Below are 72,089 nucleotides of genomic sequence, written 5' to 3'. Positions count from 1 at the left end.
CCGACGCCGACTCATTCAAGCCCCAGGGTTAAACAAAAGCAGTTAAATGTGTTTTTGTGGTCACAGTCCCACATTCCTCAGCCTCATGTTGGTGCCAATTTACACACGCACGTTTTATTACAACATATGTACAAGATCAAACCGGAGCCTAAAGTCAATTTGTTACAGACTTATAAAGAATAGATCTGTTGTTATCAAAGGGGAATGATTAAATCTGTAAGGTGTGTTTCCTCTGGGAAGAATTTTGTCATTTTTTCATGTTTTTGTCTCTTTTCTGTTTTTAAACTGGTCGTAGGTTGGAAGTTTAAAGTAATTTATGTGGTTGTTTTTGTGTATGTGTGTTTTTGATGTTGTTTTGTTAGTTTTTAGTGTCATTCTTCACATGTTTGGTGTATTTTTGTCTATTTTTTGTTGTGTTGTGTGTTTTGGGTGTTATTTTTTGGTTCTGTGGTGTATTTTGTGTGTTTTTGGTTTTGTTTTGGGTGTTTTGTGAATTTTGGGTGTCGTTCCATGTTTGTTGGGTGTTTTTTTTGTATCATTTTGTGTGTAATTTTTTGTTTTGTGGATGCCATTCTTTGCATGTTTGGTGTATTTTTCATTTTTTCGTGTCATTTCTTGTGTTTTTCTTATTGTTTTTCAATTGTTGTTTTACTGTTTTTAGGATGGCAGGAGTGTTCGACATCGACCTGGAGACGGAGGACGTCAGTGAGGAGGTGTGTGCGTGCGTGTGAAGAGTATTGTCGATCAGTTCAGATTCTCAGATTATAGAAGAAAGTCAGCGTTCTCGGTTAAATTCTGTCTTTTTTAGGATTGTGAAATCAGTTTCAATTTAAAGTCAATATTTGTATTTAAAAAACAAAATGGAGAAAAAAAATCTAAGTTTCTTCCACAAAAGATCAGGGCTACAACTATTAACTATTTTGACAGTCGACAAATCATCGTTTAATGAAACGAACAGGTCATCAAATTAACAAAATCAAATAATATAGACAAAAAATATGACTTTGTCCAAAAAGTGACTCACTAGCTGCGCTTTCATTATCTTTGGAAATACACTAAATCTAAATAGCGCAATAAAAACTGGTAATGGAAACACTTGAATTTAAAAATTAGAAGTTTCAATATTGAAATGTGTCGTGAAAGCACTATGGAAACACTTTCTCCTAAAATGCACGTGACAGGACGTGACGTACCTGGTCACATGACCTCTTCTCTCAGAGAAAACATGACGCGGTACGTGTGGACAGAAGAGGAGACCCAGACATTTCTTAGCATTAGAATTCAAAATTATTGGTGCCACATTCGCCGTGAAACAACAAAGGAATGCAGAGTGTTCTAAGGAAGTTCTGAGCGTCCGTCTTCCTGCGCCGAAGTCTCGCAGGATGAGATTTCACAGGAGTTACAAGGCTTCAGCCCAAAGCAGCTTGCACTTGAAACCTGTTCAAAGCGCAGTTATACTTTGTCAACATTTAGAAATATTGCTTTTATTTTACGAAAATCTGTAATGGAAACACAGCTAGTGTCACATGTTGATAACATGTTACTGAGATTTAAAAGCTAATACAGCGCTGCGTGTGCGTGCGTGTGTGTGTGTGTGTGCAGGAGGACGTGTGTAACTACAGTAATCCTGAACCTGAGCAGTAAGTAAAGATTGTCTCTGAAACAGATAATGGTGTTAGTAATAACGTTACTTATAAGGGGGCGCTCTGTGTGCTTGTGTCAGTGTCCAGACGGAGGAGGTGGAGCTCACCAGTGACAGCGTCAACAGAGACAGTGAGAGAGTCGGACCAGACTGCTTTGAGCTGCTCACCGTGCTGGGAAAAGGAGCGTATGGAAAGGTACGCGCGCATACACACACACACACACACACACACACACACACACACGTCCTAAATGATTAGTTTTCTAACATTTATTTTTTTCGATTAATCTGACAATACATTTTTCAGGTAACCCTTATTTAAAATCACTTGGTCAAAGCTACTATTCATACAATACCATTTCTTGTCAACATTTCAATATTTATTGAACATTTCTTTATTTAAACACATAAACACTGCTTTTGTTTGTTTTTAGTATAATCACTTTACATGTTTAATGTATTTTTGTCTATTCTTTGTTGTTTTGTGTGTTTTTGGTGTTGTTTTGTGCATTTTGGGCGCACACAAACACTTAGTGCGCACATACAAACACTATGCGCACACAAACACTGTGCGCACACAAATGCTCTTCGCGAACGCACAAACACTGTGCACACACACACAAATGCTCGTCGTGCGCACACACAAACACTCTGCGCACACAGACAAACACTGTACGCGCCCACACAAACACACACACTGCAGATGAATCAAATGGCTCTGCGTCATGGTCAGTGACCATAAATCGCACCAAATCCTGTGCTTAATCTTTCCTGCTCCGTGTCAGGTTTTCCAGGTGAGGAAGGTTCAGGGTTCTCAGACTGGGAAGATCTTCGCCATGAAAGTCCTAAAAAAGGTGCTTTAACTCATTTATTTTCAGCTCCTTTCAGACGTATAAAAGGACTTTTCTCTTCTTTTTCTGGTTTTCCAGGCAAAGATCGTGCGAAACGCCAAAGACACGGCTCACACACGAGCCGAACGTGAAATCCTGGAGACGGTGAGGCACCCGTTCATCGTGGATCTGCTCTACGCCTTCCAGACCGGAGGAAAACTCTACCTGATCCTGGAGTGTCTGAGCGGTGAGTCTGCAGCTAAGGAGTCATTCCATGTCATTTCAACAAATAGCCACGCACTTCAGTCTTGAAAAATTCTGGATTTTTTTTTACCAATTGTTTTGTGATTGAAACACTGCGTGAACACACAACCATTGAGCGCACACACAAACACTCATGGTGTGTATTCCATAAAGGAGGGTTAACAAACTCTGAGTCTATCATAAACTCTGGGTCAACATACCCAGCGATGGGAAACTCTGGGTATCTGATTCTATTCCATCTGGTATGAAGTGGGTCAATCAACCCTGAGTATGTAAACCTTGGGTTACATACATCATCAATGGATCGAAAGTTACACAAACTACCATATTAACCACCCTTAAGAGAGTGATTTATTCACCCTGATGGTGAAATAAGCCGGCGTTTGAGGAATATGAGCCTGTTCTAAAGGTGCGTTCACACACTGAACACACCTTCAGTGATTATAGTGGCTTAAATTGCCTGTGATTAGTCGTGTTTTTTGGTCGCTTCATCACTTTATCTCTTCAGTGATGTGACGAGTGGAGAATAATATGAATCTGAGAGACGTGGCAGCAGCATAGGATGGCTGCATAGAGAGCTCTCCTGTTACACTGGATATAAAGACAGTGACTGCTGCTTGATATTGCATCATTCATATTGACTTTTATGTAATATTGTCACCAGAGTCATCTCAACGTCCAAAAAATGTCATAAAAAATTGACTAAAGCGGGGCGCGAACCTACGACCTTATCCTTCCAAGAGCATTGGATTATTAAGAAACAACTGGTAAACCTTTCTGGTTTTTTTTGTTTTTAGACTGAAGTACGTGGGAGGTTATGAAAATGAGTTGAAATAACATGGTAGGGATATAAAGTGTAATCCTACTTTCTGTCACCAGGGGGAGAGCTGTTCATGCAGCTAGAGAAAGAAGGAATCTTCATGGAGGACACGGCCTGGTGGGTAGAGAGTCTCAGACAGGAAGTAGGAAGTTGTTAAGGATCAAAGTCAGTTAAACTGTCATAGATTCTAAATTGAGTGAATATTCCCATTGGTTGTTCCCATGAGTGAGTGAGTCTTTGTCCAATCAGATGTCTTTGTTTGTCTCTGTGTGTAGTTTCTATCTAGGAGAGATCACTCTGGCTCTGGGTCATCTTCACTCTAACGGGATCATTTACAGAGACCTGAAGCCTGAGAACATCATGCTGGATCACCATGGTAACGCCCTGTTTATGTGTCAACAAAGCTTTATTTACATCAACAGCAGCAGCAACAGCAGCAGTGTGGGTTTTATCAACGTAGGATTCTGCTTTGCTTTGTTTCACCTCCAGTGTGTTCATGTGTTTACACGTGGTGCGTTCAGGGACCAATCACAGCGTCTGACTCTAAACTCCTCCTCCTTTTTGTCTGCAGGTCATATCAAACTCACTGACTTTGGCCTATGTAAAGAGTCGATTCACGATGGCTCCGTCACACACACATTCTGTGGAACCATCGAGTACATGTGAGACACACACACACACACACACACACACACACACACACACACACACACACACATTCTGTGGAACCATCGAGTACATGTGAGACACACACACACACACACATTCTGTGGAACCATCGAGTACATGTGAGAGACACACACACACACACAAACACACACATTCTGTGGAACCATCCAGTACATGTGAGACACACACACACACACATTCTGTGGAACCATCCAGTACATGTGAGACACACACACATTCTGTGGAACCATCGAGTACATGTGAGACACACACACACACACACACATTCTGTGGAACCATCGAGTACATGTGAGACACACACACACAAACACACACATTCTGTGGAACCATCGAGTACATGTGAGACACACACACACACACACACACACACGATCTGAAAAATAATATTTATGTCCTTTCGGGGCCGTCGTTAGAGATATAAACACACAGAAAAGGGTGTGTATGTGTGTGTGCATGTGTCTCTCAGGGCTCCAGAGATCCTGACCCGGTCGGGTCACAACAGATCAGTTGATTGGTGGAGCCTGGGGGCTCTGATGTACGACATGATGACTGGATCGGTGAGTTAGTGATTAGAAACATCTGTGTTTAGTATACTGTACATACTCTACTTGTGAACGGACTCGTGGGAGCAGACTTGGTCTTCGCATACTCGTCGTTTTGGGACAAAGCAAACTTCCTGACAGTGTAGTATGTGCGCTCCACTGTAAACATCAAAGACAATAATATGTATCATTGAGTAGATGTCATTGTTGTAAATATGAATTATTTTATAAACCAATAAAACATTTTGGTGATAAATTAAAAAATTCTGAACAAATTTTATGTATAACAACAATAAAATATTTTATATCAAAATAAGGTATTTTAATTCTTACTTAATAATCAGATTTTTTAGGTATTGAATTCATAATAATTATTTTAAAAAATAAATAATAATAAAAATAAGCTAAAACTAATAAATGAATAATTCCGGATAGATTTTAGAAATACTTTAGGCCAGCTAACAACAAGAATAATATGATTAATAATAATGATAATACAAAAGTAATTCTCCTTTTTGAATAAAGTATTTTAATTCTCAATAGTTACATGTTTTAGGTATTACATTTTTAAAGAAAAACTAATTACATCCTTTAGGACAAAACAGAATCTGCACCACTTCAGGTATGAAATTAAACTCCTAATGTAACTTATTATTATTATTATTATTATTATTATTATTATGTTCAATATACTGGTCAATGTAGTTTTTGTAACTTACACATGTGCTGCTTATCCTCCTCCATTGTCATCTTTGAAATCATGCGCTTGTTCGAAGTGCATGTAAGTCTCCTCTGATGCATGCTGGGTAAAACGAGTCCACGAGTCCACAGATTAAGAAACAGCCTGGGTTTTAACTTTCAGATATTTAATGATGAATGCTGCAAAATAAATATGAATAATAATAATAAATTCTAAAATAATAAATATTATTATTGAATCGAATTTGCAGAGATTGAATTTGAAGAGATTTCTTCTTGTTCTTCTTCTTCTAAAAATGTGGCACCTTTGACTGTTTTGTTTCTTCTTCTGTGTTTTTCAGCCTCCGTTCACCGCTGAGAACAGAAAGAAAACCATCGACAAAATCCTCAAATGTAAAATCAACCTTCCTCCATATCTGACCATCGACGCCAGAGACCTGATCAAAAAGGTTATTATTATTATTTAGTCATTCTTAATGTGTTTATTATTTACACCATCACAATGGTTATCATATCATTAAAATGAGTTAATATATATTTATTATTTACCTCATTATATTGTGATTATATTTTTATATTGATATTTCTACTCCTGTATATCAGAATCAGAAATGTTTTTAATGGCCATGTACAGTTTTAAGGACAGAACAAGGAATTTGTCTTGGTAGTTGGTGCACAAAACAAACTATATAAATATAAAGGATGAGGGATAAATAAAACATAGAGAATAAAGGATAAATATATATACATATATATATACAGTGCAGCAGATAATGTCATCATGGAGGTGGTGATCGGGTGGGGGGGGTTCAGTGGGTGACTTGGGGTGTGTTCATGTGGATGGTGGCAGAGGGAAAGAAGCTGCTTTTGTGTCTGGAGGTTCTGGTCCTGATGGACCTAAACCTCCTTCCAGTAGGGAGAGATTGAAACAGTTTATGACCGGGGTGGGAGGGGTCGGCCACAATCTTTCCTGCACGCCTCAAAATCCTGGAGGGGTACAGGAGGTTATATTTATTCTTTATAATATTCAGTTATATTTAGTGTGATTACTACATCAAAACATACTTGTCAAGTTTTGAATTTGAAAATAAGGGAAATTTTCTGGTGCTCGCTATGATTCTGGTATTTATCATGATAACGATAAACATCACGATAAATAAAAAATTCTAAATAAATAAAATAATTCCCAACTTACAGAGTAAACAGGTTCCTTACAAACACAAATAAATCTGAATACATCAACACTAGACACATTAAAAAAGGCTACAATAACTGCTGACTCAAACAATTCATGAGCTGATATTTTATGGAATATATTGGTGCATGTGGATCACTTTATTAGTTTTATTGTAAGTAATTCATTTATTTCCTCACTTAAAATTATATTATTTTGTATAAAAAAAAAAAAAACCTCATGAAAAGCAAAAATAACTGCATCAGTGTTTTTACTGTTGCTGAATCTTGTTTCATTTATTTTATGAGTTACATAAAGTTATGATTGATAAATAACTGATTTCCTATAATTAAACCAGATTTAATCATTCACTATATTTAGGTGTAATAATCTCAATAGTTACATTAGTCTAATGGGACCAGCTTTGTCTGTGAACACGTGAAATATAATTAAAATATATTGCATTTCACTAGTTGGGACGGATGAATAGTGACATTATTTATGCTAACATTTATTTCACACAATGTTTAGTTTTTATTCTTCCATACAAGTATTAAATCTGACTATAAACAAATCTATGGCTTTATGACAGTAAGACGCATATTTTTTGCTTGGTCTATTATTTATATGGAGTGGTTAGCATTAGCTCTTAGCCCAGTCTGTGTGTTAGCTTAGCATAGTTAGCTTTAGTTGAGTTTCCAGTTCATTATCGTTGCTACAGGTTCATCTCTGTCACCGTGTTTGTAGAACTATGGGTGGATCTGACGGAGGAACATGAATTGGTTCCCTTTGTTGGATGATTTTCTGGTTTTAACTAAGTAGTGGTTCATGATGTATCACAGCTCTGCAGCTTCTGGTAGCTTCGTAGTCTGTGGGCGTGTGAGGGTTGAGGGGCGGCGGTGCACATCGCTGTCGCAGAGGCTGCTGTGAACAGCGTTCTGCTCCAGAGAATAAGAAGTTAACAAACAGGGATAGTTTTGACCAGTGAAACAAGGTTTTTAGGGACATTCTTGGCTAAACTGAGGGACAAGTGGCCCTCGCTAATTTCCGACATGGGAATTTATCGTTTATATCGTGGGATGACAAATTCTTACCAGTGAGAAGATTTTGACGACAAATCATAAAACAATAAAATATCGCACATTCCTACCAGAAATTTTGCTGATGCAAAATGCGACACAGGCTCATTTATTAACAATTAAATGCACAATATGTGCCACGTTTGGCTTAGTGACAGTTGTCACTAATATCGTGACAACTGTCACTCAGGTCATTTCAGGTTTCAGTTTAGTAAGGCATCTTTTAATTATTATTACATTAAAATACGGGATATTTACGGGAAAATAATAATACGGGAAGATGGCGGGAAAGAGGGGTAAAAAACTTTCCCGGCTAAAACGGGATACTTGACAGGTATGTATCAAAATACATGATTTATGATTGATTAATTGGGTAAATAAAAAGATGTAACGTTACTTTTTTAAGATAAACAGTAAAACTGAAAACTTCATGGAATTAATTTTCAAAATGTTTTAGCTTTGAAAAGATCTTAAAAACACAAGTTTGTGTTGTTATTTAAATGTTTTGCAAAGTCAATGTTATATTAAGAATCATCCAGCAGAGGGCAGTGTGTACACTTAAATAAAATAAAATAAGGAATACTTATGCAGTTATAAAATAAACTCACCGTTTTTATGATTTTAATTTAGAGAGAGAATAAAGTTTTAACATTTGAAAAAAATGATGATTTTTTTCATTTATTTTATTTTTATTTTCCTTTTCAGCTGCTGAAGAAGAATTCAGCTCAGAGACTCGGATCTGGAAAAGCTGACTGTGCTGATATACAGGTGAGTCCCTGAATGCATCAGTCTGTCCCATATACACCAATAGACCCTGAACACCTCACGGACCCAATCTACCATGGTCCCTGAATGTCTCACAGGATCACTTCACCATGGTCCTTGAACGCCTCAGATGATCACTGTACCATGTTCCCTGAACGCCTCAGATGATCACTGTACCATGTTCCCTGAACGCCTCACAGGATCACTGTACTGACCCGTACTGAGCCAAAACAGAATTAGTGGCGTTGGAACCTCTCCTGCCTCGTTTAATGAGCCGTTATCCTAACTTCAGCACAGCGTAATTCTTTTTCCAATAACATTAACTTTGAAATTGAATAAACAATGTCAGCACAGCGGAAGTAGCAAAAATTCATTTTCCGGTGTTACGTACTGAGTTTACCTCCGTACCGAGATTCTAGCCCTAACATAATCCAATAAACAAATAATTAATTTTCTGGTAGTGCGCATGTGAACGCATGCGCATATACAATCTCAGCATGCTGCAAACTCAGACCGTTACACCGTATTTGCATTACTTGAACACCTTTCAGGAAGTACACAGAAACATTTCAGTTTATATTTTAACGTTATAGATTTTTTTTTTTTTTACATGAGCACAGACTTTTTTTTTTATCCATCAATAATAATTTGTGGCACAACTCTTTAAAATAAAACAAAAAGTGAAATTCAAATTTTAAAAGAGCAAAACATCAGAAATAAATGAATATAAAGGCTTAGATTCAGGGTTAATGTTGGATGAGAAACAGGAAATAGTTTAGACGAGTCTGTAGACTCAAATACATCATGTATAAAATGAGCTCAGGGTACATGAGCCAATAACGTTTGGGAGACACTGTTCTATGTCCAAATGGTTCTATTTTTGAGGATTGTGTTCACAGTCCTGTGGGTGTCTCTTATTTTCTTTTCTGAAAGGTGGCAACCCTACCTGAACGCCTCACAAGATCACTGCACCATGTTCCATGAACGCACTATGGCCGCCCTGTACCATGGTCCATGAATGCCTCATAGATCACTGTACAATGTTCCCTGAACGCCTCATGATGTTATAAATATTAAGTTTTTCACTTCCTGTTCGTTCCTGGTTTTGCAGAAACATCCGTTCTTTAGACACATCGAGTGGGAGGAGCTTCTGAACAGGAAGATGGAGCCTCCGTACAAACCTCAGCTGGTACGCGTACGCGCGCGCACACACACACACATTCGCGCACACACACTAACTCTCTCTCTCTCCTACAGCTCTCAGACGAGGATGTGAGTCAGTTTGATTCTCGTTTCACTCGTCAGACTCCAGTCGATAGTCCTGACGACGCCAGACTGAGCCACAGCGCTGAGCTCGCCTTCGCTGTGAGAACCTCTACGTTTGTTTGTTTGTTTGTTTGTTTATTTGTTTGCTTATGTCTGTGTGTGTCTGTGTGTGTGTGTGTCCGTCAGGGCTTCACCTACGTGGCTCCGTCCGTTCTGGAAAGTCTGAAGGAAGGATTCTCCTTTGAGCCTCGAACGCGACACGTACGACGACACAGCCCACGCACACCCATTAGGTACACACACACACACACACACACACACGTGTTAGTGATGTCATCATGATGTCATCGTGTCCTCCTCCAGTCCTCTGACTTTCTCTGCTGCCGGTCCTTTTAAATCCGGATTGGATGCTGACGTTTTCCCGCCTCCTGTGGCTCCGCCCACCTCGCCACCTGTCGTACCCACCGAGAACGGTGCTGCGAGTCGGCCAATCAAAACACCGGCCAGGAACAAGAAGCAGAACGGCCTTCGCTCGTGAAGACGTTTTAAACCTCAGGCGAAGACAAGCGAAGCTTTTATTTTGTAAAGCTGCTGCTTGGTTTTTCCCTTTGCTGTGGTTTTTGTTTTTTTGTTAATAATTTAATTTAAGATAATTCAACCAAACTTTCTGCAGTGTTAAGGATCTAAAAGCTGTCAAACAGTGTGTAAATTTTATATTCACTCGATAAATATAAATATCTTATCATTTAAAAACCACTGGAATCAACTCATATTTTCTTGATGCTCTAAATCAGCTTTTATTTTGGTAACAAACTCCGACCATACCCATATTGATGTGTTTCAGTCTAAAAGCATTAAATAAAAACTGAACCAAAAGATTACAGAATGACAGAATTCTGACTAAATCTGACTAAGTTTTCAAAGCAAAATTCTCCAAAATAAAAGTTACCTAAAACATTTTGATGTTGTGCTAATGCTAATGCTTAAAATCAATCAAAATCATTGCAATCAATCGCTCAATGATTGTTTTATAAAAAATCATGCGACAGAAACACAAACTAATTTCAATTTCTGATGAACAATAATTTATTGTCATTATTGGATAAACGGTGTTGTTTTCCTTGGTTTGTTTATATGCTCACAGAGTGATAAATATATATATATTAATATATTGTATTTAGTGAAATAGAAAATGATCTTTTGTCATTCATCTCTTGTAATTGATTCTTCTGGATGATGAACGTGTGTGAAATAAAGAAATATTTGAAATTATTGCTTGTTTTGTTTGTTTATTTGGCAACTGGCGTCCCCCCCAAAATAAATGCACAAATGAACACAGATGACACTAAGTAAGAGTGAAATATAGTAAAGTGGTAAAATTTAGAATAACCAAAATGACATAAATGAAAACTTATCTCTGTAAATGCTCAGATGGATGATTGTTCTAATGTTGACATGAAAGTTGATCATGTGACCCTCAGTTTAGTTTCATTCACAATCGTGCTGTGAATCAAATATTATCAATCAAAGAAAAAAAAGTGTTCAAATGCAAAAAAAAAAAAAATTAGAGAGCCAAATAATTACATTTGGAAACTTTTTTCTTTGAAGTCATGTTTTTTGTTTTTTGGCCATGTTATTGGTAGGACATTCATGTTTTAACATTCAATCAAAAAATAGAACATTTCAGTCAAAGCAAAGAAGTGTTTTAAGTGAAAACAGTTTTGATGCAGTTGCCCATTAAAAAAGTAAAACATATACTTTTGTAATGTATATATATATGTGTGTATGTATACATTATTGGTAGTACATTCGTGTCTTTATTATTCAATCAAAAAACAACAAAAATTGCGCACATAAAAGAGGCGTTTGAACATTTTTTTATTTTTTTTGAAGAAAAGTTTTGAAGAATCTGCCCATTACAAAAGTTATTAAAAAAAAACACACAGTTTTAAAAGATTTCCGCCCGAACAGGGACTTGAACCCTGGACCCTCAGATTAAAAGTCTGATGCTCTACCGACTGAGCTATCCGGGCTCTGAGGAATGCTGTTTTTATCTGCGATTATGAATTCTCTACTACAATATTAGGACTTACGTCATAAGAGCCACGAGATCGATCACAGATGTAATGATTAGAGTGACGGCGCATGCGCTGCAGCTTTTACGATGAATGATGGTTTGGATCTGTGCATTTGATACGTTTTTCAACACCTGTCAGCGTTTAATAAAAGAGATGATGTAACTCACAATTAAATAATATGTAATTTATGAGACTTATGAGTGTTTGATGAATAGTTTGTTGAACTCAGCACTAAATGAACAGCGGGAGCAGCAGTGGAAACTCCAGGGCCGGCCCGTTGTATAGGCAGTATAGGCAAATGCTAGGGGCGCCTAGCTGGTATTATTAGCAAACTAAACTTGGTAGTATTATTAATAACTAGTAAGTCTCGTTTTAATGAAAAATAAATAAAAAAATTGTTTTATTCCGGCCCCCCAAATCAATTGACAGTTCAGTTCTAAGGTGTGACAGTTGTTTACTGTTTACTGCTGCAGCACGTGGCCATGGCTAAACAACCAAACTAATGTTCTGGTGCCTCGGGAAGAAGAAAAGCAGGAAAACGTGGAGAAGCCAGAGGTAAACCAGTGTTTGAAGATCCATGACAATTTATGAATCCATGATAGTGTAAGGTTTTTATTACCTTTACCTTCCCAGTTATTTAATGATCAGCTTCAAGGAAAGATGACAAGGGTATTGCTAATTATCTTTTATTCTAAGTTGGTCACAAGTAAAATCTTCCAATCATCCAGCACCTGCTCACACACAGGAAGCTGGGAGAATTCTGGGCTGAGGAAAGCTGATCTCTCTACTGCCAGTTCTCAGGCTCTAGGAAGACTCAATACCAACTTCAAACAGTACAGATAACTTCTTGGGTTTTTCACCACCGAACCCCATTGGCCAATTACCATCATGTAAATCAGGGTGTCGATACAGCATTCCCCCAAAGCAATACAAAGGAACAATGGAATATGTGATACTCAGGAATCAAGACTGGGACCTAATGTCCCTAAAATCCCTCAAACCCCCTGTTGGGGTGGCCCCTAAGTCACCCCACAAAACCGGTGTAGACATCTCATGTGATAAGAAATTATTTACAATTCCCCATTTTGGCATGATTCACTCATGTCAACACAAAGACACAAATCTGGTTGTTCTTCTAGATCGATATCATTCTTGCACAGTTCACATCAAATACAGCTCTGTACAGTTTACACCAGCGACTCTTTCGACCACAGTTTTACATGAGTAGGAATAGGTGGAGCTCTTCTTTTTAGAGTTGGCCTTGGTTTCACTTTCAACCCAATCTCTTCAAGAACCAGTTCTCCTTTCCGGTCAACAAAATCCAAGGTTTTCTATTCAGCTGAGAGTGAGACACTGTGCGATTTGAGAGACGGGGGTTTGATGCAGCTGTTTCTCTATGTTGTCCTCTATCTTTGTAGTTTCATGTTTGTCCTCGTGTGTTGCATGCTGTCCTTTGTCTTCATCAGCTCTGTGAGTGCTGACAGTAGAATAGGTTGGATTTGAGAACATAGCCAAGTTTTGAGTAAATATATGGTGGTTCTGTACTAACCTCTATGATCTGAACAAGCCGTTGGTAGAATTTCCAGCGGGAAAGATACTTATGTTCTTGGCGTAGCTGGGCTGCGTAAGTCATCAGGACAGTACGCTAAATGGGTGGGGCATGTTACCAGGGTTCCTCCCACCGGACCTTACTGTGCAGACTGGCTCCAAATGACGTCAAATTTACAAAATGGAAGCACCCCAAAGCGCTGTAATTTGGCTTCAAGAACGTTGAGTGGGAACAGCTACAGTGCAAAGCAAGAAAAAAATAATACTAATATACAATAATGTACAAGAACAATATAACCCCTATAGCAGCAGCATTAACAAATGATTGAATAGAATATTCTGATTATTCGGACAAGATATTTATGTTAGGGTTGAGGTTATCAGGCTTCTGCAAAGCTTGATGATGTTGGAATTGAATCTCTTCTTATTCCAGCGTGTTTGTTGAATAGGAAGGATCACAGTTAAAATTCTTACTTGACCTTTTATTTTATCAGGTTGTGCAGGAAGCAGTATAATACGAGATCTCGGGCTCAACCACACCCTTCTAAGAAAAATACCCAGCACCGAGTCTGAGGAAAATCAAAGAGGAAGAGCCCCGATCTCCATGTGCAGGGAGGATTCATGCTTTTTCCACTCACGTCATCTGTTTATCAGTTACTGTGATCTTGTGTAACCTGACTCCAACCTAACCCTAACCCGTTATAATCTTTTCAACATGTTATTCAGCAACAACACAATATGTTACAAAAGACATCTCAAGTAAATTCAGAGAGTGAGTTTTTAACAAAAATTAAATAATGCCATATATTGTATCAAACTTGATTATAAAATCATTCCAACGAGAGGGATGAGTAGCTGCAGTAGCTGTGAGTGGAAAATGACAACACAATGTTGGAACAGGACTTGCACTTGTCTTTGCCTTAAGCAATGGCTTTAGCAATAATTATATGGTTAAATCAACACTCAATTGATTATTTAGAACCTTCAATGATGAGCTCATCATTTGAATCAGGTGTGTTAGAAGAGGGAAACATCTAAAACATGCAGGACAGTGGCCCTCAAGGACCAGGGTTGAGCACCCCTGTCCTACGAACAAAATGAAGTATTACAATGACCAACCAAGTGTGAAAGGATGACGCTTTAATTCTTTTCGTAATATCATAATATTTATCAGATACATTTTCAATCAGTTAACATTTCTGTTTATATGTATAACTACGTATAATATTTATACTATTTATTTTATTATAAATTTACGGTATTATCATTACACTAATACATTGTATATTTACATAATACTTTTTATTTCATAAATTGAACAGTTTATGTGTAACATAAAACTGGTGATTGGTATTACTAGTCTAGAATAGAAATCAAGTATGAAAATAGAATAATACCGGCATGTGTACGTCTATGTAAATGCTCAGAAAACATGTGAAATACATGTTGAGATCGCAAGTTCGAATCCTGTTCAGTGTTATTAAATGTTGGCTTTCTTTTTTTGGAAAGCTTTCATAATTTGTGTTTAGGTGTCAAAGTCCAAGTAAAATACAATAAATTCCAACTATTAAAACCTAATACACCATAATACTAAATACCGTGTGATGTTTACTGTTGTTTTATGCACCTTTTGACTTCAGTTTCGACCAAACGCTTGTTAACAATTGAAAAAAACATGACGACCGCTGGTCCATACAGGCTGGGCCAAGTACAGTCACGGCATCATGTTATCAAAACCAATCACACTGTCTGCTCTGTCTTTGGAAAGTCCAATCAAATGTCAACGACGGGCTGATGTCAGGTCATGTGACTGCAGACTGCCTCGAATGAAAAACATGGCAGACATCTTGTACATTTTAGTGACAAATTGCCTTATTTCAAGATAAATTGTGGCTTTAGAATTGTTTTGATAACATTTCTAGGGACAAACCTACCCTTAACTTTCATGCTATGGAATCAGTTTATGTAAGCGATCAATAGCTTTTTTGTTATGATGGACAATTTTCTGTTATGCTATGTCAACCTACAGTATGGAAGCCAAAAATACGTCAAATCAGAACCAGAAGTCCTTTATTTATCCCAGGAAGAAATCACTTGCATTACAGCCACTCCAGAAATATTACAAATAAAAAGAATGAACGTTAAACAAAGACAGAAAGAAAGAGAAGAAAAAACGTACATAATTAAGTAAAAGACTGTTAATTAAATAAGGATGAAATAATAAGGAACAAAGTTTCACTGGACATTTGATTTCGTTACATTTACATTATGTCAGAAGGAATCAAAGGAGATTTAAGAACTTTAGGGTTTATCATGGCTACATAGAACATTGTAAATTGTAAAGAAAGGCTGGACGGGCTAAAGAACATTTCACAGTTAGAATGTTTGGACACTTCCCCTGGTATTCATTCAGCACACTGCATGATCCATTCACAAGCTTTAGGCTGAGTTTCCCTGTCAGGAATCATTTCATCACATTCCCTTTAACCGCAGATATACTTTACATAAAACACATCACATCTAAAATCAAGAAAACACCATAATGTGACGTCTTAGATACTCATTTAAAACTTTGTAAACATAGAGAAAAGAAACAGATTTAAAGGTACATGGATGAAGACGTTCTGCATTAACACAGTATGTATATTCAGTTAGAATCTGATTACATCTATTGGAATGTCTATAGTTTTTATAGACTGTAGAGAAGGTGACTAATGATTATTATGTACAGTATACAAACATGATGGACATCATAGACTGTCTTTACATAGAATATGTGTCAAACTCAAGGCCTGGGGGCCAGATCAGGCCCTTTAGAGCATCTAATTTGGCCCACAGAAGTAAGTAAAAATGACAGAGAAAAACATTAATTATTGTGTAAATTATGAATCAATTCAGTTGTAGATATCCCAACCCCTCTAAAACCAATCATTTTGAGTAAATTCATAATATTTGTAGAGCTCACAGTTTTCCCATTCTGACATCACATGACAAGAGTGATTTTAAACTCAAATTGTTGCAGGAACTCTCAATTTTTGAAAGTTATGCAATTTTTTCTACATTATTCCACAACATTTGAGAAAATTAAAGCAAAGTCAGTCATAAACTAGGGCTGGTTTTCCTATAATCTGTAGCCCTTTGGACCTCAAACTGGTCCGTATTTCAACCCTCAACTAAAATGAGTTTGACAGCCCTGATATAGAATCTGTCATAAGTGTATAATAATAATAATAATAATGTGAATCATTCTTCATATACATCATGTATGAACACAGAAGCTATAGAATGTATATCCTGTATAGAAAGTGACCAAAGGGAAACTTCTTCCTGCTTCCTTTCCATCTGATCATTGTATTGATCTTTTCTTTCAGACCACACCTTCAAAGATCAACAACTGTTGGTGTCCATTTTCCAGCTGACAGCAGGTTGATGTTGGAATCCTGTGCAGCCTGATCTCTGGGTTCTTCAGTCCAACACTGGAACCAGAAGGTGTCACTGGGATCTGAAGATGATTCCTGCTCCATGTCTCCATCCACACAGAGATGTGAGTGGAGAACAGGTGAAGTGCTGAAGGTCTTCCCACACTCATCGCATCTGAAAATATTCTTCTCACGAACTTGTTTGTGGTAATTAAGGGCAAATTTTCTCTTGTAGGATTTTCCACGTGTCACATTTGTGAGGTTTTTCTGATGAGTGGCTGATTTGGTGAGATAGTAAATGGTGATATGTTGTAAAAACTTTGTCACACTGGTCACAGCTGGACAGATGTTTTACAGAATAGATTTGTTGCAGTCTAATGAGGGCTGATTTAAAGCTAAAGGCCTTCCCACACTGGTCACATGTATGTTTAGCGTTAACTCCAGCTTGGCTCTGCTGTTGAACTCTTAGACTTGTTTCTTTGTTGTGGCTGAGCTCCGTCATCCTGAGAACGTTGAGGTGTCACTTTGTTCTGGCTTCCAGAGTCCTGTAGAACAGTTAGAGATTAAACACAGAGAAGGAACCAAACCTTAATGTGTTCCTAGAAAGAACAGTGGCTGTTAAAGATGGATCAGACATAGCATTAGGCTTCAATAGGAGCTCAACTTCAATAGAACATCCACTTGGACGTCAGGAACCAATGTTTACCAGCAGAACATTGACCATTGGAAGTGTATTCCATAATTTTGTGCCTCTGATAAACACCAACTTTTGGCTAAATTTAGTCCTTTGTACGACACAGGCTCTGGTCCTTATTCCAGTGTTAGTTTTTTTTTTTTACATATAAAAGCATTAAAAGAGGAGGGGCAAGCTCATTTACAGCTTTAAAAATTAAGCATGCATTTTTTTTTGTATTTTCTGTGTTTTTCTCTTGTCTTTTACTGTATATTCCTGTAAAGTTGTCTTTCTTTGTATTTTTAATGTACTAGTACAGTGCCCATCAGAAGTATGCATTCATGTGGGAGCATAAGTACAGTTGTCAATTATGGCCAAATGAGAATATGTTTGAAGGTTGGATGTACAAAGAGGTGTACGTACTCTGTAGCGTTATAAAGGGCTTTATTTGCAGGTGCAAAGTAAAAGCGATAGTAAAAGTAAAAAGATGTAGCGCATTCTGCTGAAGAAAAAGCAAAGTAGCAAAGATAAAGGGACAACATGAAATACATTAAAATACCTGCACGCTCTTTTGGACATCAGATGAAGTTGATTCTGTAAAAACATTTCATATTGTATGATATGTTTTGAGAAACCCAATAATGCAAAAAATACACTGAACAAATTCTGCCAAATAGCCCCAGTTTGAACAGTAATGAAGCTTCTTCCACAAACCTACAACCAAAGTGTAACTGCATCACATTAGCAGTGTAGGATTATTAGTTTTTTCACATCCTTAATGGACCCCAAAGACAGTGTTATCCTGGGAGGACATGCAGTCTGCGGTTGTTTTCGGAGGGACATGTTTAGCAGGTGGACGGACAAGAGTTAGTTGTATTTTTCTTCAAATTTAGAGGTGTATAAAGTGTTTATTGTGGTTATAGAGGAGTTCAGTTTGAGACCTACCCTCTATGTTTGTGTAGTGCGGCCAATGAGGTATGTAAATTGTAGTTGTTGTCTGTGTTTTGAGTGATTTCAGTTGAAGATCGACATGCTAATCGCGCTAATGCTAACGGTGCTAGCGCTAGCGGCGCTGATGCTAATAGGTTTAAAGATGCATCTAAAAGCATGGTTTGGGAAATTTAGTTTATGAATATAGTTGTGAAGGTTTTCGTTATATATGTATATATATATATATATATATATATATATATATATATATATTATTTTTTTTGAACAATTTGAGACAATTTTTGCTTATTTTTACAATGTTTCTGCCACCAAACTTGCCATATTTAAAACAATTTTCATCACTTTTTCTTGCCATATATTCTCTCCTTTTTAATGCATTTTTGCTCTATTACATTACAATTTAAGCCAATATTGACATTTTGAACTCTTTTTACCACTTTTTCTCTCCCACTCTAATTTCCAACTTTTAACCAATTTCTGTGGTTTTTAAAATCACCTTTTCCACCATTTTTGGTCACTTTGAAACCATTTTATTTGTGATTAAAACAAGGATTTCAATCTTTAAGATGACTATAATAATCTAAGAGTACAGTTTTCTTACCGACTCATTTCACTCTCTGTTCATCGTTCACTGTAAAAAAGTAAATTATTTGTAAGAAAAGGTAAAAAAAGCCTTTACCTCTTGTACGTATCACAACCACATAGAATGACCAATCTTTCAGGTCGAATCTTTCCTTCTAAAACCAAGATGTTAAATGTCATAAATTATCAAATAAAATAAATCTGTGATGAACGATACGATAAAACATCTCATCATGATCCTCTTGCAGAGTTGCTAAATTAAAGTCTACCCCTTCATTTATATTAAAATTGACCATTTGGCACCAGTTACATAAACGTACACCTGGACAATCTGCACCTGATCCATAGTGTCATCTTTGCATCAAAGCTATGGGCCACCCATTGTAAAGTTGTGCATGCTAAATGTTACATTTATATATAAATGTTAAATCTCAATCTAAATGTTAAATGCTAAATCTAAACCGTGAATTTGCATAGTAGCTCAATATTTAGTTTCACCCGTAACACATTCAAAAACCTAAAGGCAGCAGCAATTATTAAATGAAATGTTCAGCTGCAATGAAAATTCAAAAACCATTCATTTTGAAAACATTGTTTTAAGAGATTCAAATTTAAGTGCAAATTTACATCAGTAATGTGCAGCAATGATACTAATACTAACTACTAAAACTACTAACTATCGTAAATACAATACTAATAATAGTATCAGCAGTTTAAGCCTCAACCAATTGTATTTTATGGGTACATGTACCTTTTTGAGTATATTTATAAATATGTTTTAAAAGAAGTAAAGCAATTTATTAAATTTTTACACTTAACCATTACTGAGTAAATTATAATTTTTTGGTTTTTAATGATCAACAGAGATTGTGAAACTACAAAAAAATGAAAAGACCACACAACAATCAAATGCATCGCATCATAGCCGACCAATCAGATTAAACGTAACGCATGGCAACAAAACAGCATTGAATGGAGGTGATTTAAAAATGTATCTATACTTAGAGTCTGAGAATTGTATTGTTTTGAATTGAATTCATTGGTGTCATTTTATTAAATATATATCAGTACTCTTTATTCCTCTGCTTATAACGACAATTGTACTTCCACTTCCTGAAAAAGTTTTTCCCACATTATAAAGACAATGTTCCCATTTATCTGTGCATGAATACGTTCTACTCACCCAAACGCTCACAGACATTGGTGTAGTAGAGTACGTTGACCACATCTGCATAGATGTCCTGAAGGTGTCTGAGAGACATCAGCCTCCTGTGCTTGGAAGAATACGCTTTTCCGTGCAGCTTGATGAGGATCTTCTCCTCAGAGAGAGAAACTGGCCATAGCTCCACATTGTGCTCCTGCAGGACTTCATCTACTAAGCTTCCATGGACAGTGGGAAAAAGCAGCTTCTTCACTACCAGCATGGGGAGAAAAACCGCTTCTGTCCGCATGATGTGAGGAAAAGGGCAGCGTTTGATAGTGGTGTATTCCTCTAACCTTTGCAGGATGTCAGTGAGTGTTGACTTAATTTCCTCTTTTATCCACACGTCTCTGGCTTTTACTCCCAACAAGCAGGTCACCTCCTGCACTTTGGTTGAGGAAGAAACTGGTCCAATGTCCTGCTGAGAGAGCCAGTTCTTCAGCTCCTGCTCTGAGGAGGCAGACACTAATTCAGACACTAGCCTGCATAAAGAATGGTGCAGCTGAAAGAAGTCCGTATGGACTGGAATTTGAGACACTCTGGAAGCCTCTATGAAAGGTGCCAAGCTAAAAACATTTTCAATAACCAGCATTTGAGGGGAGTCCACGCGATTTCCTTCTGGTTGATAGTTCATTACCTCCTCATGTAAATCCTTTTCTTTTATCGTTTTAGGTGGAGATAAACTTGGATCTACCTTTTCAACCTTGACTTTTAGGGGTTCAAAGTCTCCCCCAGCAGCCTTCTCTGATGGAGCATTAGGACAGATTTCTTTGGAAGTTACAGCGCAGTAGGGCCGCTGTTCATCTGGACACAACTTCTCTTTTTTAGCTTCTTGTTTGCCTTCACACTCGTCAGAGAACTGTGTACCAGTTCTTAGCGATGCTTCGCCACTGGAAGACACTCTGGAAGCCCCTATAAAAGGTGCCAAGCTAAAAACATTTTCAATAACCAGCATTTGAGGGGAGTTCACGCGATTTCCTCCTGGATGATAGTTCATTACCTCCTCCTTTTCTTTCATCTTTATAGGTGGAGATAAACTTGAATGTTTTCTCTTTACATAACTTTTATGAGCAGGGGATCCTGAAAAAGACACAGAACTGTTGTCTTTGCTTTCTACCAGTGGGTGTGGGAAACTGTTTGGTCATTTTTATGCTAGATGGTGAAGTACCAGATTGGCCAACACGTCTGATTGAACTGGTTTGGTTCATGTACATAAATGGTGAGTGAGAGCTCACCTCGCCAAAGTCTAGGGTTGATTTGTCTTTGTTTGGACTGGTTGGAGAAGTCCTGGGGTGGTTTTTATGTTGTCTCGAGGGGGAAACATTTAGATACTATAGTTAGGACTGTTGACCTCTGAGGGGTTGGCTTATAACGCAAAGTTCTGTCTGATGTGGTTTTGTGGCGTTGGTTTGGTGCTGCAGACATTCAGCTCCAGGCCTAAGAAAATAAAACAAAAAACACAAGTCTGTCACCAGGGTTTTTTCACAATTCCCTCTCACTGTGAGATAACACTCAGCATCTTTGGTGTTGAACATATTTTAAGCATTAAAATAAAATAGGCTATATTTCAAAAACTTTTCCAAAACAGTTAAAATATTGCATGACTTCAAGAACGGAAAATTGTTTTTTCAAATTCCATAACTTTTCAGAAATGCCATGATGGTGGGGACCCTGTGTCACTTGTGGTGGAGTTAAAAGATGCTACGTGAACCCCTAGACATTCTATGCTCATTTTTCTACAGAAGAAAGAAAATCTATGCTCAGTAAACGAGTCATTGTTGGATAAAATCTCACTTGAGATGTACTTAAGTATAAAAGTAAAAAGTAAAACAAATGTTCCTACAATAATAAGACAGGGTTTTTAAACCAGCAAATTCCACAGCTTTTATTTTTTTTAAGAACTGGTAGAAAATTGGTACCTGCAAACAAGTTAAACATCTGGAGAATTTAGCACTCATTATGGATAACATTTGTAAAAAAAAAAAAAATCTTTAAGGGAAAAACAAATGCAAATTCTTAATTAAACCCAGAACAGCTTTGAGTTTAGCATGTTTAAAAATGTGAAAATATTGACTATAAAACCAAGAAACCTGCCTGACAGAAAAGAAGGTTTTAAAAGTAATGAGCTCATTTTTTAAATGTAAGCAGTAGAAAGTACAGATATTTGTTTAAAAAAAAGTAGGGAATGAAAGTAAAAAAAAATAAAAAAAATACTCAAGTAAAGAAACCGTGTGTGAGTAGGTAAGTATTAAGCTTTGGACACGCCCCCTGGCTTATAGAGAGTACAAACTGTTTAATTAAAAGACAATAAACTCACAGACGCCACAGAAGGCGTCGGTTTAAACTTTTTAAAGGCCTGAAGCCTAATACGATAGTCTGCCGCTACATTGTTATTATTTTGGTAGTAAGTCTAATAAATCCTTAGAATCTAAAGCATTAAATATGTAGGAAACGTACGTACGCCACCTCAGGACTTGACGAGAAAGCCCGCACATTTCCACGCCCACTCCAGTTTCTGAACATTATGACGTGCACACATTTTTGGGCGTACGTACCTTTTGTACATGAGACCCCAGGAGTTCAATAGTCTCATTGAAAGAGAGAACTTCTAATGAGGCTGTAGAGATAAACTTAGGCTGACTTAACTTTTAACTCTCATATTAAACAAATCTCAAGGACAGCCTTCATCCACCTCCGTAATATCTCTAAAACCAGGATTATCTTGGCCCAGAGTGATGCTGGAAAAAACAAAGCCATGCATTTGTTACGTCACAATGAGATTAAAGGTGTGTCCGAGCAGTGAACTCTAACTGTTAAACTCACAATACGAGTTAGCATAAATACCATTATCCCCTGTGTAATATTTATGTGCAACCCACATGCACAAATGTTCATACTTTATTGATCCAAAACCGAGAAATTAATATATGCGTGTAGACTAATGTCATTTACTGCAGATTTAAATCTGGTGAAATCACAAAATGTAATTATTTAGATATGAAAAATAATACTCCAAATATAATTGTATAACTAATGATTTGTCTTAGGACTGGGGAATGTATCGAGAGTCAATATATATCGTGATTTCTGTTTTGACAATATAGAAAATTAGAATATTGCTGTCCTTTATAGGAGAAAAAGCCAAAAGTGGCACATATGATGTTTGGTAATTATTGTGTGTGTTTGGCATTTCACATCCACACATTCAACCCAGAATTTTCTTTCTGGTTCCACATTATTGAGCTAAAAATATCAGTATCATTTATATCGTATATTGGCTTTTTGAGAAAAAATGTTGAGATATAAATTTTGGGTTATATTGCCCAGCCCTAATTTGTTTATTAATGAAAACAGATGTTAAATTTACAACTTATGTGCATTATTTGTAACACTTTGAACCCTTTTATTTTATCTCTGTTTCTGTCTGTTTTTGTCCACTTTAATTTACAACTTTTAACCAATTTCTGTGGTTTTTAAAATCTCATTTCATAATTTTTTTTACCATTTTTGGTCACTTTGAACCTATTTTATTTGTGAATAAAACAAGGATTTCCATCTTTAAACGTTCCTGAATAACATTGGATATTATTCAGATGAATAAATAAATGTGGTTATTACAGATTCATAAAACAATGGACCATCATTTTGCTGACTCTATGGATGGACCCCAAAAATCTCTCCTCTTTATTCCCCCTTATAGATGGTCCTGGTGGTTGAGAACCACTGCATTAGAGGGCGTAGGGAGCAGAAGATAAACTCACGTTTCTGGGAAATCCACAGGGTTGCTCTTTATTTTATTGTGCAAATCCAATATGTACTTGTCAATAAACGGACACTACAGGGGGAGAGGAGAGGAGGAGAGAACCATGAGAACTCATCAGAGGACGTAGAGCTCCACACACTCAGAGAAATGACAGTAATCAGATTCAAGTATTCTTTTCAGAGTCGCCTTTAATCCCACTGAGGAAAAGGAGAAAGATGTGATTTTTACTAAATCAATAAGTTCTATTTACAAGCAACAGTTCCTGCCTTAACTAATGACAGCTCTAGATGTTTTTTTTTTTTTTGTACATGCCGAAAAAGGAGAGGAGAGAAGCAGTTTGCTTATCCGGGTCCCGTCCCCTGTTTTACCATCGCAAATTTACATGGGTTTACATGTCTCTCTGGTCAAACATTCTTGATTTCTTCTGAACCGTCCTTTTTTGTGTATTCTCATCTGTAGTCAGTGTTGTCCTCCTCCTCTCTATCTTTGTTCGTGTTGGCCTTGTTCCCTGCCAGACGTTGTTAGCATTCCTCCAGTTCAAGAACAGTTCCTCTTTCGAAGGTGTTTGGAAGGTTTTTCCCTTTTCATCCACAATGTCACCTTGTTTTGTCTCTACATCAAGGGTAATCCAGCTGTTGTTAGTTCTATTGGCAGTGTTGTATCCTCCACTGTCTGATGATGGGATCAGATCCAACTTGTATAAACACATCACCACATCCCAGTTCACAAGCAAGGTAGTATTTTAATGTAATATATCTTAGTTCATAAGCGTGTTTCTAACTGCTGTTGTTAGTTTTATTGGCAGTGTTGTATTTTCCACTGTTAGATTTAACTTGTATAAACACATTATTATATCTTAGTTTATAAGCAAGGTAGTAATTTCATTGTATATAAAAAAAAAGTGTTTCTAACTGCACATATGACAATAAACACTTTGAATTTAAATTTAATGTAATCCTTAATCACCCCACCACCTAGCAATTGAAATGAATAAATGACAGACCTTTTTTACTCTTGGTTTATTCACGTTTACATCAGGCTCCTGTGATGCACAGATAACTTCAATGATAAAGATATTTACAGCAGACAAAAAGATGATTAGATTGTATATACACGGGCAGCCCTTAGTCTAGGTCATTTTATGCAGCCCCCAAAAGTAAATGCACAAATATAGCACAGTCATGTACAAAATTACTAACAAAAACACACACATCAAAAATGAACAGAAATGACAAGAAAATACACACAAAAATACTTAAAAATGGCTCCAAAAAGAGAGAAAATGACAACAGAAAACATAGAACAGCTAAACTACACAAAATGGCTCCAAAAACACACAATATGACAACAGAAAAATACACAAAATACATTCCAAAACATGCAAAATGACACAAAGTTGCTCCAATAACACACAAAATAACAAAAAATGCACATAATAACATGTAAATATACCACACCACAACAAAGATATCAACGCAACGCATCACTATCAACGCAAACAATCCTTCTGAAAAAACAGGAATAGAACTGCATCAATATCATCTACAAATAAATGACATAATACATAAAAAAAACACAATTTATGATACAAAGGCTCCGTCAAGGAACTTTTCAGCATAGCAATAAATCTGGTAAACATCTGGCAAATCAACGTGAACCAAATTGTGAAAAAACAACCATTGTTAGTGTGAAGAACTGAGCAGGGAAGCAGAGATGAACTAAATGATATGCTTCTGAAAATGACCCATCCCAAACAGTCATAAACACATTTCTTAATAATACTGAATAACCAAAAGTTAATAAGAACCCACGAATAATGCTTGAATCACCAATAACTGATAAAGAACTTCAAGATGTTCTTCAATGAATGCCTAACAATAAAGCCAGATGACCAGATGCTTCTATAAACCGCACACTTCCAATGACTTATAATTGAAATAAAAGAAAAATCAATATTACCTATTCACATAAATTCTGTCATGATTTAACTTCTTCTTAATTCTAATAAAGATCCAACTATAACATCCAGCTATCGCTCTATATCGTTGATCAACTTTGACCTTAAAATAATTACCAAAACATTATCCCATCGATTAGAAAAAGTAATTCCAGCCATAACACATCTAGATCAAACCAGATTTATAAAAAGAGGACACTCCTCAAACAACACACGCAGACCGTTCCACTGACTGGATACTCAACATCCAACAGCATCCAACAAGTTTCACGAGATGCTGAAGTTAACTGCTCATTTCTAACATCCACTCTCCAATAACCCCATTAAACTTAATATTCCTCTTGTGTTAGCTTTCTGTTAGCATCTCTTATGATAAAGGGTGCTAAATCAGCTGTAAAATATACAAAAACAAATATCTATCCCATCTATTGATTACCTTGTTGGGCGTGTGAGCCTTTCATTCATTCATTGAACCTCTTGCTGCAGCAATTCACCAGGACTGGTGTATCACAGGCAGGGCCGGCCCGTGGTGGAGGCAGGATAGGCAAATAATAATAATAATACAAATTAAAACATTTTTTATTAATTAAACAATCAAATTGCTGGTAATATTAGCAAACTAAACTTGGTAGTATTATTAATAACTTGTAAGTCTAGTTTTAATGAAAATATATATATATAAAAACAAGGTTTATTCCCCCACAAATCAATTGACGGTTCAGTTTTTAGGCGTAACATCAGTTTTTTACTGTTTACTGCTGCAGCACGTGGCCATGGCTAAACAACCAAACTAATGTTCTGGTGCCTCGGGAGCAAGAAAACGGAAAGAAAAGGAGGAAAACGTGGAAAAGCCAGAGGTAAACCAGTGTTTGAAGATCCATGACAATTTATGAATCCATGATCGTCAAACAAGCTAGCAGAGCGACCATGCTAATGTTAGCAGCTAGTGCTAAACAGAAACAGAAAAAATACTAGCTTAACAAAAACATTGATTGCATGTCAACATTGGTCTATGAATTTATTTCATTAGTGAGGATGCACTAACGTCATTTTAGGAGAACTATGTATTTTTATGTACAGTACATGTAAGGAGTGATGTCATAGTTTGTTTTATACAGGGGTTTTAAATATATCTATAGCTATATATAGATAGGTAAACATATTATAGATGCATAAATTATTAAGAACGTTATTATTTCTAATTTAGCCGAGACCTTTTCACTTTTAATAAAACTGTATTCTATATGTAAACTTGTGTTTTATTAGTATTCTACGTCAATATACTTCATAAATTATAAATAACTTTCATCTACTTTTGTCTGCTTTGTGATAAATCTGAAATGTGTACAGCTTTTTTTCTATTTATAAATAAATATTTATCAATATCTAATCACATCATACTTATCCTATGACGAGTTAATGGGTTCACATTCTGTTTTTGATGATGTCATTGATGACATCACTGGCAGGAAAACCAAGAGAATAAACTATTGAGGCTGGACTGAAGGATGATAGGATGGATGGATGGATGGATGGATGGACTGAAGAATGAATAGGATGGATGGATGGATGGATGGATGGACTGAAGGATGAATAGGATGGATGGATGGATGGATGGATGGATGGATGGACTGAAGGATGAATAGGATGGATGGATGGATGGATGGATGGATGGATGGATGGATGGACTGAAGGATGAATAGGATGGATGGATGGATGGATGGATGGATGGATGGATGGATGGATGGATGGACTGAAGGATGGATGGATGGATGGATGGATGGATGGATGGATGGACTGAAGGATGAATAGGATGGATGGATGGATGGATGGACTGAAGGATGAATAGGATGGATGGATGGATGGATGGATGGATGGATGGATGGATGGATGGACTGAAGGATGGATGGATGGATGGATGGATGGACTGAAGGATGAATAGGATGGATGGATGGATGGATGGATGGACTGAAGGATGGATGGATGGATGGATGGATGGATGGACTGAAGGATGAATAGGATGGATGGATGGATGGATGGACTGAAGGATGAATAGGATGGATGGATGGATGGATGGATGGATGGATGGATGGATGGACTGAAGGATGGATGGATGGATGGATGGATGGACTGAAGGATGAATAGGATGGATGGATGGATGGATGGATGGACTGAAGGATGAATAGGATGGATGATGGATGGATGGATGGACTGAAGGATGAATAGGATGGATGATGGATGGACTGAAGGATGAATAGGATGGATGATGGATGGATGGATGGACTGAAGGATGAATAGGATGGATGGGGCTTTTTTAACGTGTGTTGGTTAAAGTTTCTTTATAAATCAACACCAGAAAATGACACTATTTTTACTAAATAGTTTATTTGTGCAACACCTCTGTGAACTGCAATTGTTTAAATGATGTGTTCATTACTGCAATTTTAGTATTGTTGTGTTAAACCTGGAAGTTTTGCATCTTTTCACAAAATGTGAATGTCAATAGTAAAACATTTTAGTCATAAGTATTTAAATGAAAAAGAATACACGATGAGCCAACCCACCACTATCTACAGTATCTATCATCTATCATTTATCATTTAGTTGTTTTTGTACAATGCCTTACTCTAATAATATTAATAATTTTTATTTTGAACCTGTTACTAAGATATTTATATTGTCTTTTATTTACTTGTTTGTGTTCTTTTATAAGTGTATGTGAAACCCTTTTTATCAAAATTAAATAAAATGTCAAAAAAGTAATTTTGCTCATGTTTTCCTCCCTATGTAAAGCGTCTTTGTGGATATGGTGAAGACCACTATCCAAGTGTTAGAAATTATTCTGATAATAATAATGTAGCAATAATGTAAATATCAATTTAAAAAAAAACGGCATATAAGGAGGCGCCAAAAGAAAATCTCGCCGAGGGCCCCAAAGAGGCTAGGGCCGACACTGATCACAGATTCCAGTATCATATAATTGCCATTGCTGGTATTTAATTAATGTAACATGTATTGAGTATTATGCACTTAAAATAGCACTGATGGAAATAATCTTGCATATTTACATGTATATGTTTATTAATATGTATGTATTGTCCCTGTTTTAAAATACATACAACATATATTAAAACCAAAAATAAATAAATAGACTGACTGCTTTTAAACTAACTGGAGAAAAATGCACCAGCGGCCACTGCTTTACACAAATGAAGATTATCACGTTATAATTCATGATAAAGACACACACACAAATTATAAAACACATGTAAATGATGGTTATATGTGTGAATATTGTTAACATACCTTCAGTAAGTCCAGAAACACAGAGCAGGAGAAACTGTATGTATACACACACACACACACATTTTATTAAACCCATGCAGCTCATTGTTTAACCTGACAGTCCGGCTCTGTTAAGCCTGGTTGTAACTGAAACAGCCTTTTCATCAAATAGTTACCATAGTAACACAGTCTGTGGTCAAATTTGCTCCTGACCAGGTTTTAGCAGCAGGCTTGGCTTAATCTGCTGACTCACTCCCATGAAACCACGTCATCATTTTATTTAGTGATGCTTTAAAACAGTGGTTCTCAACTGGTCTCACCCTGTGACCACGGTCATTAAATCACGACCCACTTTTTTTTTCTTTTCTTTTTTTTTTAAGAATTCAACCAACCAAATTTAATCTCATTAATCCATATAATCTTTTTTTTTTTTTAAACATAAATCTTCATATTTGCCTGTGCAACAAGCATTTCACAACAGGCCTGTCAAAAGACAAGTTTCTTTCAAAATAAAAGACAAGTCCAACCCAACATGAGAGACATTAAGTATTTGTTTATTTTTGACCAGCTGTCCGCGACCCACGCAGTACAGGTCCGCGACCCACTTTTGGGTCCCGACCCACCAGTTGAGACTTACTGCTTTAAAACACTAAACAAAGATCTACAGAAGGAAAAAGGAGTCACAAAGACTTCTGTTAGACTTTCTTCTTTTTTTTTTTAAATACCGCTTTAACACGGTATTTTAAAAGGAAATCAAACAGAATTTAATGGTAAATGATTAAATGTGATTTCAAATCTATAATAATGATATAATATTGATCTTATTGCGTGTTTAATGTGTAATGTACTTTTTAATGAGATGATCACAGTCTCCATGTGTTTAAACCATCAGTAATAATATGTTTATAAGGATACGTGTGGGTATCTCGATGCCAGTGTATCGATCCAATTCATATTGAATGACAAAAGGAACGATACCTTTCACTGCACGGCTGCATAGATATAAACCCTTCAGAGTAAAAGTCGATGAAAAGCGGTGGAGATTCAGAGTGTGTGGCTATAGCATGATGTTCCAGATGAGCTGATTAAAAATAGACGTTGAAAATTTAATTTCGGTGAAAAAAAATATCCAGGCCCCAGCGAGATTTGAACTCGCGACCCCTGGTTTACAAGACCAGTGCTCTAACCCCTGAGCTATGGAGCCTTGGCTGCTTCGAAATCGGCTGCTTTCCCCTAAAATCCTCAACTACCGTGTTCATATTACGATCACATTCTTGCATTCTTCTGTGTCGAAAACGAGTGTGAATGTGAAATTTAAGTGCACGTAAAATAAAGCGAATAAATGACGCACAATTTTTCAGTGTTTCTTTTTTTACAGTTCATGGTTTCAGCGCATAGTGGTTTATGTGTTACGGAAGCGGATTAGGGCCAATTTTGATGGCGAAAATAATTTTGGTCAAATAATGAAGCACATTTAAATCCTGCATAAGCTGATTAAACTGAAATAAAAGTGTCTCTCATGCACAAACACTGGTGCGCGCACACAACACTCATTGTTGCAGCCTTAATAGAAAGTCAGAATTATGAGATTACTTTTTATCTCATAATTATAACTTTATCCATCCATCTATTTTCATAATTGCTTGTTCCGGTTTTTCAGGGTTGACTTTACTAACTCATAATTATGACTTTACTAACTCATAATTATGAATTTCCGTGGTGACTTTTTTGTGGTATAATCGGGCTTCCAAATAAGGTTAATAATAAGGGTTTTAATGTCAAATCGTATTGTTTATTATTGTTATTCATATAAATAAGATCAAGCAACATACAGTTCCTATCTATCTTCTGTGCTCCATCTTTTGTGACATCATGCAAATAAACGAGAGTGAATCGAGGTCAAAGCCCGCAGAACAAAGCTGGGGGCCCCCGGGAGCCCCTCTGGGGGCGGATTGTGGGTGTGTTTAGGGCCGCGGACCCTTCGCAGCCTCACACCAGAATCCCACGCCTCGGAGAAGATGGTCGCTGGAAGAAGAGAAAACAACAAGATGAAAAGAAACTCCTTTATTTTGTGTGGATTGTGAGTTTTCCATCAGCCCTGAACCCCATAAAGAACCACTATGGAACCTAAAGGATAGTTTAGTTTGAGACGCTTTTCTTCTGGATTTTTGTGGATCAGGTCCATGGACGAAGACCACATCGACAGGTGGGTGGGTTTCTGTCAAAGAAAACTCCTAAAATAAACTTTGGCGAAGTTGAAAAGTGATGAAAGTTGTTGTTTTTCAGTCAAAGGCTCGGTTGAATTTGAGCCCGGGGCTGAAAGCGGTTCGACAGTCGTTGAACCGGTTTAACCCGGACTCGTTCCCACTGAGGTTGCGCCGCTTCAGTTTTTCCAGCACTAGCCGACCGACCCCCTCCCTCATCGGCCTTAAGCACGGACCAACACGTAGTAGAGCTCCGTCCCTGGCCCGGTTTGGATGCAGCTGCGGCGGGGGAACGAGGACCGGAGAGCGTGGAGCGGAGCGTCTCTCCCCCGGGCGGCCATGCGAGAATTTCGGATCTCGGCGGAGGAAAGCGCCGCGGTCTGCGGCCCTTAGCTCCATGTAAGGCTCCGGGCCCAGCTTTGTCTTCTTTATTTGGGCTCTGCATATCCACACCGAGGGTGGAGATTTATTAAGTTAACCCGAATTTGGCCACAAACTCTCGGGTCGGTTCAGCTTAGTCGTTCCCCAACACTCGGGCTTGTTTTGTGGGGGCCGTCTACCTCCGTACACCCCCCAAACTGAGCCATTTATCTACATTAATGCTATTTTTCCTCCTTCCAGGGCCAACAATAACAACATGATCATGGCCTCCGCCGTGGTGGTGTGGGAATGGCTGAACGAGCACGGTCGGTGGCGTCCCTACAGCCCCGCCGTGTCCCACCAGATCGAGGCGGCCATCCGGAGCAGCGACGCCCGTGGAGGGAGCGTGGTCCTCGGCCAGGTGGACAGCCGGTTGTCGCCCTACATCATCGACCTCCAGTCCATGCACCAGTTCAGGCAGGACACTGGTGAGACTGGGAGGGTTTGCTTTCTTTTTGTGTTGTTGATGTTCCATTGTGTGGGTCAGGATGTGTAATTAAACTAGTGTGTATTTATTTGTGTCTGCTGTGTTGGTTTGTATTACCAGTGTGTAGAGCATTTTATAGGTTGTATTAAAACCTGTTGGGTTGTTTTTTACTATTGCTGTGTTGGTGTTGATATAATTTAAATTAAGTTTATCATTTTAATTTGGTGTTTTTTTTTTTTTTTTGTGTATACAATTTGTGTGTTTTAGATTCATGCTCACATGACTTTTAGTTACCGTAGTATTGGTTGTGTTAAACCACTTTGTGTTGTTGTGTGAGGTGTGTTGGATTATACAGGCTTTGGTTTGGTTGTGTTTCAAATGTTTTTTTTTAAATCGTTTTTTATCTTTGGGGTATAATTCAAATAAGGTTTAATATTTTATTTTTTATTGGGATTTGTTTGAGGTTGTATTGCCTTGTGTATACAATTTGGATTGTGTGTAATTTTGGGTTATAGATTCATATACATGACATTTTGTTACAATAGTTTTGCTTGTGTTAAACTATTGGGTTCTGTATGTTTGTTAAATCACTTTAATGTTGTGTTAGTTCTGTTTGTGTGTTGGATTATGGAGGCTTTGGTTTTGTCGTGCTTCGTGTTGTTTTTCTATAACCATAGTTTAGATTGTGTTGTGATTGTTCACGTTATGTTGCATTCGTTAAAGGTTGTGTAGAAGACTGTTGTGTGTTGGTGTTTGGATTGTGTTGATTATCATATGTTGCACTGTGTGATGTCAGGTTGTATTGTGTGTTTTTGTGTTGATACTAGGGATGTAACGATTAATCGTAAGGCAGTTAAAAATCGATTCATAGGTATCACGGTTTATATCGATTTTCTAAAAATTGAATCGCATTACTTTTTTTAAACAGCAGAGAGCTCTACATTTATCCTTCTCTTGTCCAAATGCTGAGGCGGCGGGCGGAATCTGCTACTACTTTCTTTCTGGCCGCCTTCTACTCTTAAACATGTTCATAAATGATTCCTTACCCCTTTAGCACCGAAAGAATGTCTGTAATATTACGTGAATATCTGTAAAGTCACGTTTTTCTATTAGCTCTCTGTCTGCTAGCGCATAGCATCTCTTCTTCACTGCACAGAATAGCTGCATGCTAACCGACCACTGGGTTACCAGCGCCCTCTGCTGGTCCAAACAAATATCTGATGTAAATTCAGGGCAATGACTGTTATTTTTTTTTTTTTAAAGTCCAATTGCTAAGGCACAAAATACATTTTCAGTTGCACTTTTAAAAAGAAAAAGAACTATTATGCAGTTTTGCATTGTTTATTATAGAACCAGAATTTAAATGAATAGGCTTCTTCTTCATTTGTATTATTCCTTTATTTATTTCATTCAAGATTTATTTTTAGTTAAGTTGCATTGTTTTGAAAAGTTTATCAAGGGATTTTTTTGACAATGAAAATAAAAGGAAAATAATACAGTATTTTCTAGTTTTTTTCCCCCAAAAAATAAAGGAATATTTTTCAATCATCATTTGTCTACAGTCCCATTTTGTACAATAAATCTTGAGAGAATTGTATCGTGAATCGTATCGGAGTTGAGTGAATTATTACATCCCTAGTTGATACAAATTGTGTTTTGGAATTTTTTTCTAGTGTTTGTGTCTCAAATGCACACAGATTGTGTTATACTACATTATGTTTGGATGCAGTTTGAGTTCCAACATTATTTCAGCTTGTGTTAATTCCATTGTGTTGCGATGAAGTTGTTTTGTTGTTGCGTTACGTGTGTTTGGATTGGGTTGTTGGTGTTTTCTCGTGCTGTGTTGGTGTAGGTTGATTCATTGCGTTGTGATATTCAGGTCAAGTTATCATTTGTATGTGTCTGTACTTCAATGTGCAGAAGGGATTTCACTTACAATTATGTAGTATTTCAATTGACGTCTGTGGGTTTGCTATACTTACTAGACACTTTTATGTAGGAAATGTGCGATAATGTCCTATTAACATGTCAGTGAGGGTTTAGTCTGTGTTATTAAACTAATTCAACTTCAGAAGATAAAGTATTGTTTGTTTGTCTTATTTAAACATGTTAAAAGAAAAAAAAATACACAAATCAAAGGCCAAAAAATGATAGACAACTGAATAACAATGTAGATAATCATACTTTGTTCCAAATTGTGTATGATGCAATAATTAAGAGCATGTGTAGCAAAACTAAATAGTACAAAAGAAAGTGTATCTAAAAGTAAGACACATTGCTCATGGTTGTAATTAATATATAATGTCATTTAGCAAGATTTTATTTTTACGTCTCTTTGCTGCACAATCAACTACGGGAAGGGATAAGGGCCAATCTTGATGGAGAAAATAATTTCGGGCAAATCAAGAGTAAAGTCGAAATGTCGAGATCAAAATGAACTAAAAATACAATATCATGATGAAAATTCGAGGCTTGCTAAAAAAGTCAAATTTGCGGAAGCTGACGAAGGCCAATTACAACAAACAGCAGATCGTGGTCATGTATCGATGAATGCGTTGAACTATACTTCAATGTTGGGTTTAATAACAAAGAGATTGCCATAAATCTGACGAAACCATAGGATTTGCATATCATGATACATTATATCCCGATACTAAACAATACGCATTGAACCACAATATATTGCGATATCAGTAATTACACATTTCACCTTTACGAGTACAAAATGGTTTGAAATACAATTTATTTCATATTTTTTACTTGTGAGAAACAGTGTTGGGAACGTTACTTTAAAAAGTAATTAGTTGTAGTTACTACTTGTTCAAAAAAGTAACTGAGCTAGTAACTGAATTAATCTATAATAAAAGTCATTACCGAGGAATGTAACTTTTTGCGTTACTGTTAAAAAAAAAAAAAAAAGTTGCTATATGTCAAAGAATTTAGATTTTTTTTAGATGCGTGTGTCGTTGTGAGGTGCTTCATTAAATTTGAGTTGCTTACAACGGATGTGGACAAAGTCTTCACTCCTGTATATAATGTACACTTCACATGTATGTTCTTGTCTTTGACCATAATTAATTTCAAGTAGTGTTTTTATTGCTACCTTAAAAATGCCAACGTTTCATCAGACTGCTCCACGCTCACCATCTCTGCTGCTTCATCAAATCTGCAGTGTGTGTGTGTGTCACATGTGTAAAAACACTGGCTCTGATTGGCTACCATGACACATGACGCCGCCTTAGCCAATCATAATCGCTCACCTTGTTTTTAACCCACCTCCTCACTACAGCTGAGTAAGAAGCCGGGGATGCTTTTGGATAACAGTTATTCAATCAATACATGTAAAGCACCACATTTAACGTTCAGTAACGTTAACGGCGTCGTAACGGCGTAAAAAGTAATTCGTTAGATTACCCCGTTACTGAAAAAAAAAATGCCATTACATAACGCCGTTATTTTTAACGCCGTTATTCCAAACACTGGTGAGAACAAGTAAATGGTAACTAACTGTAATTCCAGTACAAATATCAAAAACAAGTGATATGTTTATCAAACTGTCAAGTTAAGTTTAACTTTTGCTTTTACAACAGGTTCTGATTCTGTTCAGTTCTTAAATTATTTAAACCTAATAAAGTGTCCAGTATGTTTTAGCTAAAATGCATTGAGGAGTGAGGTAGTTTAACAAGGTTTGATGGTGCGTTCACTGACACCTAGTGACCGGGAGTTTACTTGCTATGCAGATGTTATCACAATTAATATTATTTTTGAAAAAAAAACTTAATTAAAAAATTTGAACCGGACATGTTTTTGATCGATAGGATAATTGCGTGGTGAAATATTGTGATATATTGCCAAAATGATTTTTTCTTACACCTTGAAACGCAAACCAGCCAAACCAAGGTGATAAAATTATCAGATGTTCGCCAACTATTCGGACCAAGTCCAGAACTAAACCTGTGTGATAGCACCCTTAAGCCTGGTTTAAGGTTCAGCGTCAGGACCTACGCCGGGGGCGTGCCTTCAACGTGATGCGGAGGTTGGCCTTTTACTTCTGCGTGGAGGGAACGCCTCGCTATGCGATGGGCCGCCCTGCCGCTAGGGGGTGTGGCTGTGTGTTGTTGTTACAAACGAGCATAAAAAAGCCCTTGTTTATTTTCTGATCACAGAAAAATATGTTTTATGTCTTTTAAGCATTTTAAAATGTAATTTCTTTCTGGATTATTACGTACCTACTGTACCTAACTGTGTGTGTTTTGTTGGACACAAACATTAAAACAACGGTTTCAAAACGTACACTTTATTATTCAATGTAAACATAGGAAAGTATAAAAGTGTATTGAGCGGGCTGTCGACTGCTCCGGTCAACAGTCGCACTGGGGGTGAGGGGACCCAGACCCCAGCGGAGAGAGAGCAGCGAGGTAATCTGGTCCACTGTCCCGGGAAGCGGAGAGTTTGAGCAGGACAGCGCTGTAAAGCTAGCATTACACATAACGTCATGTCTGCTCCTCTATCAGCCTCCACAGCATGTTGGTCATCGTTTACTGTTAATGAAACATACACACACTCTGTAGGTATACAGGGACAAGGCAGTAGTAGCGATAATAACACACATCTTTTGTCTGTGATTGACTCCGTTTAGCGGTGCTTCACGTACTGCAGCCATGAAAGGAAATAACAAAACTCTGGTACTTTTAGTTCGTCTCGGTTCTCTCTGTGACTCAGTCCACTGTAGAAACAACTCTTGTATCGCTACGCTAAAAGTTAAAACATGGTGGTGTGAGTGAAAAAGGCAGTGACTGGGGCTAAGGTTTGGAGCAGACCAACCACAGCGCTAGCTGACTACGCGCCAAGGTGACGCGTAGTCAGGATATTTGGGAGGTGCACGTAATGTTATGGGGTAGGGGGTCTGACTTGCGTCTACGGCTGGGGATTTTACGCAGAACCTTAAATTAGGCTTTAGTCTGACAGAAACAATCGTTGTAGAATTATCCCGTTTGATTCTGTTTTAGACTTGTTTGCGTGTTCACACCTGGACAAGCAAGTTTTAAACACTCTGAGATTCTTTGGTGTGAACGCACCCTCATTGTGTGTGTCTGTGACTTGTCCTGATTACACAGAGACTGTTTGGATGCAGTGTTGTAACAACCCAAACTCACAACACATCAAAGACCTAAACTAAACAGTAACTTGGGTTTTTAGCAAATGAAAAGTCCCACATTTTGTGATATTGTCTTTATCACTGCAGTTTTTATGACGAGTGCTAATAAAATGGTCATTGGTAACACATCATTGTTGCATTTGAAACTTAGCTGACGTGAGGGTTGAACCTGTGTGTGTGCGCGTGCATCAGTTTCTTTTCTTCACGACGTTCCAGCTGGTGCTGCTGAGGGAGAGACATTCCCAGACTTCGACAAAGGCAGGGGGCTGCAGGGTCAGTGTGTGTGTGTGTGTGGGGGGGTTTAATTCACTCAGACTGACTGGTGGGGGTGAGTTTAGGAGGAGGGGGGTGGGTGTGAGGAAAGGAAGGGATGGGGGAGGGAGGAACAGCAGACGCTCTGTTTACAGCCCAACACACCAACGTTTCTCATTGTTTCATCAGAACCAATGGGTCGACCTGATAACGGAGCCTCACCCCTTTTACACTTTGACCCTGCTCAGCTAGCGCTAGCTACGTGCTGAGCTAACCCAAACATGTGGGACTCTGGTATAGTCTCAGAGGAAGAAGAATATTTACCATCAGAAAAAGCCCTGACAGATGTGGAGGAGGCGTTGCACTTCTATCCTTTACCGTCAAACAGCTGCACGTCACACATGTAGAGCCTCAAAAAAAACAAAAATTAAGTTTTGTTTGTGTTTCATCGTCTTTTCATCATTAGAAGACGTAACTGGATATTAAACTTCCTGAAATCATACCAAACATGATGTGTTAACTACTGGAACTTGTTTATTTTATAGTTGTTTGCTTCAGATGATTTATGGAAGCTGAAATTACACTGGATCACATCATGAAAAATTTGACATGTTCATTCGTTGCTTCACATTTTAGACATTCAGTCAGCCATTTTCCAGGTAAAGATAGCGTGTGAATGTGTGAAATGACCTAAAGCAAACATGAGGCATTTCTGTTAGTGATACACCAACATTCTGGCCACTGAAAGCTTTATACCGGCAGACACACTTTTCTCACCGAAACAAGCCGACCGAACCAGTATGTTGTAAACAATACGATCAGCACGAGCTTGTCTGGAAACGGGTCAACTTGTCCGCGAACTCACGGAGCAGCTGTATTTCAATACATCTGAGCACAGTTTGAGACGAGGGATGTTTATGCTTCTGTGTCAAGTCGTCACTGTAGTTACGTGTCGCCCTCTGTCAACACAGACCACTACACGTCAGCTTGACGCACGCCTGTTCATCAGCAGCGTGAACCTGGTTTCAGTCTGTCAGCACACGTCTCAGAGGTCCTCTGTACTTGGTCCACGTTATAAAGATTATTACTTTAATGGGATTAAACCAGCGTGAACAACAAATGATGCACGCTGCAATCATAGCACACAGAAGCTTTGAGTAAGAACATGCTTGGATAATAAATAAAGCAGATCAGCTGCTCTTCATCAAGAACTTCAATGCACTTTGTGTTTTAATTTGAACACATTTAATTTGACTCTTTCAGCAGCTCTGTCAGTTGTAGGTCTGTACAGTATTATTTAATGTATGAGTCGGATCAAGTTAAAATATTTTTATTATTATTTATTTTATATTGTGCAATGTTGTAATAATCAGTGCTAAATAAATATTTTTACATTTTTAATTTATTATTTGAAGCAGTAATGTTAATTTATATAATTACAATGTTTTAGTTTTAGCCCTAAATGCTGTAATAATTCGCATAATAATTTTTTTGGTTTTCAGCCTTGGTTTTTTTCATTTTTTGGTTTTGGTTTAGAATTTTCATGTCGGTGCGTCGCTACTGAAATTACACTGGAATATATTGTGAGAAATTTGACATGTCCATTTGCGTCACATGCTAAACATTCAGTCAGTCATTTTCCAGGTAAAGATAGCGTTTAAATGTGGTAAATTGTCCTAAAACAAACAAAAGAGAGAGAAAAACTGTTTACGCCTTCCTCTAGCATGTCTTTCAGTATTTTATACACACCAGGCTGAGATGTTCTCAATGATCTTTTTTAATTTAATTTAAGTTTCCATCCTTTCCTAGTTGAGAATGTAAGAACGGCTGAAGGTGTTTGAGTTTTGCTCTAATGGCGTGTGGCCGCTGAACGCACCGTTAACCTTTTGTTGCCATTTTTATTTCAGTCTCAGCTTTCATCGTCCGTCCTCTTCCTCTTCGCCCGTCCTCTTCCTCACCTGTTCTCTGATCTGCCTCCTATTGATCCGACCCAGCGCGCTCGCTGCTTTTTTCTCTCTGTGAAGCTGAAAACTGACTCTGAACTCGTTCCTCGGGGACGACTCTCTTTACCACGAGAGACAAAGTCATTGAGGGACGAGTTCAAAGAGACCAAAGGAGGTCGGCACGAAGAAAAACGGAAACCCAAGGGAGACGAAACCAACACGTTTTATACTGAACTGGAAAACTGAGAGATATTGAGTGGGTGGACCAGTGGGGGATAGTGACGGTAATGGTAACAGTACGCGAATGCTGTTAATTTAAACACATGGATTTATTTTTTCTAAAATATCCCTCAGAATATTCCATCACGTGCACTTTTGCACTGAAATTCCACAATATGAGGGACATGTGGCCTAATGTCTGACAAGTGCAGCAGATGTTAAATCTCGAGCTACATAATTCCGTATAGTTTCAGCGTGTGCTTTTAGAGCACTTCTACTGCACAGAAGAATGGAGTTTATGACAATAGTTCACTCCATGGATCGTATAATGCATGTTGGGCACGGTTTGGGGGAGTTTTGAAGCCTGTAATGACATTTGATGAAACGGAAATGGAGAAACTTTGAAGTAGAAAATCTGCAAAGCCTCCATCCAGCTGCTAAACATCTTAAACCTGGTTTTTCTGTGAGTTTCCACACACTGCTCCTCCTGTCTGCTCCACGTCTGCGTATGAGCCGTTTTACATATTTAATCAGCACTCCATCACTAGACACAGGCTGTGTCGTAAATGTCCCACTAACGTACTATACTCTACAAACTCAATGAGTATATACTGTCTACTATAGACTATTAGTATGATTAGGATGATGAGCGTTCCCACTGAAGTATACGTCCACGTTTCCCAAGATGTACCTGGAACCTACAAGGACAAAAACCTTGTTTACACTGAGGCTAAATATCTCTGTTGATTCTCCATCTTTAAAAGTTCTGAAAATAATTGAAGTAGGGCTGGGCGGTATGACCAAAAATGTATATCACTATATTTTTCTAAATTCTAACGGTTTCACGGTACATGACGGTATTTTTTTTCATGCATACTCGGGTGTTCACAGCATTTTCTACTGGTTGAGAATCAGAACAGTTTATTTTGCAGAGTACAGTATAAAAAAAACAAAAAAAAATCACATGGAATTTGACTTGGTAGTCGGTGCGCGGAACAAAAAAAAAACAAAACACAAAAACACAAGCCAGCAGCAATTATAATAATAATAGTGATAAATGTAAGGATAAGGGATAAATAAAAGATATATGATAAAGATAAGAGAGAGGAATTACTGCAGTAGATTAACTTAGGATGGTCTGTTTTACTGTCATCACAGCAGCCCAATGACTATGTGCTAGCTTAGCTTTAGCATTAACTTCATTCCTAGCTTTAAATGCTGCCAGCTCCGTGGTGTGGTGGTTTCTTATGGTGAATAAGGTAGTGTTTTGTTTGCAGCTCCACCAAGATTTATTTATGTGTTATAGGAAGTACAAATTGCGATCATTTGCTCGCTTTTTCTTTTTTGTGTATTACTGTCAACATGCTAAGCTAACCGTGCCTCTGTGAGTGTTGTTCTCCTGAGATTTATATTGTATATCATCATTTTGAGAAAAAAATATTGAGATATGAATTTTGGTCCATATCGCCCAGCTCTAGTTCACACCTATGGAGGACTTACATGGGAATTGAACCCTGGTGCTGTTAATCGAGCTAAAAAACACTAGTGTCAGAGACTCAGAACCACAGGAATTTACAATTTGTTATCAAGAACAAACTGATTCCCGGCCAATAAACAAATCAGGGGTTTGTTTCCTTTGTGCTTTTTTGAACCAGCAGCTTCTTTATGGAGCATAAACCAAATCCAGGTGTGAAAACTGACTGGGATTCTGTCTGTGTGTCTGTGTGTCTGTGTGTCTGTGTGTCTGTGTGTCTGTGTGTCTGTGTCTGTGTGCATGTGCGTGTGCGTGTGCGTGCGTGCCTTAGATCCACCTGATCTACACAAAAACAAATGTTTGACTTCAGAAAGGTCAGATCTCAGGTCTCAAAGTGAAACTCTGCAGGTCGGGTTACTGTCTCTCTTACACACACACACACACACACACACACACACACACACACACACACACACACACACACACACACACACACACACACACACACACAGAGGAATGTGTGTGACTGATATGATTTAAAGCTCATGTGGAAGTAAAGGTGAAATATTGCCGTAATTACAGGAACTTGACTGTGTTTCTAAACAATGCACTACTGTCTATGTGTTACTGGGTTGCAGGGTTGGGGTCAATTGCAATTGTAGTTACATAGTTGATAGTCAATTACAGTTATGACATAATTATAATTAAAATTCTAACAGAAAAAAATGTGTCGCTATTATAATCTTAATTAAATTGTAATTTCGTTCAGATAAATTGACTTTGTAATTGTAATTGTAATGGAAATTCTATTAAAACTGTACAATTTAATTAAACTTAAACCAGTGGAACCATGTTACTGTTCTACGGCTTACACATACGTGGTTAACAATTAATTAATATAATAATAAATAATAATAATAATAAATTAATTGAAATATGTTTCATATCAAGTTTACTTGTTTGTTCTCTTGAGGAGCATTTATTATTTATTTAAAAATAATACAAATCTAGGGTTACAGTGACAGAAAAAAAGGCTCAGACACTAACACCAAACATATTAAAACCAATATTATCATTGATTAGGAAGCCTGACAAGGAAACCAAGAGATGAGAAACTACGGTAATTACTTTAGATGATAAATATTATTTTTTTAGTGTATTTTACAGCTCATTGAAGACATGGTTCAAACTGACCTGTCATCATAAGAGATGCTAACAGAAAGCTAACACAAGAGGAAGGTTACGTTTAATAAGGCTCATTTATTAAAGGCTCAGTAATTGTGATTAATTGTAATTGAACTTTCATGGGGAAGTTAATAAATGTATATTGTAATTGGCAAAAATACTGCTCATCGTAATCGTAAATGAGTTGTAATTGAAGACGTAATTGATCCCAACCCTGAACTTAAGTCATTAGATAAATTGGACTCCAGATTTACCTAAACACCAGTGAAGGCTCCCACATCTTCAAAACGAGAAAGCAGCTGATTGCTCAAAAACTTTCCTCTGTGCGTGACCTTTGACCTCCAACGCAACATGTGCTCAGCACCGGCTGGTCAATCTGAGACTGTGTGTGTGTGTGTGTGTGTGTGTGTGTGTGTGTGTGTGTGTGTGTGTGTGTGTGTGTGTGTGTGTGTGTGTGTGTGTGTGTGTGTGTGTGTGTGTGTGTGTGTGTGTGTGTGTGTGTGTGTGTGTGTGTGTGTGTGTGTGTGTGTGTGTGTGTGTGTGTGTGTGTGTGTGTGTGTGCGCGCGCGTGTGTGAACAATGGGGAGCAGATGGTTGCTCTTTTTCCTCCTCCTGCTTTAAAAGTCTTTGTCATTCCTTCAGACGACTCCCTCCGTCCGAACGCGCAAACACACTGACTACAAAAAACACGTTGGATCTCAGAATGCAATAAAACTCTTATCATCTCTCGTCCCAGCATGCAGCAGGGTAAAAAGACAAAAAGAAAGTCAGAAACGTAGGGCTGGGCGATATGGATCAAAATTTATGTCTTGATATTTTTTCTCAAAATAGCGATATACGATACATATTTGTTTGTTGTTTGGTTGTCTGAAATTTCTAGTAATTGGTCAAAAAATTTAAATTATTAATTAATTTGTTCATTTATTTTCTTTAATTAAAACACACGATCTCAAACAACTGCATTCTATACTTTTTCTACCTTCTCAAATATGAACCTTGTCCAAATAAAATACAGTATAAAATCTTGTCACTTTGTGCATTAATTCAGGCTCCTCGTAACAACACATTATCACAAACTTGATCAAAATTATAATTTAGAATTAGTCACTTCTAGGTCACCAGAAATTTGTGATTTCAAAATGTCTAAAATGCTTGGGAACCACTGCAATTAGGGGTGTCCCGACCCAATATTGATATCGGATATCGGTCCGATATCAGCCAGAAAACGAGCATCGGATTTTATCGGACTGCATCTAAAATCTCTGATATACAGTATATTATATTGTATTTATTCAATTGTAGAATACTATATATTATGTTATTATGCTGAGGGTTAAATGTATGGAACCAATCGGTTTATAATAAATGGCTCAGTTTTTCTCATTCCTAGTGTTGCTGACTATTATATTTCTAACATTCCACACTACAAAATAAGTCATAAAAGTATTTATGATTAGTGCTGATATCGGTATCGGTCAATACTCAAGGCAGCAATATTGGTATCGTATCGGAAGTGAAATAGTTGTATCCGGACACCCCTAACCACAATAAAGTCTCAGCCGAAAGTTAATTCTGGCGTAAATTTGCTGATGCAAAATGCCACACGAGCACATTTATTAACATACAGCAGCACAAAATGTTTCACTTTAGTCTTTTTTGTCTGTAAGGGACAGCACGTGTGAGTGAGTTCTTGTTTAGGTTAAGGTCTGCATTAGGACGCACTTAAAAATCCATCTAACTGTGCTTATTATTTAACGTGTTGTTGTGGTTTTCTCACGTTGAACGTTAACCCTTCCTGTCCGATCTTTCCAGGAACCATCCGTCCGGTGCGGCGCACTTTCTACGACCCGTCGTCGGCGCCAGCCCACGGCTGGCAGTGGGAGTGGGAGAATGACGGCGGTACGTGGACGCCCTACGACATGGAGGTGGCCATCGCCATCGAGGCAGCACACGGCCGACAGCAGCCCGGCCTGGACCTCACGCCACTGGGATTCTGCTACCTCATCGACTTCCAGAACATGACGCAGGTCGGTCCTCCTCCTCATCCTTTAATCCGATGTGGGCGTGGTCTGTGTTGTTAGCGCTCCGCCCCCTTAATCAATCCACATACTATGTGCCCACATGCTGAGTCAACTGACTGTTAGACATCCTGGAATAGTTGAAATGTGTCCCGTGGTTCATCTCTTCTACCTCTAGGATCACTCATACTAGTTAATGTTACAGTTCAACTGGTGACCGTGTTATCTTGAGACTTATTGCAACAAGAGATGTTGTAAAAACAGAACATTTTAGCATATCTATTTCCTAAAGTGGGAACAAATAAGTTATTTATACATCAGCGACAAAGGACAGGAACATGTCTATTTTTCATACCAGGGGTTCTCAACCTTGGGGTCGCAAGACTTTGGGAGGGGGTCACCAGATACCTTACCATATCTTAACCTATTTTCATCACTTTTTCTTGCCATATTTTTTGCTCCTTTTAATGCATTTTTGCTACATTATTCCCATTTCTGACCCTTCTACATCACATTTCAATGACCCCAAAAATCTCTCCCCTTAATTTCCCCTTATATATGGTCCTGTCTCCACATGACTGATCTTCAATGTTTGTCTGTGTTGAACCACCTTCAGATACAGTGGGGGTCCCTGCTCTCTGTGGCCTTTATTTTGGGGTCATGGGCTGAAAAGGTTGAGAACCAGTGCTTTATCCTTGTGTGACAAAGGACAGGAACAGCTCTATACAGTATATATATATATATATATATATATATGTATATGTGTATGTGTATATATATATATATATATATATATATACGTCTAGTTGGTTATTCTCCATATCGTTACGTTTGTTTTCTACAGGTAAACCGTCAGAGCCAGCGGTGTCGGAGGATCCAGCGTCGAGCCGACATGGCTTTCCCGTTGGTGTCCGGGCCCCTCCCCCTCACCAAAGCCCCAGGTGGGGGCCTCACAGGGGCCCTGCTAGGTGTGGGCGTGTCCGGGGCCACCACCACTGTGGCTAACTCTGCCTACATCAACGGCGGCGTTCCCGCCAGCCTGGGCACGCCGTGCTCCTGCCCCCAGTGCATGCTGGTCCTGAGCGTGAAGACCAACACAGGGGTCGGGGTCCAGACTCTGGGTCGCCGATCGCTAACCGTGCAGCGTCAGAAACCCGACCCCAAAGCGCTGAGCCCGTCCAAGTCCAACGCCGGGCTGTACCAGACGCTGCCCCACGGCCTCGCCATCTCCAGGAACACGGCCTCAGAGCGCAGGAACGCACAGCTGTTCGCCCAGTCTTTAGCAGCGCTGGCCGCCAACACTTCCGCCCTGGGCCTGGCCACTCCCTCAGGCCGACCTCCACCGCCGCAGACCCTCCCCCCTCCGCCGCCATCCCTCCCTCCACCCCAGCCCCCGTCCATCCCACCAAAACTATCGTCACTGTCAGGTTCGTCGTCATCCGCTAATGATTCAGTGCCAACCGCCACGCTGGTCACGCCCTCCGTCAGCGTGACTACACCCCCTTCGCCCGTGCCATCACCATCGCCCATGGTGATGAAGCCGCAGCGGACGCTTTCATCGTGCCACGCCCCCTTACCACAAAGATCCAGCCTGACTGGACTGAGCCGCCCCGCCCTGCAGAGGATCGCCATGGCCCAGTCCAGAGCGCTCATAGCATCAGGGTGAGAAACACACACACACACACACACACACACACACACACACACACACACACACACACACACATGCTACACACTAAACACACACACACACACTCACACAAGTTTGTTTGGCTCCGTGTTTCTCTGCATCTCATCTCAGACTCATTGTTGGTCTCCACGGTAACCCTTTGTGCTTCAGCCTTCTCCAGAATGCATTAGCAGCACAAAGCTCATAACTCCTCCCCCATCAGTCGCTCTTAATGCAGGTTCTTCTTCTGCAGTCATTTGTTGCATTCTGACGAGTGAAGAAGTTCATTTGTTTTTCAAACAGCATCCAATGAAATGAAAACCTAAAGAGAAACAAACTTTGTTGTTTTTGTACTAGTGTTAAAGTATAAATTATAACAGCAAAGCATGAGTCTTTATCATTTACAGCTTTTCCTGACAGTCTGTGCAGCGAGTCCCACTTTGTTTGGTTAGCTTAGCACGTAGCGGCCAGTCACGCATGTTTGGTTAGCTTATCACATAGCGGCCAGTCACACATGTTTGGCTTCTACGTGCTAAGTTAATCAATCTCCAATATTTGGTTAGCTTAGCATGTAGCGGCCAGTCACACATGTTTGGTTAGCTTAGTGCGTAGTGGCCAGTCACACATGTTTGATTAGCTTAGCACATAGCGACCAGTCCCACATGTTTGATTAGCTTAGAATGTAGCGACCAGTCTCAAATATTTGGTTAGCTTAGCACGTAGCGGCCAGTCACACATGTTTAGCGTTGCATGTAGCAACCAGTCCTAAATGTTGAGTTAGCTTAGCACATAGCGACCAGTCCCACATGTTTGATTAGCTTAGCATGGAGAGGCATATCTCAAATGTTTGGTTAGCTTAGCACGTAGTGAACTGTCCCACATGTTTAGGTTAGCTTAGCATGTAGCAATCAGTCCTATACAAATGTATAGTTACATATTTTTACCATATTAATATATTGTTATGTTAAGATTTATTAATTTAAAATGAAGTCATATGTTTTCACACAAATCAAATAGTTCTCCGTTGTTATTTAAATGTAAGTTATATAAATATTTAGTTCTAGTGTCACATGATCGCACATTCATTTCTTACTTTTTTTATGAAAACATAATTCACTTATTTGTATTAAATTATAAATCCCATTTTCTGTATGTTGTTTTTTCATAAAATAAAAAACTTTTTAATAGGGATGGGTATTGCCAGGTACCTCGCGATACGATATATATCACGATATATTTTGTCCACTGTAACGATATTATCGCAATTATGCGATAATCGATATATTGCGGGAAATTTCATCTGCGATACATCACGATATCTGTGTCACTGAAGAAATTCAGAATGTATCTACTGCACTGAATCCATTTTACAGGAATTACAAAACATTGTCAATTAATTTCACAAGAATGACAATAAAACAGTGTGTACTGTACACTGACTCTTCTTAACACACACTGACCACAACTAGTCACATGACCTTGTGTTATGTTTACGTCTTACAGACCGTGGAAAGACTGAGACAAAAATAATGCTTCACCAAAATATTAAATGAAAGACACATTTTTGCTTTCATCATAAAAGTGGACCATGGACCACTGACCAACAGTCCTGTCCTTCTTCTCCTCTTTTTTTAAGTAAATGGTGATTTCTTCATAGTATTCTAATTTTTTGAATTCCTGTTTGTGTGGGTTTTATGAGCTGGAAGCCCAAATTATGTAAAAATGAACAAATAAATACTTGAAATTGTTTAAATTGTGGGCCCTGAATCTATAATCTATGAAAGTTTAACTTTTTGAATGGAATTATGGAAATTAAACAACTTTTTCATGATATTCTAATTTTTGGAAAGGGTCTGTACTTACCACCATGCGTGAAATTCAACTTAAACCTGCTCTGCTGACTGCACATACATATCAGTGCTAATACTAATATTAATTTGGTCTTTGTAAACTTGAGAACCTGAGAACATTTAACTTGTGCTTAGTACTTAACTTGTGTAAAAAGGATTTTTTTAAAATTCGATATTCAGCTCCATTGTATCAATAATGTATATGATATATCGTTGTATCAATGTTTTGGCACAGCCCTACATTTTAAGCTTTATTCGCAAAAGTCTTTTTCTTCTTTTTTTTTTAAGAATTCATTTTAGTGTTTATTTGTTTTTATTGGAGATGATTGTTTCAATCACAGATGTGAGAAACTGTTGTTGTTGTTGTTGGTTTAAAGAGTTTTTCTTTCTCTTTCCACAGCGTCCCAACAGTTCCAGTGAAAAACCTCAATGGATCCAGTCCAGTTCACCCAGCACTGGCTGGTACACACACACACACACGCACACACACACAAATATGTATACGCATGCATGCACACAAAGACACACACATACATATGTGTTGTACACACAAATAAGTACATGTTTACGCACACTAAAAACACATACATACAGACAAACCCATGTACACAACTTCTTATTGGTGTATCAGTTAAATTGGTGATGGTTCGAACGAATGACACGTTGGGAGTTTTAATGATGTCACTCAGTGTTTACGTTAACATTAGGCACTTGTTTAGTCACAACAAAATAAAAACACACTTCAGACGACAGTTCCAATCATTCACAAGATAACCTGATCACCAGTTGAATTGTAACACTGATCCTGCTGTGTTCTGACCTCCAGGTATCACTGGGATCCTGATGAGCGCTGCTGCTCTCCCAGTGTGTCTGACCCGTCCTCCCAAACTGGTTCTTCACCCTCCTCCAGTGAGTAAGAGCGACATCAGACCAGTACCAGGGTTCAGCCACTGCTGCAGGAAGACCAGCAAGAAGCAGGCAAGGAAAGGTGAGTCTGACACACACACGCACACACACACACACACACACACACACACACACACACACACACTCACACTCACACTCACACTCACACACTCACACTGAGTGTTGTGCGTTACTATGTGCGTCTGCAGGTAAAACCCCAGAGGACGTAGTGAAGCGATACCTGCAGAAAGTGAAGACTCCACCAGAGGAGGTAAGAGACATTTAAGCTCCTCCCACTGAATAACACCACTCACAAATCATATTTATTGTAGGGCTGGGACTTAAACACAATTTACAACATTGTTATCAGTAAATTTGAGAAGATTTGGATGAAAACTATTTAAGGTGAATTAATTCTAATTAAAAAGTGTTGCCTGATGCTGGCGCTAGAGAAGAGGTCAAGGTTTCATTATAACAAATAAACAAAATGCATCACATAAAAACTGGGTCACATCTACCCCAAGGGTAAAAGGTGTTAGTAATATTCGAGGACAATATGTGGGTTATTTCCTCTTATTTTCAAAGTGATATTCTTTAAAATGTGTGTTATCACTCGTTCATTCCATCATTATGATCTTAAGTTGTTTTTAAATAGTTTTCTAAGCAAAATGTTGTAGGTGAAAAAAGGGGGTACTTGGATTCAGAAATAAGAGAAAGGGAGTATTTGAGCCAAAGAAGTTTGAGAACCACTGCTCTGGATTTGGCCCCCGGGCGTTGAGTTCAACACATGTGGATGAAGTGATGCTGTGACTCTGTAGGACTGCACCATCTGCATGGAGCCACTAGGGGGAGCGTCTGGATACAAAGGTCCAGGAGTGGGTCCTGCCTCCAGGGCGGAGTCAGTGGGTCGATTGGCCCAGTGTGGACACCAGTACCACTTCCAGTGTCTCCTTGCCATGTACAACAACGGCAACAAGGACGGAAGGTCAGTCAGTCATAGAAGGAACGCTTTATTCTCACGCTGAGACCTTACAGTGGTTTCTCCTTTATTCCCACGCTGACACCTTACAGTGGTTTCTTCTTTATTCCCACGCTGAGACCTTACAGTGGTTTTTCCTTTATTCTCACGCTGACACCTTACAGTGGTTTCTCCTTTATTCCCACGCTGACACCTTACAGTGGTTTCTCCTTTATTCCCACGCTGAGACATTACAGTGGTTTCTCCTTTATTCCCACGCTGAGACCTTACAGTGGTTTTTCCTTTATTCCCACGCTGAGACCTTACAGTGGTTTCTCCTTTATTCCCACGCTGAGACCTTACAATGGTTTCTCCTTTATTCCCACGCTGAGACCTTACAGTAGTTTCTCCTTTATTCTCACGCTGACACCTTACAGTGGTTTCTCCTTTATTCTCACGCTGAGACCTTACAGTGATTTCTCCTTTATTCCCACGCTGAGACCTTACAGTGATTTCTCCTTTATTCCCACGCTGAGACCTTACAGTAGTTTCTCCTTTATTCCCACGCTGAGACCTTACAGTAGTTTCTCCTTTATTCCCACGCTGAGACCTTACAGTGGTTTCTCCTTTATTCCCACGCTGACACCTTACAGTACTTTCTCCTTTATTCCCACGCTGAGACCTTACAGTAGTTTCTCCTTTATTCTCACGCTGACACCTTACAGTGGTTTCTCCTTTATTCCCACGCTGAGACCTTACAGTGGTTTCTCCTTTATTCCCACGCTGAGACCTTACAGTAGTTTCTCCTTTATTCCCACGCTGAGACCTTACAGTAGTTTCTCCTTTATTCTCACGCTGACACCTTACAGTAGTTTCTCCTTTATTCCCACGCTGAGACCTTACAGTAGTTTCTCCTTTATTCCCACGCTGACAGCTTACAGTGGTTTCTCCTTTATTCCCACACTGAGACCTTACAGTAGTTTCTCCTTTATTCCCACGCTGAGACCTTACAGTAGTTTCTCCTTTATTCCCACGCTTTCTCCTCCTCCAGCCTTCAGTGTCCCACCTGTAAAACCATCTATGGAGTGAAGACTGGGAACCAGCCAGCGGGAAAGATGGAATACCACGTTATTCCATACTCTCTACCAGGACACCCCGACTGTAAAACCATCCGCATCATCTACAACATCCCTCCAGGGATTCAGGTATAGCTCATCGTTCATCACTTTAAGACACTGTCACTGTTGGTACTTATCAGTGCTACATGTTAGACTAGCTTAGCACGTAGCATTATTTGATCAGACTTAAGGTGCGTTCACACCGAACGTGACTGAAGCGACTGTAGTCACTTCAATCACCCTTGATGAGTCGCTTGAACATAGTGGTGCTTTGTGGTCGCTACAGTGAGGTGATGACCAGGCAACTGTGTGTGCGTGCGCACGTGGCTGATGAGTCACTTCTTCTACCACCGTACGTTTACAGCACTTATCATAGCCAGCTCCGCTTTTACGGTTGAAATCATCAACTTACGGAATTACCAGAGGATGAATTCACTCAGAATGTAGGCTTATTCAAGAACTTAACTGCTTTAATTTTGCTTTGGTAAGTTGAGGAAGTGTACAACGCTCCCGCTGCAGCGTCTCACCATAGTGGGAGGGAGGGGCTGCTGCCTCGGCTCTACAGACGGTGAAGGACGGGGGAGTTGTCGCTTGTAGTCACTTAAAAAGTTCCAATTTTTCAACTTTGAGCGACGAGATCACGCAGGACCTACCGTAGTCGCCGAAATCGTGCAAGTCAGGTCGCTTGAAGAGTTTGCTTGTTGCTGCGTCATTTACATTGATTTTGAATGTAATCTAGATGCTTTAGTGGCGTTCGGCGTGAACGCAATTTAAATATATTTGTCTCAATTTGTCTTTTTTTTCCCGCAGTTGTTTTTTGGTCAGGTTTTGTTTTTTTACCCATTAAAATTTTTTTTCATCAGATTTTGTTTTTTATCGTCAGTGTTTGAGTGTTTATAAAAATGGTAATAATTCATTTTATTTATTAGTGTTTTTAAAAAGAACTCTTTACAGTCAAAACAAAAGTCAAAAATAAACTAACAACAATAAAGTTAAATACGTAACAATCATAAGTTAAAAGCTAGTTTAAAAGGTGTGATTTGAAGGTTGGAGGGTAGGTACAGTGTGGAATGTGTGCAGGGAGTGTGTTCCAGAGGGAGGGGGCAGCTATGGAGAAGGCTCCTCCCCCTCCAGGTTCAGTACTTGGTTCTGAGAGGGGGCGATAGGAGGCTGGCTTTAGAAGAACGTAGCTGCATGCAGGGGAATGAGGGTGTAGGAGGGGGCGGGGCCTGGTGGTTCAGGGCTTTGTGTGTGAGGAGAAACAGGGGTGATGTGTTTGCGTTTTCGGGTGTTGGTGAGAAGGCGTGCAGCAGAGTTTTGGACGTATTGAAGTTTATGAAGGACTTTTGATGGTATTACAAAAGCCGAGTCTGAATGTGATGAATGCATGGATAAAAATGAGAGTAGTGGACGGAGGCGGGCTATGTTTTTGAGGTGAAAGGAGGCGGTTCTAGTGAGCTGGGTGACATGGGGGTCAAAGGAAAGCTGGCTGTCAAAGATGACTCTGAGATTTCAGATATGAGGCGAGGGGGAGAGGGTGGAGTTGTCTATTATGAAGTTGTGAAAGGAATTTGATGCCGATAATTATGATGTCTGATTTGGCATCGTTGAGAGAGAGGAAGTTGGTGTGCATCTATTTCTTTATTTCATTGAGGCAGTTTGTCAGAGTAGAACAGGTTTCATTGGTGGAGATGTAAAGCTGGATGTCATCTGCATAACAGTTGAAATGCCTCAGAATTTGTCTTTTTTCACTCAAAAACATTATTCCTTGTACAGAAGTTGTCTCTCTTTTTTTGGTCATAATTTTTCCTTTTTTCCCTCTGTTTTTGTATTATTTTGACCAAATGCTGTATTTCTTTATTTTACCAAGTTTGTATTTTTTAATCAGATTTTGTGTTTTATTGTCAGCGTTTGTCTTTTTGGATCAAAAAAATATTTTACAGTACAGCCACATCTGCTGGTCCAAACAAATATGACGTAAATCAGTGTAATGACGTTTTGTTTTTTTAAAGTCCAATTGTTAAGGCACAAAATACATTTTCAGTTTCACTTTTAAAAAGAAAAAGAACTATTATGCAGTTTTGCATTGTTTATTATAGAACCAGAATTTAAATTTAAAAATTTTAATAGGCTTCATTTTCATTTGTATTATTCCTTTATTTATTTCATTCAAGATTTGTTTTTAGTTAAATTGCATTGTTTTGAATAGTTTATCAAGGAATTCTTTTGACAATGAAAAATAAGGAAAATTATACAGTATTTTCTTGTTTTTTTTCCCCAAAAAAAAATTTGTCTACAGTCCCATTTTGTAAATGAAAAAAATCGTGAGAGAATCGTATTGTGAACCCAGTATCGTGAATCGAATCGCATCGGGAGTTGAGTGAATCGTTACATTCCTAATCTTTAATAACGAGTGTTTTTTTCACTCAAAATTGGTCTTTTTTTTGTTTCAATTTTTCTTTTTCACTCAGTTTTTCTGACCCCTCCCTCTCTCTCCTTCCTCTCAGGGATCTGAGCATCCAAACCCAGGAAAGCCTTTCACAGCCAGAGGATTCCCCCGACACTGCTACCTCCCCGACAGCGAGCGAGGGCGAAAGGTGAGACGCACGCACGCACACACACACGCGCACACACACACACACACACACACACACACACACACACACACACACACACACACACACACACACACACACACACACACACACACTAGGGTTGTCACGATACTAGAATTTCAAACTCGATAACAAAAAAAAACTCAAATTTAAAAACGTAATTTCCTTAAATAAAGTTGAGAATACAAACTATGAGCAGTATATAAAGTATTTTCAAATTAAGTGAATTGTAGTGCAACATTTAACAACACTTGTAAACAACAAAAACTATTACTTTTTTTTGAGAAATTATGACAAAATTTAGCAAATTTTCCCTTCTCATTTTTGGACTAAAGCTGGTTGCGTAGTCCCCCTCCACTTTAATTCTTTTAAATTCCTTTATTTATATAATTTTTTTCAGAAATAAATAAATAAATAACAATAAATTTAAAAAAACACAATTACACAAAAATGTATGTCAAAAATAAAGTAAGATACAATTAAAAGGTAGATTTAAGTTGTAGTGACATTGATTATTTTTATTTATTTCTGTCATATAAAGATGTACAGTATGAGAACAGCGTTAATGTCACAGTCACCATATTTCCTCTCAGGAATCAATGGTTTACTGAATCTGATCAGGTTTATTGATTAGGTTCATTTAAATGAAGTTTATCAAAACTTCATTTAAATGATCTTGATGACATCATTCCAGACCATAATGATTAAACGAAAATAAATTGACACAATGCTGCATCCGTTATTTCACCACTAGGGGTCAGAATATTTTACAGTATCAGCGGCCCCCGGAACATTTCCACATAAAAACACGTTCCTTGTCTCACAGTGACGGCGTTTTTTTCCTGATTCTGTTTATTTCCACGTTTAACCGTTTTCATTGGTTGATTGTGTGATTTATAGGACCCTATTAGTGTTCAGCTGCAGCTGAGGGGAGGGGCTACACGTGTGTCTGCAGCAGCGAATAAAGTTGTGTCAATTGAAATACTAACTTTTTGATATCGATACTTTCTTCAGTATTTAGTTTTTTGACAACACACACACACACACACACACACCCTGTGCGCTCCCTGTCTAACCGCGAGCCCCTCCCCCAGGTGCTCAGACTGCTGCTGGTGGCCTGGGAACGAAGGCTGATTTTTTCCGTCGGTACTTCCAGCACGACCGGAGAATCAGACACCGTCATCTGGAACGAGGTGATGAACGTGTGCCACACTAGTGTGATTATGTGTTGTGTGGTTTTCATAAACGTGTTCCCAAAGGTGAGATTCTCAACTATAAGGTTTCTCCCAAACTTATTATTAAAATTTTAAATATTTCCATTGGTATATTTTCAGGATTGTTTTAATATGAATATTTATTGTGTGTTTATTGTGTTGTAACCTTGGTTTGTACATAATACTGAATAAAAGATAGATCCAAATGAAAGATTCATTAATTAGGAAAAGAAAACTTTATTGAAATGAATAACGACAATTTTAAAACAAAAAGTAAATTTTCATTTATAAATGTTTTTAAATTATTTATTTTTAATATTTGTTCAACTTCTCAGAAGTTACTGAACAATCACTTCCCTCTAGTGTTAAAAGTCAGCATTTTATTTTAATGTATTTTATTTTTTGACATCTTTTATGCTTAAATTTTTTTTTCTTAAAACAAAAACAAAAGCTCCTGCGCAGCATTTATTGGGGCCAGGCAATTTTAGGTAAAAAAATTGGCAATGCTGAGTGGATTGAAAAGACTTATTTTGATCTCCTGACATGTTTCGACGGTCAACTTCCAGTCTGCTTCAGAGGCGTCTGCTGTTTGCTTTGATGTTTCCTTGACTTCCATGCAATAATTCTAGAAAATTTTTAAATAAATGAAACACATAACATATTATTCAAAAAGAAGACAAAAATAACTATTTAGATTGAAACTAGTTTATCTTTGAACCTTGTTTTTTATTATTCTGGAACGTTCAGGATTAATTAATCCTGGATACACTGAGATATGGAAAAAGTTTATTTTTTTAGAGTTTTATTTTTTCGTTTACTTTATCTGTAGACACAATGAAAAACCCTAGATACGATCCGTTTTCATCTTGTGTTGCACTTTTTTTTTTTTGAAGGTTCATCACAAAACGGAGTTCGGCTCCAACCTGACGGGACACGGTTTTCCCGACCCGGGACATTTGGATAACGTCCTGGACGAGCTCCGAGCTCAGGGAATCACGGAGGACGACGGACTGCTGGAGAAATGATAGAGGAGAAGAAAAAAAGAACAGCCAATCACAACGATTGGAGGGCGGGGCTTGTGTTAGCGCCGAAGAAGAAATGGCGTTAGCGTTTCACAGTAGAACAAGTTTAACTTTACCGAGAGACGGAGTCGCTAAAGGATGGAGAGAAAGCTACGGGTGTTCCGTTCGAGGATTTCATTACCGATAACATTCCAGTAACGTAAAAACACATTTATCCAAAAAAAAAGATGTAAAATGATAAGTTGGCTTTTATTTTGAAGGGAATCCTTCTTTAAATGTTGAGAACATGAAATCTTGAAATATCGGTTCCTGATCGGTCGGAGCACCCTCGGGTGAAACGCGAGTTCATTGCGAACTGGGAGGGAAAGGATGGATAAAGAGAACGAGCAGATGTGGGTGTGGCTTGGTTGAAGGAATGGGCGTGGCTTCGACAGAGGCACAGGCTTAGAGAGACTAACAGATGGACCTCGGACGTAGCGTAGGATAGCGGTAGAGCACGACTAACTTGTAAAACTACTTCTTGGTGCTTCGCTAAAAAAACGCAGCAACAAAGCTGGAGAAAGTGGGTGGGGCTACATGAAAGAGGCTCCACCCCTTGTGTTTTTTTTTTTGTTCTTAAGTACGACACATTCAGGCTGCCGTAGCACGATCCTCAACCTGTGACTTTTTCTTATTGTTTTAATACTCCACTCTGTTTGTTTACGTTTGTGTGAAATGACCAATCCAAGGCCGAGGTGGGCGGGGCTAAAGAACGCTGCAGAAACGACTCCATTAAAACACTCCAAACTGGTTTAAAGATCATTTTGTACATGATTTTACACTGACAGGTTCTGATTCAAACTGGTTTCAAAACAGTTTTGGTCTGGTTTGAAGCTGAAATAAATCAGTATGCTTTTGTTTTGTCCTGTTTGATGCTCCAGTCATGTGACCACCAGGACATCATGTGACCTGAATATCAGAGAATGATCTTTTTGTTTGTCGTTTTTGCGGCGCTCGGTTTGGACTTTTATTTTGAAACCACTTTGGTACGAGTGAACCAGGAAACACTTTTCTGAACTGGTTGGAAGCTGAATTCTGAACTGGCTTGAGGCCAGTTTTGGTACTTTTGCGATGGGCGGGGCTTGACGATTACAGTGTTGAATGCTTGGAGGGGGTGGGGCCACAGTAGGTGAAACAAAACTGCACTGATTTTAAATAAAAACAGTTACGATTAATTCTTCATTGTTACTTTCACGACTACGACCACCACCAGGGGGCGCCGTGTGTTTTTCTCCTCTGAAGGTTTCTGTGTACTGTGTATACGACTCGCTCCCGGTACTTTATAGAGAAACTCCTTTTTCTTATTTCAAACTAAACTTAGTCCCACTTTTGCATAGTTTTTTTGTCTTACGGTAGAACGATCGACCTTCATCGGTACGTGTGTGTATGATGCGATGACCTTTGACCTGTTGTTTACAGACAGTATTATGTTTCATCTTTTCTTTGGAAAAGGGTTTGACGTAGACTTTGTACCTGAGTGTGACAGTGTTTTTACGTCTCTGTAGAAGTCCTGTTTCTGCCACTGGAAAAAATAAAGATATCATGTCATAGAAAGTCAGAATTATGAGATGCTGAATCTGAATTTACGAGATACAAAAGATGTGATTATGAGGAGTCACAACATTTTTCATGAAAGTGCTAATTATTAGATAAAAAGTTGTAATTATGAGATAAAAGGATAAAATTATGTAATTATGACATAAAATGTCATAATTATGAGATGAAACGTCATGATGAATAATTATGACAGTGGGATAAAATGTCATGAATATTAATTGTGCTATTTATCTCATCATTTTGACTTTGTAAATGTGTTAATTTATCTCATAATTATGACTTTACCTCACAGTTAGTGAGATAAAATGCCATTAAAGTCATACTTATGAGATAAAATGTTATAATTAATAATGATGCCATTTTATTTAATAATTATGACTTTTTAATCTCATAATTGACATTTTTTATCAAATGTCATAATTATGAGATAAAATTGCATAATTAGACATTTTATCTCATAATAATGACACTTATGACATATCAATAAATGTAATCATTAATACAATTATTATGAGATGAGATGGAAAAGTTATTTACAAAAAGAAAAATTGTAATTACAGATAATTATGGATTATAAAGTCATAATTATGAGATGAAACGATATGATTTTGAGGAATTTGGATTTATATCCTAATTATGACTTTTAATGTAATGTTCTGTTTGAAGGGGTAAAACATTAAGTATAAAAGTTGATAATTATAATAAATAATTTATAATTAGGAATTAATTAGTTCTTTGTAATTTTAGCCTTTTTTGCTTTCTTATGAATGTCATTTTTTAAATCTAATAATTATGACTTACTGTGGTGTTAAATATTGATTTTTATTGTCCCATTGGCAGAAAAAGGGTCTTCCAGAGATTCAGTGTAAACAGCTGATTTTGGTTGCCATGGTGATGGAAAACGACCTGTAAATAATGCTGAAAATCTGCTGGAGTGTGAATGTTTAATGAACGACAAAATAAAGGATGAGTGAAACCTTCTCTGTTAATGTCTTTGGAGAAAACGAGCGAATGCGTCACATTGAACACAGTGAAAAACGACAACAACTCAGTGAAAAATGACAACAAACGCACAAAAAATGACCTGGAAAAACACGATGGAAGGAAAACAGCTGTGAAAGACGGGTAAGAAAGTAGCAACAAAAACACAGAAATACAGAATGCACACAAAGCAACAGAAATTCACAACATGACAACAAAAATACACAAATGTACAAAAACCCACTTTAAAGCAGCAAACAGCAACACAATGGATCCACAAAAAAAAGCTTTAAAAAACATTCCTTGAGAAGGAAAAACATCTTTAAGTTAGAAAAAGCTCAAAATGACCGATTATAACATCAAACGTAACGTACAACAGCAGCACTTTTATCAAATATGTGTCAGTCTGAGACAAAAACACTGGTTTGATGCTAATCTGGGCAGATTTAAACTGGTTTGAAGCCAAAATATTTTTGCACTTTTTAGGCTGATTAAAAGCAAAAGACATTTTGCGCTGATTTAAACTGGTTTTTGAACTGGTATGAAAACAATTTGTGGTCTGATTTTAACTGGTTTAAAGCAAAAAAAAAAAAAAATTGTGCTGATTTAAAATGGTTTTTGTAATGGTTTAAAGCAAGTTTTTGAGCTGGTTTGAAGCAAAAAACATAAAACAAAAAAATTGGTCTGATGTAAACTGGTTTCAAGTCCATTTAGGGGCTGTTTTAAAGTGGTTTTTGAACTGGTTTAAGGAAAATTCTTAGGCTGATTTAAACTGGTTTCAAGAAAATGTTGAGGCTGATTTAAACAGTTTTTTGAACTGGTTTTTACGGAAAAAATAAAGTCATGAAAAATGATTAAAAAGACAACATATAAATAAATGAAATGATCGTGACTGTTGGTTTTAGAGGAAAGTTGTGACGATATTTAGTCGTTAAAACAGAATTAAACACACAAAAATGAATGAAATAATTCACATTAATATTAATACACACATTAACTCAGACATAAATATTTTAATATAAATTATTAGAAAAATAATTTTACAAGATTTTCAAAATATACAATTTTAAGTAAAAAAAAAAATGGGTTTGTCAAAAATGTTTGTTTCAGTTGTATTATAGTTTAAGTATTTCTGTTTCTATTTCCATCATAATATTCATGCAAACGTTGCCCGATGAGCAACATTTTATGAAATATTGTTATGTGAAAATCCTTATGCGTCATTGACCCATTAATTAAATAGTAAATGGGTAAATGGTTAATTTCTGGGACAGTTTGTACCTAAACATCTTATTTTGAAAGGAAAATGTAGTTTTGTGCTTTTGACATATTTAGATCTATTGGATCGTTTGGTACAGTTTAGTGTAAAAATGTTATTTTAAACTTTAACCAGCAGAGGGCGACACAGCACTACTGTAAAGGCTTCTGTAGTTGCTTTACTGTTAAAGAAAGACTATAGATTATATAACATTCATTCACAGTTTAAAACACAAAAATGTATTTAGTAAAATACAAAACCAAGAAAAAAAAACTTCACTATACCACCATAATAAAAAAACACAACACTGATGAACAAATTATTGTTGTTGTTGTTAATGTGATTATTTTACAATTAATACAAATGAAAATGATGTAATGTCAGAATCTTAAACACATATAGATGAAATGTCACCAAATCCATTTTAATGCGTACACACTTAATGAAAACGACTGCTGGAACATGGTCACATGTCACCGTCGGTCTAATTCAGGGGTTCTCCACCTTGGGGTCAGGACCCCATTTGGGGTCTCGAGACACTGGGAGGGGGTCGCCAAATGCCTTCAAAAAACTAAGACTATTTTTAAAACAATTAATGCCAATTTTTACCCTTTTTCTGCAACTACACCAAACTTGTGATATTTTAACCTGTTATCATCACTTTTCTTGCCCTATTTTTGCTCCTTTTAATGCATTACTCCCATTTTTGCACATTTTTTTTTAAACTTTCAAGACATGTTCAGCATTTAGAAACACTTTTCACCACTTTTCCACCTAATGTCACACATGTTGACCCATTATTGTCACTTTAACCTCTTTTCACCATATTTCATGCTTATTTTTTTGCCAATTTAATCACATTTGCCATTTGTTATGTCCATTATTCGCCAGTTTAAACTACATGTTCCTAAATTACATTCCTTCCCCCCATTTCTGCCAATTTTAAGCCAATATTGACACTTTGAACCCTTTTTACCTTCTTTTCTGTCTGTTATTCGTCACTCTAGTTTGCATCCATCATCCATCCATTTTCAGACCCGCTTGTTCCTGTTTTTCAGGGTCGTGGGGGTCTGCCGGTGCCTATCTCCGGCTCACACTGGGTGCAAGTTGGGGGTACACCTTCGACAGGGCACCAGCTAATTTACATTTTTTGACCAATTTCTGTGGTTTTTAAAATCTCATTTCACCACCTTTTTGGTCACTTTGAACCCATTTTATTTCTGATTAAAACAATGATTCCCATCTTTAAGATGAATATAATAATAAACGTTCATGGAAAACAGTGGATATTATTCAGATGAATAAATAAATGTGGTTATCACAGATTCATAGAACAATAGACCATCATTTTACTGACTTTATGGATGGACCCCAAAAATCTCTCCCCTTTATTCCCCCTTATAGATGGTCCTGTCTCCACATGACTGTTCTTCAATGTTCATGTCTGTGTTCAACCACCTTCAGCTACAGTGGGGGTCCCTGCTCTCTAGAACCTTTATTTTAGGGGTCACAGGCTGAAAAGGTTGAGAACCAGGTCTAATTAACAAAGTAAAATGAAGAAAAAGACAAAAAGATCTTAATGGACGACAAAAACACCAGATAAGTTTAACAAAGTCTGTGACACGGACACAAAATAGATTTTAACACATTTTTTTATGTGTGGAAACTCAATTTCCTGGTGTTTTTCATGCTACAGGGCACGATATTTGTCCGTGGATGCTTTGTAAGAGAATTGAAATAAATACTAATCTGACTAATGATGATTGTGAATCTATCGACGCTGAAAACCAGTGAAACCTTTAAAAGTGTTGGTGGAGTGAGTCTCATTCCAGATCAAACATGTGGTCACGTCTTTGTTCTGAAGGAAAGCCAGTGCTCTGTGTCTGCTGGTAATGATGCAGTCCTCCTACATGTACACTTCACCTCACTCCCAGCTGGTCTGGCCCATTCACAATATGCACCACACACCCATACCCAACCCTTGGGGGGCTGGATGGTGGGACTGGGGGTGGAGGGGGCCGCCACCTGTGTCACTATGTAGTGGCGTGGGGGCGGCACTCCCACCTCTAGTTACCCTACTAATCCCTCCAATTTTAATCACACCTCAACATGCCACCCCCCGGAGGGTGTACCCTCACTTACACCCTCCGGCCTATTACACCACATACACGTATATCCACAGAGGTAGGATGGGGAGCACCGCTCCCCTCCATCCCCCTTCTTTTAATTACACCCCATACATTCACTGAACACACACACTCACACAGGGGATAGGGAAGTGCCTCTCCATTGGGGAATGGAGAGGCACCATAACAGGGTGGTGGGTTGGCTCACATATTTGGGCCTCTCCGGTGGGGGCCTGGCCCCTCTGTTGGTGGCTGGGCCACTACATAGAGTGAATATACATCAGGATGGTGTGGTCGGGCGTGGCGGTGGGTCTCGGGGGGGCTTTGCTGGGGTCTCTCCTTGCGGGGTCTTTCCGGGCGGTGTCGGCCTGGTGGAGCGCGGGGACGCTTCCTCCCCTTGGGTGAGGCTTGGTGCTTGTTTCGTCGGCTGGTGGCCTTGGGGGCGGGCCCCGCGGTGTGCGGGCCTGGGGCGGCCTGCCTCGCCGGTTTGGGGGGTGGGTGTGCTGGGGGTGTGCTGGTGTCCTCACCGGGGTTGGGGCGGGGTTGCTAGGTGCCTCGGAGCGATGCTGTTTACTGGGGGGCGGCGCTAGCTGTTCCGGTGGTGGAGGTTGCTGTCGGCCGCCTGGTGGGTCTGTCCTGCCATCTGCGGACTGGTGGGTGGGTCCGGGGCATCTTTGGCTCGGGGCTGCGGTTCCGCACTTGATGTGTGCCTTTGGGGTGCCTCCGTCCCCGCGGTGGGGATTGCCGGTTGCTCGCGGGCCGGTGGGTGGCGCTGCTCCGTGGCTGGCGCTGCCCGGGGGGCGGCGGGCCCTGGGCTGCTGGCCTTGGGCTGTCCGGGGCTGTGCGGTCCTGCTGGGCTGTGGCCGGGTCCTGGGCGGGGGTGGGGGGTGCGTCCCGGGGGGCTTGGCCCGGGGACTTGCCCTTGGGGGGTCCTGGTCCCGGGGGGTGCTCCTGGGGCCCGGGGTGATTGGCTGGCTGGCCGGGCCGGTCCTGGCGGGGGTCTTTCGGGGCGGGTGCCGCGTGCCGCGCCCTTGCATACCTAATGGTACGGCCCCTGCTTGGGCAGTGCCCCGTGAGGCAGGGTGCTGGGGATGCACAAGGCGGTCTGGCTTGGCCCTTGGAGGGGGCCCTGGCTTTTAAAAAAAAAAATAAAAAATAAAAAAACTAAAGCCCGTGGCGCGGGCGACATCAACAATAGGTGATTTGGGGCGCCATGGGGGGCTAGGTTGGGGTGCCTGGGGGCCGACGGGGAGACTCCCGGCGGCCCCCTGGTGCCTTATGCGGCTTGGGGTGTGGTCGTCCTCCCTGGGCGGGCTGCTCCTGGTGCTGCGTTCTTTCCGGGTCCCTCTGGCCTGGGGTCGGGTCCCTGCTGGCTCTGGGCCCGGCGGCGGGTGCCCGCCGGCTGCCCGTTCGGCGTGGCTCTGGTCGTCTGCTGGGCGTGGGCTTCGGCTCCTCCGCTGGGGTCTCGGGCGGGGAGCTCTCTGGGCCCTCCCCTCGGGGGGTTGGGCGCGGGGGTGTGGGGGGGGGTGGGGGGGGATGGGGTGGGGGGTCTGGGGGTTGGGGGTTGGATTGGTGGCGTGGTGCGCTGGGTCCTTGGCTCCTTGGGGCTTTCTCGGGTGTGTATGGGGGGGGCGATGGTTGCCTCTCGGTTTGGGATCTTGGGGGCGTTCGGGGGGCTGCTTGGCCGTGTGGTGGTCGCCGGGGGCCCCCGGGTTGCCCGCTCTTGCTGCTGGCCTGGCTGCTTCCGGGGCCCGGGGGCGGCTCGTGGGTTTTGCAGTGGCGGTTCTTGGAAATACATTTGTCATGGATGCACTGGCCTTGGGCTGTGGGATAACACTCATACTGGGCTCAACCACAGACACGTTGTTCCCAAATACCTGTTTTATGGAATTTCCACTCACTTCTTCCTCTGCTCACAGCCACCATCATTATTCCTAAGCCGCACACTGGTCACCAAACTGGCTTGATAACTCAACAATAAGCACAATATACACAACCACAATTTCACATCGCATCACTTGAAATCTATCGACTACTCCCCACCCATTCCATTTCCTATCTTGTATTCCTCTTCCCTGTTAACTTCCCCACCCCTCTCCAACCCCTCACCTTGGTGTAACACTGCCCTCTCTTTTTTTACATCCTCCCTTTAATAAAGTATTTCTTACCCTTCCCTAGGGAGGGCTGGTGATGGTCACAATTATGCAATGAAATAAATAAATTTATTTAATTGCAATAACAAAATATGCATTGCTGTTAAAAGATTGCACTTCTTGTAGTGTTAACCTTCGACAGAATGTGCAGACAAGAGAAAAAAAAAAAAAAAAAAAAAAAAAAAAAAAAAAAAAAAGGTAATGATGCTGGTTGGTGTTGAGTGGGTGGTGGTGGTGCTGAGGCCTTGGGTCTGATACATCAGGAGGAGTTCTGCTCACACTAATGATGATTAGTCAGCTTTAAACCAGAAACTAAACATGATATTACAGCACTGACCTCATTGTTTCTGTGTGGATGTGTTTCCTCTGATATTTTTCTTACATTCCTCCATCGTTCCAAAGATGAAACCTCACAGAAAGTCTTAGTTTTCAATTTTTGTCTCATTCAAAGCCTGTATGTGTACTAGAGCTGGACGATTCATGAATAATCAGAGTTACAGAGTCCAACTTTGTTCTGATTCAGTCGTCAGAGAAGCTGTTAATGAGGAAATAAAGGAAGTGAAGTCAGAAAACTCACACATTAATAGTAGTTGGATTGGACAAATTTAACATGATTTTTTTTTAATATTTTTAACTCCTTCAAAATAAGATCTTTTAAAAAACCAAACAGAACAGGGCTTGGTTTTTAAATATCTACATTTATGAATGAAAATGTTTTGCCAAAAATTAAATAGAGTTATACAAAATTATACACATTTTATAAAGTGTTAATTTAAATGAAACACTTTCATTTAAATTTAACAAAAAGGTGGTGAAATGGGATTTTAAAAACCACAGAAATTGGTTAAAAGTTGTAAATTAGAGATAAAATGTGGTAAAAAGGGTTCAAAGTGTCAGTATTGGAACAAATAGTTTAAACTAGCAAATAATAAAAAAAAATAGGCATGAAATGTGGTGAAAATAGGTTAAAAGTGACAATAATGGGTCAACATATGTGACATTAGGTGGAAAAGTGGTGGAAAGGGTTTATAAGAGCTGAACATGTCTGGAAAAGGGAAAAAGTTTTGTAGAAAAGTAATTGAAATGTGATGCAGAAGTGTCAGGAATGTAGCAAAAAATACATTAAAAGGTGCAAAAATATGTCAAGAAAAAGTGATGAAAATAGGTTAAAATATGGTGAGTTTGTAGTTACAGAAAAAAATTAAAAGCAAAAATGAGCTTTAAATGTTCAAAAAACATTCTTAGTTTTTTGAAAGCATCTGGAAACCCCCTCCCAACGTCTCGCGACCCCAAGGTTGAGAACCGCTGCCATAAAAGACAAAAGTGTAACTTTTATTGTTTTTCATTGTTCGATGAATCTGTGATAACCATATTTATTAATTCATTTATCTGAATAATATCCACTGTTATCCAGGAACATTATTATTATTTGGGCCAAAGTATATAGTCATCGTAAATATGTAAATCCTTATTTTAATCAGAAATAAAATGGGTTAAAAGTGACCAAAAATGGTCGAACAGGTGGTGAAGGCATCTTTAAATTGGCAAAATGGCAGTAATGTAGCAAAAAAGCATTAAAAGGAGCAAAGATTTGGTAAGAAAAAGTGATGAAAATAGGTTAAAATTTGGCAAATTTGGTGTAGTTGCCGAAAAAAGGTAAAAATAAGCAAAAAAAGGGCTCAAATTGTTCAGAAAATATTCTTAGTTTCTTGAAGGTAATGCCATTAATTTGCCACTAGGGGCGGAATATTTCCGTGAGACGACCAGGTGCGTATTCATGTCTATTCATTCAGCCTGTCAATCATCTAGGTATTGTTTCCAGTTCGTCCAATCAGAGCAACAATTACTGCGAGGTTGCTGAGGCCACGCCCCCCCAAACACGGAGCCGGAACGATCAAGGAGCAACATTTCATCGGGTTAGTAACTAAAGACTTTTCTGTTTGTTTGTGTCATTAATCATGTCTTTAATCATGGGGTAAGTTTACTTTTTAACTAAGATGATTTAGGTTTAATTATGTAGCCATGACGGAACACCAGAAGTAGGTTGTAGAGGTGTATTAGCTGAAATGGTGACCGTAGTAACTGGTGATTGAATCTAGAAGTTAACAGTCAGATTGCCAGTCTTTCAAAAAAAAAAAAAAAAAAGAAGAATGTATTTGTTTAAACAATTTGAGCCCTTTTTTTAAATAATTTTTCTGTAACTACACCAAACTCACCATATTTTAACCTATTTTCATCACTTTTTCTTGCCTTATTTTTGCTCCTTTTAATGCATTTTTACTAAATTACCATTTCTGACACTTCTACATCACATTTCAATTACTTTTTTGCTAATTTTTTTCCATTTACAACACATGTTCAGCACTTTTAAACCCTTTCCACCACTTTTCCACCTAATGTCACATATGTTGACACTTATTGTCACTTTTAACCTCTTTTCACCACATTTCATGCTTGTTTTCACCAATTTGCCACATTCATGATTTGTCAGGCTAATTTTTTGCCAGTTTAAAATAATTGTTCCTACTTTTTAAATTACATTACAACACTTTTAAGCTAATATTGACACTTTGAACACTTTTTACCACTTTTTCTGTCCGTTTTTGTTCACTCTATTTTGCAACATTTAACCAATTTCTGTGGTTTTTAAATCCCATTTCACCACCTTTTCCACCATTAAAAACAAGGATTTCCATCTTTAAGATGACTATATACTACACAAATAACACTAAACCTCCTGGATAGCAGTGTATATTATTTGTTTGATTATTATTTATATATTTACAAGCCAGGAGAGTAAATTATATTTTTGTTTTTTTCCTGCAACTCCCTCATTAGATTGTATTTTGTTATTTTGTTCATAATTTATGAAAACCTGTTAAATTGCCTCCTACATGTGACCAAACTTGCCTATGATAAATATGTCAATTGTAAATAAGATTCTGTCGTTAAAAAAATAATGTAATAATGTATCAATAGTCCTTTGCACTAAAACAAGCGTATATTTAGGATCCTATTTATTCATATACAGGGGTGTACATTGCCATGGATCTGACGATACGATTTACGATTTGCATGTCACGTTACGATTTATCCCGATACCAAAAATACAAAATGTCACAATATCGATAATTACAAATGTCACCTTTTCAAGTACAAAATGGTATGAACTACAATTTATTAAAAAAACTTGCTAAACTTGCAAGAACAAGTAAACTAACAAGTGGTACATTTATCAAACTGTCAAATTAAATTTTTTCCAAAAAATTTTAACTTTTGCTTCTACAACAGATTCTGATTCTGTTACAAAATGTCCGTACGTCCAGATTACGTACAAAGTCAATGGACAGATGCGTCCTCGATGCGAAATCTTTCCTGTGCGGCAGTGCGGTGCAATCCGCACGTCTAGTACGTTGGCCGTGCGAGCGCGCTCCCGATTTTGAGTTGAGTTGAAAATATTGAACTCCTGCGGCTGTTTGGCATGACGAAAGCCAATCAGAGTCTTTGTTGTCGATGACGTCAGGCCGTCAACAAGCACACTGGTCTGTTCACCCATTCAACCATGGAGTAGAAGCTGTGTGTGACCACCTGGAGCTGTATGACACGCCCTTTAAAACCGGGACCGGACAAGGAAGGATTAGGCATGGAGGAGTATCAGCGAGGAGGTGGTAGTAGCATGTAAATGTTCTCTCTGTAGTTTTCATCTTTGAAAGTCAGCACTGAGCTAGCATAGCATTAGCCGCTAATCACACTTTGTTTTTTCACTGGTGGTTTATGTTTATGAGAGGAGAAAAAAAAGTGCCGCTCCTCGCTTCAACAGGCAGTGAAACTCACCGAGTTGGATGTGTCGCTGGTGGGCGGTGCTTCGCTTCAAAGTTGCGTATGATGCGGTGCGTTTCCTACGGCAGATTATAATTTTTATTTTTTCTGTGTCCACCAGCACACTAATTGTGAATAAAACCATCCAGTCGTTTGTTTGTGGTCTGTGTTAGACTTACAACACAGAGAAAATTGCTCCGTTTCAAATTTTCTACATTTGTGATGTCACACGTGAAATCGGAAATCAGTGTTGCCAGATCCGATGCACAATTTCCAGCCTCACATCTTAGACCAACCTAAACATGAACCACAAATCTGGCAACACTGTGTTTGTGACACATTGCGACACAGCGGTTCGGACAAATTAGCGGACTATCACCTTGAATGGACTATTCCTGTAATCTCTACATGAGATGATGACAATAAAGCAATGTAGCAGCTCCGGTAAGTGTTTGAAGCAGCTGGTATATTTTATGAAAATAAAGGGCATCAAATTCCAGCAAAAATGCATTAACTGACACCTAGTGACCAGGTGTTTATGTGCTATGCATATGTTAGCGCAATTAAATGTTTTTTTTTGTTAAAAACATGATTTATAAAAAATGGATACGATAGTCGTGCGGTGAAATATTGCAATAAATCATCAAATTGATTTTTTTCTTTCACCCTTTGTCATGGATCAATATTTGACAGCTCAGATCAGACAACACAGTGATTGGAGCCGAGCCAAAGAGCTGCGTGTGGCTCGAGAGCCACAGGCAGAATATCTGATACACAACAGTGTTTTGCAGCATTTAACATGCAAGCAACTTGTGCTTTTTTTAAATAAATCCCTTTCACTTTCGTCTGCTTGCCCAGTAGAGTCCAAACATGAAGAGGTGAAACAACGGGGGGTAAAGGAGCGTTGGCCGAGGCATGAAACAGCTCACACAGTCATCACCGCAGAACACAGAGTGCCTGAAGGATGACACACACACGCACACACACACACACACACACACACAGACTAACAATGTGGGAAGATGTTGAATCTGACATCATCAAATCAAGCGACAGGATAGAAAAAAAGATGAGAAAACAAGGCATTCTGCAGCAACTTTTGATCAGGTTTACACTGAGGGGAGAAGGTGTCATCACTGGGTCCTGGAGGGCTGCTGTCCTACAGGTTTCATATCATTGACCATCACTTTGAACTAGTGATGGAAAAAAAGCCAAAGCTTTCTGATCCAAATGAAGCAATAGAATACGATTGAAAAATATTGGTCACTTGAAAACAGACAACAATTTTTGTCCCGAGAAGCAACGGTTTTCTAATTTAAATAGATTTTGGTATATGACTGAATCAATGAAAACAATATATGAGCTTAAACAACTAAATTGTGTTTATTATTTCCATCACTGAGTGCTAACGTAATGTGTACCGTAATTTCCGGACTATAAGCCTTTACTTTTTTCTCACGCTTTGAACCCTGCGGCTTAAACAATGACACGGCTAGATTGTGGATTTTTCCCGGTTTGATAAGCTTCATATCGCCACAAAAATGAGCTCTGTCACATTAGACCAGATGGAATAATGAAATTGTTAACATTAAATAATTTTTGTTCGCACATAATCATTCTGATCACTCATTTTTTCATGATGCACATTGCCTCATCATAGCAACGATGCAGATAAATGTTGTCAGAGAGAGAGAGAGAGAGAAAGAAAGAGAGATAGAGAAAGAAAGAGAGCGAGTGAGCGCCCACAGCAGCAGCAGCAGCGGTGTGGATGCAGTAAAAGTCAGCTAGTTTGTAATAGAAGGATAAACTGCATAAAGTTGTTAAATCACCACGTTAGGTTTGTTCAGGATTGATAGGTGCTCTGGACTCTGAGGCTGATGGAAACGCTTCCGTAAGGAGGACTAACAGAGGACGAATATGTTCAGCATTGAGGTGCTAGCTGCTACATGTTTAGCTTTGAGGTGCTATCTGATACATGTTCAGCATAGAGGTGCTAGCTGCTACATGTTTAGCATTCAGGTGCTATCTGCTACATGTTTAGTGTTGAGGTGCTATCTGCTACATGTTTAGCAATGAGGTGTTAGCTGTTACATGTTAAGCATTGAGGTGCTAGCTGAGGCTAGCTGAGCTCTACTGATCCACAAACTCCATTTTACACAAGTTTCACACAACTGGGCTTATGTTTTTCATCCAGTGTTTTTATTGAAGCTAAAATAATGTCCACGAAGCATAGCGTCGACTTCTCCTCTGGTTCTCATGTTTTTTTGTGTTGTGGGCTGTGCATCAGTATTATTGGTAGGGATGCACCAAAATGAAAATCTGTGGCCGAAGCCGAATAAAATATAAAAGCTTGGCCGAATACGGTTACATTTTTCACTATTTTTTTGATATTGCAAAAATAACCTAGAAACAATTTTTAGACATGTTTTTTAAAAAATTTTTAAAGTAAATGTTTATTGAATATTCTGACCTTTTTTTTAAAATATTCCAGTAGCAAAGTTTTTCATTTATATTAGGCAAAACATGCATTACAAAAAGAAAACAAACTAAAGTGCATTAAAGTGGATAAACCCACAACAAATGAATTATTGTCCTTTTGGCACAGTCTGCTTTACTACAGTAGATAGGCTAATAATGTAAACCTAGGGCCCTATAAAATCAGTGTAAGTTTTTTCCAAATTTCATTTTATTTTTTCCCATTTTTTTTTTTTTTAGAAATATTTATGATTTTTTTTAAAGAAAATTTTAGTTTTTAACTCCTGTGAAGAAACAAAAATAAATATTAATAAAAAATAAATAAACAAAAATGTATGTCAAAAATAAAGTAAGATACAATTAAAAAGTAGATATAAGTTATAGTGACATGGATTATTCTGACTGCTCCTTTTTAATTATTTATATGTCATATAAAAATGTATGAGAACAACATTAATGTCACCCAATTCCCTCTCAGGGATCAATGATTTACTGAATCTGATCAGGTTTATCGATTAAGTTTTGATCAACTTGGTTTAAATTAACCTGATTAAAATTATCCTGATGACATAATTCCAGACCGTAATGATTAAACAAAAATAAACGCACACATGGATGCATCAATTATTTCACCACTACGGGTTTGAATAATTGAGAGTATCAGAAGTTATCAATAAGCTACGATGTTTCAGACTCTACAATCCCTGGAATGGATGGTCTTGTCCACAACAACCAAACAACTTTTCCCACAGATCTTCTGTAGCCCTGATGAGATGTTGTTTGAATGTAACATTCTAATAACGTTGCTCCAACTGACTTTTATTTTGTAAGGCAAGGCAAGGCAAATTTATTTGTATAGCGCAATTTATTTGCAGTCGCTATAGTCACATTCTGAACGCACCTTATACAAACCCCACGTAAACAAACAAACAAACAAACAAACTAGTGCGGGCATTTAGGAATCGAAAAAAATAATCAAAATTCAAACATATTTGTAACGGTTCCGGAACCGAACGTTAGGAACCAGTTTTCGGTGCTCAACCCTAGTCATTAGGGATTTAACTATTCACTCAACTCCCGATACGATTCGATTCACAATACTGGGTTCACGATACGATTCTCTCACGATTTATTTTACAAAATGGGACTGTAGACAAATGATGACTGAGAAATATTCCTTTATTTTTTGGGGAAAATACTGTACTATTTTCCTTTTATTTTTCATTCAAGAATCCCTTGATAAACTATTCAAAACAATGCAATTTAACTAAAAATAAATCTTGATTGAAATAAGAAGTAGCCTATTAATTTAAATTCTGGTTCTATAGTAAACAATGCAAAACTACATAATAGTTACTTTTTAAAAAAAAACTGCAACTGAAAATGTATTTTGTGCCTTAACAATTGGACAGTCTGCACTGCACGGGCGACAGTGGCTCAGGTGGTCGTGGGTCGTCTTCTGATCGAGAGGTTGGGCGTTCGATCCCAGTACCTGACTATGTGTCGAAGTGTCCTTGGGCAAGACACTGAACCCTAAGTTGCTCCCAGTGGTCGACTAGCGCCTTGCATGGCAGTCCTGTTCCACTGGTGTGTGAATGTGAGAGTGATTGGGTGAATGAGCTGATATGTAAAGCGCTTTGAGACTGCTTCAGTGTGGTGATAAAGCGCTAAATAAAATCAAGTCCATTTTACCATTTATTTACGTCAGATATTTGTTTGGACCAGCAGAGGGCGCTGGTAACCCAGGGGTCGGTTGGTATGCAGATATCCTTGCAGTGAAGAAGAGATGCTATGCGCTAGC

General features: G+C 38.6%; 2 protein-coding genes and 2 non-coding genes across 5 annotated transcripts in view; 2 read left to right on the top strand and 2 right to left on the bottom strand.

Annotated features, from left to right (window-relative positions):
• The window catches only part of LOC114464510 (ribosomal protein S6 kinase beta-2-like), a 12,762-nt gene extending 1,719 nt beyond the window's left edge, over positions 1-11,043 (top strand). Inside the window, exons 2-16 of the mRNA XM_028448759.1 lie at positions 662-713; positions 1,603-1,640; positions 1,724-1,838; positions 2,428-2,496; positions 2,572-2,719; positions 3,616-3,673; positions 3,832-3,932; positions 4,128-4,218; positions 4,713-4,803; positions 5,829-5,936; positions 8,446-8,508; positions 9,617-9,694; positions 9,763-9,870; positions 9,958-10,064; positions 10,135-11,043. Coding sequence (XP_028304560.1) covers positions 663-713; positions 1,603-1,640; positions 1,724-1,838; positions 2,428-2,496; positions 2,572-2,719; positions 3,616-3,673; positions 3,832-3,932; positions 4,128-4,218; positions 4,713-4,803; positions 5,829-5,936; positions 8,446-8,508; positions 9,617-9,694; positions 9,763-9,870; positions 9,958-10,064; positions 10,135-10,309 — 1,401 coding nt within the window. The 5' untranslated portion in view covers position 662 and the 3' untranslated portion in view covers positions 10,310-11,043. The remainder of the gene's footprint in view (positions 1-661; positions 714-1,602; positions 1,641-1,723; positions 1,839-2,427; positions 2,497-2,571; positions 2,720-3,615; positions 3,674-3,831; positions 3,933-4,127; positions 4,219-4,712; positions 4,804-5,828; positions 5,937-8,445; positions 8,509-9,616; positions 9,695-9,762; positions 9,871-9,957; positions 10,065-10,134) is intronic.
• A 688-nt stretch (positions 11,044-11,731) lies between these two features.
• trnak-uuu (transfer RNA lysine (anticodon UUU)) lies at positions 11,732-11,804 on the bottom strand. The gene has a single exon. It is a non-coding gene; the product is annotated as a tRNA-Lys (tRNA).
• Positions 11,805-30,359: 18,555 nt separating this feature from the next.
• On the bottom strand, positions 30,360-30,432 carry trnat-ugu (transfer RNA threonine (anticodon UGU)). Its single transcript has one exon. It is a non-coding gene; the product is annotated as a tRNA-Thr (tRNA).
• Positions 30,433-31,154: 722 nt separating this feature from the next.
• LOC114466879 (E3 ubiquitin-protein ligase DTX4-like) lies at positions 31,155-58,456 on the top strand. Of its 2 annotated transcripts, XM_028452730.1 has the most exons (13): positions 31,155-31,308; positions 31,408-31,434; positions 32,054-32,280; positions 44,323-44,537; positions 45,373-46,190; positions 48,448-48,509; positions 48,874-49,035; positions 49,163-49,224; positions 49,772-49,938; positions 50,963-51,116; positions 53,537-53,626; positions 54,739-54,837; positions 55,752-58,456. In XM_028452730.1, the coding sequence occupies exons 1-13, from the start codon at positions 31,247-31,249 to the stop codon at positions 55,881-55,883; spliced, it is 2,277 nt and encodes a 758-aa protein (XP_028308531.1). In that variant the 5' UTR covers positions 31,155-31,246; the 3' UTR covers positions 55,884-58,456. The 2 variants fall into 2 exon arrangements, with proteins under 2 accessions (XP_028308531.1, XP_028308541.1); XM_028452740.1 differs by lacking the exons at positions 31,155-31,308; positions 31,408-31,434 and adding an exon at positions 31,573-31,831.
• Positions 58,457-72,089: the final 13,633 nt, after the last annotated feature.

Source organism: Gouania willdenowi, chromosome 1 (assembly GCF_900634775.1).
Source record: "Gouania willdenowi chromosome 1, fGouWil2.1, whole genome shotgun sequence".
NCBI lineage: Eukaryota > Metazoa > Chordata > Actinopteri > Blenniiformes > Gobiesocidae > Gouania > Gouania willdenowi.
This window is presented reverse-complemented; position numbering and strand designations above follow the sequence as displayed.

Bases quoted from the DNA above. Each gene is read 5' to 3' on its own strand.
- LOC114466879 (XM_028452730.1), top strand. From the start codon at position 31,247: ATGGTCGCTGGAAGAAGAGAAAACAACAAGATGAAAAGAAACTCCTTT. The intron at 31,435-32,053 runs GTGGGTGGGTTT...TCCTCCTTCCAG, and splicing joins GACGAAGACCACATCGACAG to GGCCAACAATAACAACATGA. The intron at 49,225-49,771 runs GTAAGAGACATT...GTGACTCTGTAG, and splicing joins TGAAGACTCCACCAGAGGAG to GACTGCACCATCTGCATGGA.